Genomic DNA, 60,948 nt, shown 5'->3' on the forward strand with positions numbered 1-60,948 from the left:
AAATTATGATAATTAATTAATAGTTACTTACATTTTTTTTTAATTTATACGTATAAAGTACATTTTTAGTTAAATATGTAATTTTATGTAGATTATGTAATTGGTTTGGTTATCTATACTATTATTTGCGAAGTAAATTTTTGGAATCGAGCTCTCACGTTAAAAGTTAGACCGGTTAATAACGTTTATACCCTTAATGAATAAAATATATAACTAAACTAAAAATAAAAATGAAATTTTAATTTATCAGATTAGATAATTGATTAAAATTAATAATAGTATGAATTATCCAAAATCTGAAAATATAATTTAAAAAGAGATAATTTATGTATATATTGTATTATTCTCTGAAAAAGTCTTTTAGTAAAAAGTTAAAAACATAAATTATATAACTAAATATTAATCAAATAAAATGTATAACTAAATTAAAAAATAAAAAAGAAATTTTAATTTATTTGATTAAATAATTGATTAAAATTAATAATAGTAAGAATTATCCAAAATCTGAAAATATAATTTTAAAAAGAGATAATTTATGTATATATTGTATTGTTATCTGAAAAAATATTTTAGTAAAAAGTTAAAAACATGATACTATTATTTGCGAAGTAAATTTTTAGAATCGAGCTTTCACGTTAAAAGTTAGACCGGTTAATAACGTTTATACCCTTAATGAATAAAATGTATAACTAAACTAAAAATAAAAACGAAATTTTAATTTATCAGATTAGATAATTGATTAAAATTAATAATAGTATGAATTATCCAAAATCTGAAAATATAATTTAAAAAGAGATAATTTATGTATATATTGTATTATTCTCTGAAAAAGTCTTTTAGTAAAAAGTTAAAAACATAAATTATATAACTAAATATTAATCAAATAAAATGTATAACTAAATTAAAAAATAAAAAAGAAATTTTAATTTATTTGATTAGATAATTGATTAAAATTAATAATAGTAAGAATTATCCAAAATCTGAAAATATAATTTTAAAAAGAGATAATTTATGTATATATTGTAGGGGAAATTACATGTTTACCACTTTCATGGTACCACTTTTCATTTTTACCACCACTAATGAGACATTTTCAAAAATACCTTCTTCATTAAGTGGCAAAAGACTCTTATGCCCTTATTATTTATATATATAATAAATTATTATTTAAATAAAATAAATAAAAAATAAAAAAAATAAAAAAAATAAAAAAAATAAAAAAAATAAAAAAATAAAAAAATAAAAAAATAATTTTTTTTTATGTTTTCGAATTATACTTTTTTAAATTCGAACTTTTTTATAAAAAAAAAATTTTGAATTTTTTTCGAATTTTTTTTTTTTCAAATTTCTTTTTGAAAAACGAAAATTATGTTTGAAACTATTTTTTAAAATTTTTATATATTTTTTAAGTATTTATATATTTATTAGAATCATAAATTTCACATTCCAAAAACCCTACCCCACCCCTCAACTCTAAACCCTAAGTCTAGATTAGTTAACCCTAAGGGTATAATTGTATTTTACCCTTCATTAAAAGGAAGTGTAAAAGTGGTTCGTGTAAACATGAAAAGTGGTACCATGAATGTGGTATTTGTGGCAATTTCCCTATATTGTATTGTTATCTGAAAAAATATTTTAGTAAAAAGTTAAAAACATGATTTATATAACTATATATTAATCAAATAAAATATATAACTAAATTAAAAAATAAAAACGAAATTTTAATTTATTTGATTAGATAATTGATTAAAATTAATAATAGTAAGAATTATCCAAAATCTGAAAATATAATTTTAAAAAGAGTAATTTATGTATGTATTGTATTGTTATCTGAAAAAATATTTTAGTAAAAAGTTAAAACATGATTTATATAACTAAATATTAATCAAATAAAATTCTTAAAAAATACTAAATTAAAACGTATAACTAAACTAAAAAATATGAATAAAATGTATAACTAAACTAAAAAATAATAGAAATTCTGAAAAAATAGAAGTTTTGTAATAGAAATTCTTACTTCGCAAATATGAATAAAATGTATAACTAAACTAAAAAATAAAAACAAAATTTTAATTTCTCTGATTAGATTATTGATTAAAATTAATAATATTAAGAATTATCCAAAATCTGAAAATATAATTAAAAAAAGATAATTTATGTATATATTGTGTTGTTATCTGAAAAAGTCTTTTAGTAAAAAGTTAAAAACATGAATATATATAACTAAATATTAATCAAATAAAATGTATAACTAAATTAAAAAATAAAAACGAAATTTAATTTATTTGATTAGATAATTGATTAAAATTAATAATAGTAAGAATTATTCAAAATCTGAAAATATAATTTTAAAAGGAGATAATTTATGTATATATTGTATTGTTATCTGAAAAATCTTTTAGTAAAAAGTTAAAAACATTATTTATATAACTAAATATTAATCAAATAAAATGTATAACTAAATTAGAAAATAAAAACGAAATTTTAATTTATTTGATTAGATAATTGATTAAAATTAATAATAGTAAGAATTATCCAAAAACTCAAAATATAATTTTAAAAAGAGTAATTTATGTATATATTGTATTGTTATCTGAAAAAGTCTTTTAGTAAAAAGTTAAAAACATGATTTATATAATAAATATTAATCAAATAAAATTATTAATTAAATAATTAAAAATAGAATGTTGAATTATCCAAAATCTAAAATATAATTTTTAAAATATATATATATATTGTATTGTTATCTAAAAAAAGTATTTTCGTAAAAAGTTAAAAACATAAATTACATAATTAAATATAAATCAAATAATTTTTTTTAATTATATAATAAAAAATATAATATTAAGTTATTTTAAGATTTATTTTAGTATGATGAATGCAATATACATTCTTTCGAAAGATAAAAATATTTCAATTTATCTTATTATTTTTTTGTTTCCATATATTTAAAATATTAATGCAAACATTTATAAAAAAACAAAATTTGTTTTAATTTAAATATATTCCACTGAAAATAATATAACAACTTTTAAACTGTATACTAAATTGTAATGTATACAATTGACACATCTTTTTGAATACCATGGATCTTCATCAATATATCAATTTATTATCATCATCTTTGCACTTATCTCTTTTAGTGATTTCACTTTCCATTATCATCATGAAATGTTAGATCAAATTCATCATTAGAATAAAAATTATCAAATCAAATAAATGTTGAAAGAATAAAACACACACATTTAATATAAAACAGTTTATAAAAATGTATACCATTGAGACACATTTTGATTAAATTCCACTTCCCACCTCTTTAGTTTTTGATACACCAATCAAAAAATTTAATAAAACACACACATTTGCTTTAACTCCATTGCTAATTTAAAATACTCATAAAATATATATTTAGTAATATATGTTATGTGTGTTTCGTAAAATCTTATAATATAAATGGTCTCCCAAGGAAAATGGTTTTATAAAATTGATGTATAACAAGAATAATCCCCTAGGAGTTTTGATGTCTTAGAATTTAACAAACATACAACCATGAGATCTCTGAGCTGTGTTATCTTAAATCTCTGTAGGAAAACAAATAAACCATATATACATATCTTTTAAATTTATTAATTGTATAATAATTCTGAACGCATACCATGATCCTTAGTCATAATTGTATTAGTAGTTCGATTCTAGAGGAAGTTTTACTGGGGTATAAAGAGTTGTAAGCTCACAGTTGCTTTAGCTTAGCAATTTTGCGGCATATAAATATTTAAAGGAATTTTTTTGAATAAAATACAATATTTTATTGTTTCTTATCAATTTTTTTCCTTTTAAATATTTTTATAGGCTAAATATTATCTTTTGTTAGGTACTTCAATAAATCAAATTTAACAATTGATTTATTTGAAACATTTTCTTACTTCTAATATGATAATTATGACTATTTTAAAACTAGTCAATATATGTTTTATTTCAATTTTATACAAACTGATTATGGTTATATGTTATATAATGTTGTGAATGTTAATTTTTTTTTTGTTTTGGAAAGTTTGTTGACAAAAAAAAATTGTTTTGTTTCGACATGACTCTTTGATAAAAGTTTTTAGAGGGAACCAGATTTTGGTGTGCAACAAAAACAAAGAAAATAGTTAGATTTTATGTACCTCGGGCGGAGAATCAACAGGCGGACAGCTTAGCACGTAGTGCTAGAAAACAACCGTCTTTCGTCGTTCACATGGATGCAGAGTTACCCAATTGGTTTACATAGTCAATATGAGTCTGTAAATGTCTTGCTGTCAAAAAAAAAAAATTTAGATTTTATTTGCATGCAAGAGAAGAATCGGGATGGAGAATAAAATGAGCCATTTCCTTAGAACATTGGCTAGATAATGAGCCAGTGGAGGGAGAAATGAGCATAAAATGTTTTGTTTTCATCATTTATTACCAATCAAAATTTACTATAAAAATCACTTTTATTGAAAAATGTTAAACTAATTCAAAAATGAAAATACTTCATTCAACATTGAACTTTTTATTTCCAAATATTTAAAAGTTTGGGAGAAACATCTTAATCATTATGGAAATGGATAAATTAGTCATAATATCAACATTTACATTCAAAATAAATAAATAATTTAAAATTTATAGTAAATTGTGGTGCGTCCAATTGACACACATTTAAAAGATATATACATTAGGCGATTATAAGACATATTATTAGGTTTATGTTAACTAGAAAAATAAATATAATATAAAATATATATTTTCGTCATAAAATTTTATAGTTATAAATAGATATATATTTAAGATGTTTACTATAATTATTTATATAATATAATCTGTATGTATAGAATTTTATAATATGACTTATTCTGTAAAAATAGTTTTGACTGAATAACATCCCTTCAAAAAAATAAAAATACTTCAATTCACCGTATAAATTTTTTGTTTCCAAATATTTAAAATCTTTACGCAAACATTTCAAATGAATAATGTACAAATATAAGAAATGTTTGATTTTAAATCTAAGTTATTTAAAGATAGTTTGGTTATTACTACATATAAGAATTTAATCTAAAAAATACACACCTTAATAAAAAGATGGAATTAATACATCTATTGTTGGATATTAAAATTAGATGATTTATAATATTAAGTTAAAATTTATATAATTTAATAATTAATATTGAAATAAAAAATTAATAATAAATTTAAAATTGGTTGGGTTTATATTATTCCACACAAGGTGCGGACCATTATCTAGTTTTGAATTACAGTAAAACTTTCATTATTAACTTGATTTTTAATAGAGCTATATTTACCCTTGTTTCTATAATATAATTTGTATTTATAGATATATTAAAATTATAATATATTTTATTCAGTAGAACTGGATTTTTCTGAACAAAATTTTACATTCACTAAAAGTAAAAACAGTAAAAACATTCATCTGTAGATTTTTTTTTCAACCAAACAAAATAAAATGTTGTGGCAAAAAATTTCAATCATTATGGTAAAGAAATAAATCTGTCATATTATCAACATAATTAAAAATAAATAAATATTCAATTGTGAGAGATTCCATTGACACTGATTTAGAATATATATAGTAGACAAAATTAATATGTAGTATTATTTATATAATTACTTAGATGTAATCTATGATTTATCGCCTTAATTATTAGTAAGGTTTTATTTCAAATAATTTTTAAAATTTTATGAAATATGTCGGCATTTATATGTATATTTTGAGATTTTATTTACGATAGCTTAGTTTTTTTATATTTAATTTAGGTTAAATTGTTTATAATTAAAATTTGTTTGATAACATATTTCAAATTGTTCTAGGATTATTTTTTCTTTCTAGCCCTTGATTAACTAATCAAATATTAAAAAATTTAGAACCATTCAAATTAAGTTTGATTTGTAGTATGTTTTGTAATTCGATATAACTTGTATTAAAAAAGATGTGGTAGAAACTATAAATTTATGGAGAACATTTGCCGTAAAAATAAAAATTATCATTTTATTAAAATTTATGATTGGTTACTTTTTGATGTATAAGTTGTAGTATGATTTTTAAATAAAATAACTAAAAATATATAAATATATAAACTATTTAAAAAAACAATAACAAAATAATTTATATTTTATAATAATAAAAAATTTCAGTTTGTAATACATTATTTTCTAAAGAATCATAATCACTAATAATTAAATTTACTCTATTATTATCAATGATAAAGTAAATGAAAACAGACTTTAAGCTTATTTATTTTCACAAGTAAAAAAAAAGAAGGAAAAAAAGAAAACAACCCTTAAGCCGTTAAGCCTTGAAAGTGATATCAGAAAGAAAACTCAATTAAAACTTTAACTCAACTTCCAAAACATGGAGTTTTGCTTGCATTAAATTTTGAGTTAATTTTATAAAAGATTTAACTCAATATTGTAGCACAACTATAATACATGATAAGTCAAACCTAAAATCAAACAAAACAAACTTAATGCATGTTTGGTAGCATTTTCAAATTATCAGTAAATTATACTTAATTCAAACTAAATCAATAATACCACATGTCATGAATCAAAGCCATAATGTTTAGAGGATAGACGATATTTTCCTGCGTTTTAACTCTCCTCCCTTTGCCTCACTTTCATCCGTCTGTCCACGTCCACATCAGATCGCACGACGATCCCGTGCTTCTCTCCTCGCCTACGCTGCTTCTGCTTGCCATCTTTGTGGACTCGGCGAAGATTTTGGTAATAGTGAGAGTCATTGTGGTCACGTTCAAAAATCTTCTGCAAAACATCGTCGTCATCATCATGCCCATGATTATGGTGTTTGTGTCTGTGGTTTACTCTACGACGATGGTGGTGATTATGCGTTTTGACACCATGGCGATGATGGTGATGATGAGGACGACGATGATGATGGCGGTGGTTTAAGGCGTTTTCTCTGGTTTGTTGTAATAATAACCTATGATGATGATCTGAATCAAAATGATCTTCGTACCAGTCGTATAAAGGATCAAAGAGTCCCTTTTGGTGCAAGAGCCAGAGAAGGACACAAGCTGTGAGGTTTTACATATAAAAATAAAACCAAAAGTTAGTTTAAGTTATATATATGACAGCGATTGTTGCGGTTTGAGAACGCTTACTGGTAGGGAAGAGAGTGAGGAGGAGGCCGAACATAACCATCCAGCTCAAGCAAACGTATTGAATGTGGCAGCTGAAGTCGAAGAAACTCGAGCATTTGTTTCTGAACACATTGTTGATTCCTTTTTTCAAGTTATCCCATTCTCAAAGAAAGTCATCAAGAGAATAATTTTAAGAAAAGTGTGTAAAGTTAACCTGCAAGATTCTCCGGTGATGAAATCGACTAAACCATTCACTAGTTTGGTCCATATTAGCCTAATCGATTCAAAGAAACCTTTAGGGAGAGTCTCTGGAATTTGAAACGGATTAGTAACCTGCACGTTTATAGTAAACTTGTCACTCAAGGATCTTACATCGACAGTCATCAAGAACTGAACAAAATTTAGAGAAACAAACCTGAGTTCCATTGTCAAGTACGGTAGCTGTCGTGCTGAATTGACACTCGGCTCTGTCTACTTCGTTGAATTGAGAATCCTTTAGTATAGCTACACCATACAAAGAGAGAAAACAGATAACTATTTACGCAAGCAATCAAGGAAGTGTGTAATAGAAGGGAGATTAGTCAAATAACCTGTGCATATGTATTTTGCAGCCTGATCTTTGGTAGGGTACAGCTTAAAAGATCGAGTTGTAACATCATTTGGTTTTATAATGAAGAATTGCTCCTGAAACAAGTTTGTATCATTCCTTTTAACAATGATTTATAATATTAAGTGAAAGTTAGTTACCTCAACGAAAGCCACACCTTTGGAGCAATCAAACTGCACAGGAGGAAACGAGGATGCAACTATCAAGAAAAATTTCACAGTATCAAAGTAGAAGATAAGGTTAAATTTACACGTAGTACCGTTAAGCTATAAGATGCTTCTACTTCACCGGTGTTCTTGGTTGTGACTGCAGCAACTCCAAATTGTTTTAGTGCCTCGAAAGTCGGTATTGCGATATTTATGATCTTACCAGGGCTCCTACGACCACACAAACGTTACTTTACTTTATACTTGATAATCAGATTATAAGAAAAAGAAGCTGAATACTTTTTATAATATTACTTTTGGAAAACATATTCAATATCATCAGCTCTTAGCTCGATCATTAGATTTGTGTTGAGCGTTTCCGTGACTCCTATCGAGAACGACTGAGGCCCTGCGTTCTGTATCATCATGTACATAAGCTTTTGATAAGCCAACAACAAATTTTATTATTAATTTAGAAACTATGAAAAGCTGAAAACTTAACTGGATGTTGATTGATCCTCTCAAATCTTCCTTCCAGTCCATACAAAGGAAATTGGTGGCGGCTTATCCGGTTCACATCTGCCTGAAACAAACTTGTTATCGGCGCAACAATGACCAAATAAGGTATTACATAAAACTATCTTATATATTAAAACAGAAGTCACAACCTTGATTCACGTGTGATTTTTTTAAAAATGGACCTAATGGACCTATTCATAGAAATTCATACTATATTTTAATTCAGACTAATAATAAATATAATTTTTAAAATATTTTAATCATAGTATCTTTTGATATCTTTTCATTTTAAATATAAATATATTTATTTTAAAATTCTAACAAATCTGTTTAAAAAGATTTTTACAAGATCTTCATTTTCGAAATTATATTTAAATATTTTTACTAATTCCGAAATTAGTTTAAAATATTATTATACATTAATATATTCAGTTATATAAAATGAAAAATAAAAAATCTATAATATTTTAGTTATTATATAATCATAATCAATCATATTAAACTAAAATTATTATATTGAGCTAAATATAATAAAATTGTATTAAATTTATATATTTATATATATTATTTTCGTAATTATAAAATATTTATGTTCAAAAATAAAATCTAACATGTTGGTAAGATGGGTTAACATTATCAAACTATATAATACATGTATAAAAATTAACATGTATTTTTTTAAAGTTAATAATATAAAATCTTTGTAACTACTTTAATCATAATATATTTTCATTTTAAATATAATATATATTATATTTTAAAAATTCTAATAAATCTGTGTTATATTTAAACAATAACTTAATGTATTTTAAGTTATCGTTTAGAAATGAAAATAAATAAATTATATCCTATTTTGTCTACTTTTATAGTTATGATTGTTAAAATATAATTATTATACTAAAATAAATATGATAAAATTATATTCAATTGATAAATTTATAAATTTTATTTTCATAAATATAAACTATTTATTTAAAATATAATATGATGATAGAACGGCTTAAAATTAACAAACTATATAATACATGTCTAAAAATTAACATATCTTACACTTTTATACATATAATAAAAAATTATCTAAAATAAATAAGCATAAAAATATTGGTAAAAAGAAATCCAGTTTTGAAATACGGGTCAGAATTTAGCATAAATTAAATACAAAATATTTTTTAAATATATTTTCTCATAAATATATTAATTTGCTTAATAACTAAATGCAAATACAATAAGATAAATATATAATAAGAAGTGGCAAATACATAAAGTTTAAACAATTAATTAATTAATTATAACATGTAAATTATAAAATTATTGTATTTGAAATAGTTATATAAATATTTAAGTATATGATTAACATTAAAAAATATATACCACTTATGTTCTAAAACAATAATTTATGTATAGAAAAGTGAAAACAAACACCCGTGCGGTTGCACGGGTCAAAATCTAGTAACTTATTAATAGGACTGGTCCTGAGATTTAAGAGGATATAAACATTTTAGTGTAAATCTTAATAGTTTGATAATTTAACAATCATATGATTTATGTATATTAGCTCAGTGACAATGTTTCATTGGACTATGTTTGGTCTTGTTTATTAAGTACTGACCTCGTGGAAGTTCCATAGTTGATTATGCAAGCAACTCCAATATGGTGCATAACAGAAGTTTGGTTGGTTGTTATAAGCTTCATAGCCAACACCGATCTTGTCACACTCTATGCCATCCAATGTAAATCTCACTCTCTCAAGCAGCATCCACATTGAGTAGTTTCCACCTAAGTTCCCTGGCTGTCCCTCTGCCGCCACCTATTCAAAATATTCTTCTAGCATTTTTGTAATACGGCTCATTCAAGTTAAAAGATTTCAAATGGATATAGAGATATTCATACCTCTCTTGGGATTACAAGATAGAAGTTCTCAAAAGAAGGAATATTTGTGTAACCAGCAAAGTCTCCTATGAGATTAACCTTGAGGAAGTTATCATTTGCAGTAGCTGTTCTATTTTCAGGACCAATGATCACTTCCTGCCAATTAAAGAAGAATCATAAAAGACAGAAAAACTCCGGAACAAAGCTAAGCTTGAAGCAATAATGAAGTAGACATACTGAAACTCTAGTTCCTGTCTTCAACTCAATACGCACGCTAAACCCTAGAGACCGTTGTCCAATGCTGAAAACGTGGTACCTACAGGCGAGAGATCAAACAAATGGCCAAACTTCAAGAAGCCTGAAAACAAGCTTTAGAGTAAATCCACATTTAGTGAGGATCTGTACCAGTCACCAGGGAAACGAAGGCAATGCGCAGTGTTTGCTTTCCCTTTTATCAACTTCTCAACTGATAAAAGTCAAGTGAAGAAAATGAGAGTTGTAAATTATTCTTCACAACATACAAATAAGACGCTTCCTCTAAGCTTAAATCCAATGAACCATTAACACTCGCACACAAATTTTAAACAACTAATATCATACGTTTTATGGTTCCAAAATAGTAAAAAAAACTAAAATAAAAATTTATACTAAAATGTTTATAGTACCCAAATTTTATTAACTGCGCGCCCCTGCATACAATCTCTGGAGATTGAATGTTAAACCAAAGAGATTGAAAATGTTAAGACAAAGAAACACGTACATATGTCTCCACAAGATGAAGGAACTCTTGTTTGTGGTCCACATGGACAACAGACAGGCTGAGTCTGCACCAGAACGTTACCTTTGTCATCACGCAACCTGTTCCGATAAGTATTTACCGTTAAAGCTAAACAACAAAGAACTATATATATCGTAAAGAAAGATATTTGCCTCTCGCATATTCCAACGATATCTGGTCCAGCATCTGGCTCACACTTTCGAGTGGTAACGTGAAACTCTTGAGGTTTATAAGGCACATCCTGAACCAAGATTAGAGACTGATTCATGATGATAATCAACTTTAAACCAAACCCATTTAAGCCAGTACTAAAACATAACTTCATACGTACCCTAATGTAAGTTAGGTCATAGAGAGCATATGCTGCTGATTTGTTCACTGTGATAACCGGTGGGATACGTACGGTTTTCATGTTGCTACTCGAATTATCTTCCACTTCGACGATCTCGGCTACAATCGAAGCCTCTCCTCCGCTCTTTTTAGTCGTCACGAAAAAAAACATAACGTGATGAGCAAAAAAAATCATATGATATAACGCACAAATATAACAAGGCTTACGGATCCACTGGGGACAGCGAGATTCAAGACGATTTTAGTTGAGCAGTTGAGGTTTCCTGAATCGTTTGTCTTCTCACACTTTTCTAGCTTTGATTTAGACAAGATTTGGACTCCGTCCACTTTGTTGAATACAACGAGGAAAGCTGCGGCGATTATAAGAGCCATTAACATCGCGTGATCCATCTCTCTTTCTTAATCGGACACGCTAAAGGAGAAGAAATGGTGGTTTGTTTTGAGAAACTGCTATGTTTCTTCTCTTAATATTTTTCCAACGGTTGATTTGGTTTTCTAATTTCTGTATTGGTAGAGTTGGAGTTGGTTTATAAGTAAACCAAATTAAACCAATGCAATAACGTTGAATCAGAAGAAACAAAAATCATTATCAAAAAGAATAATCTTGTAAGAGCATCTCTGTTCATACTTCATAATTCACGGAGTTTGGAACAAAACATGTTCCAATCATACTCCATTTTCCATTTCTTAATGGAGCGTTTACTCTATAAATGAAACAATCATTTTATTTTTTGTTCATTATTTCAGTTTTCATTCTAAAATAGAATATGGTTGGAACAAATTCAATTTCATTATAAAGTTATTCTATTTTGGAGGAAAATAGATTTTTCATTAGAAATGCTCTAATACATGGATGCCAAACTTTATTTTTCACTCCAAAATAGAATTGAGTTTATTCTAACCGTACTCCACAAATTGAGTGGAAAATAGAATAATGAACTAAAAATAAAATGATTATTCCATAGAATAAATCCATATTTATTTAATTATAGAGCAGAAAATGGAGTAGACTTAGAGATTTTTTTATTTAAATTATATTTTGAAATAAATTATAAATTATGGAATGGGGTTAAGTGGAGGTCCTAGGTTTAAAGTACCTACAAAAATGTTGATCACTGGTTCCTTATCAAGTCTATTGAAAAACAAGAAAAATTCATTGACTTAGTAAAAGAAAAAGAAGAACATATTTGGCTGGAAACCTCCTCCTATCTCATGGCTCAAATGTGATATTGGCTGCGCATGGGATAAGATCAGAATGCAAAGTGGAATTTCTTGGATTCTTCGTAACAGAGAGGGTAAAGTTATTCTCCATGGAAGAAGATCATTCACCAACATCCAGAGCAAACAAGATGCTTCTCTAGAAAGTTAGAAGTGGGCTATTGAATGTCTTTTTTCTTTTTCTGTCACAAAGGGCTATTGAATGTCTAAAAACACTTCATTTCAACTCTATCATCTTTGCAAGTGAAGATCTCGATTTGATTGGAGCTATTTCTAAACCTCATGTTTGGCCTTCTCTTAAGTTCTTTTTACCACTTTTGAACGATTTCCCAGATTGGAAAGCGCATTTCAACTCTCGTCACAACATCAAAGCAGCTATGCTTATTTCTGAAAGTGTGATTAAGGAGGATCTCCTGCAATCTTATATTGCTAGAGGACATCCTTGTTGGCTTAGTAATCTTTTTTTTTTAAGTCAAAATCCTCCTCTATGTCTTTGCTTGAAATTGATCCTTGTAGAACACTCCATGGATATATTTCTATAAAATTCTAGTGTTTAAAAAAAAGGTCAATTTAGGTGAATAACCAAAACAGAGAAGATAATTAGGTGATCATGCATTATTTTTATATATTTGCAAAACCATGTATAGAGAGGTGGTGATTTTACGGTTCTGTCCAAAATTGATCACCGTTTGAACCTAGCTTAAATTTCTTTTTTTTTTCTTAAAGAAAAAATAAAATTGCATTAATTATCAATCCCAAAAAGCATAGGAACAGTTACAACCACGGCAAAACAACAACGTTAGGTTACAGAAAACAAGCAGAAAACATATATACCTAATCTAAGCAAAACAGAGAGAGAGGTTGAAGGTGAGAAGACAAGGGGAACGAGCTCCTCCGGTGAACACCGACGGCGGACTTATCCGATTCCGAAGTATCTCTGGCGGGGTGTTCATGCCCTACACAGATCCACCAATGAAACCTTCAAATCTGCCATCCACGGAGTTGTCCCGTGGCTCCAATTCGCCGGATACAAACGAACCGACTCCACGAACCCTCACCGCCGCAAAGAGGTTGAAATCTCACGCTGCTCAAGTTCCGAACCACCACGTATTCCCTTCCACCAAGGCGCTGAGAGATGAAACCCGATCTGATGGAGAAGAAGCACAGGGAACCGCCATCCCTTATGAGCCCTCCGCCGTCTCCCGAAACTAGTAAGAACAGCCACATAAGATTTCGAGCAGTGTTGAAATGGTAGTAGCAGTAAGGGAAGTATGTTCCATAGATTCCGACATATCTTCTCCTCTAACTTCTTAACTTCAGATTCTCATCACTGCACCACGCTTGACGTCACACCACCATTTCTCCTTCCCGTTTCATCATTATTTTCTCAGATCTATAAATAAAACAAAAAAATCAATTACAAATATCATAACAAGAGGAAGAGAAAGAGAGTCTGTAATAAGAGGAAGGGAGACGATATATTGACCATAAACAAACAAAGGTTTGAGCATTGAAACTGATGTTGAACCAGATCAGATATTAACCCTAAAAAAAGATTCAGAAAAGATTCAAAACAGAGGGAGGGGGAGGAGCAGAGGGAGAGAGAAAAACCAGATTTGCTTAGCTCTGATACCACCGTCGCCTCAGAGACACGTTGCCTCTTCCTCTGCCATCTCCAGCTCTGGTTAGCCATGGAATTCAAATTTATTTAGATCTGAGTTTTTTCTTAAATAAACAGAGAACAAGAAGAGATGAAACACCAAGATGAAATATATAAGATTCGAAAAACAAGAAGAGGAAATCATGTAAAATCTGAGATTGAAAACTAATTGAGAGAATGTTAGGAAGATGAAAGAACGAGTGATAGAAAGATAAACATTAAACAGATGAAAACTCTTGTTTGCTGCAAAACGTCTTTTCAGAATTAATGCCCAAACGTGTTTGTGTTAGACTATTCTCTTTCTATGAGTGTGACTGAATAGTCATTTTGGAGTAAATATTCTAGAGTAAAATTGTTTTACTCTATTTCTTGCTTAATATTTACCAATCAGGTTGAAAAGTATCTTAGCTGAATATAGCTGAAAGTGGTGGAAATTATTTCACTAGATTATGGCAGCAACAAGGCTATACTCATCTTCACTTTGGTGTAGTACGAATTGGGTTAACCTTACATGCGAGAAAAGGTTTACCTGTCATTGCTCGTATAGCTTTAATCGACTCTCGATTAAAGTCCTACCAGCAAGCGTGCATTGGAACGGTTCAGACAACATTAAACGCAGGAACAGTATTTATAACACTGTTTCCAAACTTTAATGTTTCTTTACAAGACCCAAATCTCTTAAAGACGCTTAAAGTTCAACTTCAACTGATCGGAGCACCTATGCAAGAAAAAAGTGTAGCAGCTACCTTGCATCATCAAATAGTCTACCGAATTCAAGACCGCACCGTCATTGTTCCAACAAGCGATGCTTCGTATATTCAAGCCTTTACTTCATACGGCCTTAATTTATATTGATGACATACTGCTGTTCTCGTCTACCGAAAACGAGCACATTCAGCTTCTTCAGCAATTCCAAACCATTGTCATTCAATATGGAATCATGCTTTCGGCCCGAAAAATGGTCATAGCCCAGCCCAAAATCGACTTCCTTGGAATGCAAATCACAAATGGCAACTTTACGCCTCAGGCCCATCTAGCTACAACGCTCTTAGATTTTCCCGACGAAAATCTCACAAAACGACAAGTCCAACAATTCCTCGGTGTAATCAATTATGTTAGCGACTTTATACCGCAACTTTCGCAGCTGACAAGACCCCTACAGAAAATGCTAACGAAGAATCCACCACAATGGACAAACCGACAAACTGAAGCTGTCAGAAGCCTAAAAATAGAGGTGCAGAAGCTACCGCCTCTAAAGATTCCTTCCACTGGAACACGCATTTTACAGACTGACGCGAGTGACAATATTGGGGAGCCATTTTATTTGAAGAAATAAATGGAAAACGTCAAATCTGTGGATATAAAAGTGGACGCTTTAAAGATTCCGAGATGCATTATCACTCTACTTTCAAAGAAATACTGGCTGTCAAAAAGGCCATCGAGAAGTTCGAGTTCCATCTGATAGGACACCGATTTCGCATCGAAATGGACATGTCATCTTTTCCGAAGATGTTACAATTCAAGCAGAAGATGGTCCCACATCAGCAATTATTACGATGGAGCGAATGGTTCTCAAAGTACGATTTCGAATCCGTCTATTTAAAGGGCTCAAAGAATACTCTCGCAGATATGCTCAGCAGGAGTCTAGTAAAAGAAATACAAATAATGGAGAGCTCTTCCACAAAAAGCTACTATGACTTCGCCTCAAACATACCCGAAGATGCTCATTTGCTTATCGACAAAGAAACCCTACAGGAGCACCTCCGCAACAAGATTTTTGCCTATCAATCCATCATCATGTCAAGATACGGATCCCATAATCATCTTATTTCACCCATGGGAATTCACCCGGACTACCCGTTCGCTCATCTCTACAGAATAGAAAACGCTTACTTACCAGAAGAAGTTCTCTGTTTTCTCTGGTACATCTGCTCGATCTACACTATTGGCATAACCTTTGATATTCAATGGTTATATCAGTATATCAACATGCAACTCACCACCTCTCAACGAGGTCACAGGGAATGTCTTGCGACATTTCTGACCTGGTTCGCGCCATTATCTGCCTGGAACGGTAAGTTAAGGAAATCAGCAAAAGCAACAGGCTTATCATTTAAGAAGTTAAAAAGTCAAGGCGGTCTCAACCCTTTCTTCAACCCTCACACGATATACTTCTTCCATCGCCCTGTTCAAGTCAACAAAAAACCTGGCAAAGTCCACGCACTGCCTACTCTCATTCACCACAACGACTACCAACGAGGAGTCAGACCAGATTTCAACCTCAACGACAACAAGCCATTTGAAGACTTTCAAACTCATGCGTTCCGCCTCAATAGTGCCACACAATCATTTCCCATTCCCTTCGTCCCGAACTGGTTCTATTACCCAATAGACTACCAAATGAGTCTCGATGAAGATCTGCAATTCTACTTGGATAAGAGTGACGAACCACAAGTGGTTAAACGTGCGCAGAAGAAAGAGAAACGTAACTCTGAGTCCCAAGAATGCCCGCCAGAATACTTTCAAGACGCCCAGCTCCCAGACGACTCTATGAACATCGATGAAGTTGGAAGAATGTTCAACATTGATATCAACGACGACTCACAGCAGCCTCAGGAGAAAGAGCCAGAGAATGTGTACGAATACCCAGGAGATGTGTTCGAATGTCCAGATGATCACTACGGATGTTGTGAGAAACACATCATCGAGTTCGAAATGGACCACTAAGCAAGTCGTCTGCAATGTTTAATTATGTAAGATAAGTGTGTTTTATTATGTAAAATAAGTATAATGAATAATGATGTAAGCGATGATGTAATCGCTACTAAAGTGTGATGTAAGCGATGATGTAATCGCTACTAAAGTGTGATATAAGCGATGATTTAATCGCTGAAGTAAGCGCTTATGTCAGCGCCCTAGCTTGTACTATAAATATGTGTGTACCCCCTTTGTGAAATATCATCTAATAATTTCATAAAAAACCTCTCTCTATATTTTCTCTCTCCAATGTTCTTCTAAATTCCCAAGTTTTCCAGAACTTATCTCATCTTTGATAAGCTTTGATTTCTATCTTCAATCGCAAGTCCCGATTCTGTCCATTGCATTAATTAAAGCATAAGCGGTTCTGTCAATACGACACTGTCAACACGATCTTCGTGGGGAGGTATTTTCCTAACAGTGGTTGAGCTAGGCTAGAGTAGTGCCCAGATTGCTCCCAATACTTGGAAATTACCATACCCTCGTTTGTCAATAAGATTTTGTCAACACGACGAACCATTATGCCATTATGCCAAAGCGTTAAACGGTTCGTCGTGTTGACAAAATCTTATTGACAAACGAGGGTATGGTAATTTCCAAGTATTGGGAGCAATCTGGGCACTACTCTAGCCTAGCTCAACCACTGTTAGGAAAATACCTCCCCACGAAGATCGTGTTGACAGTGTCGTATTGACAGAACCGCTTATGCTTTAATTAATGCAATGGACAGAATCGGGACTTGCGATTGAAGATAGAAATCAAAGCTTATAAAAGATGAGATAAGTTCTGGAAAACTTGGGAATTTAGAAGAACATTGGAGAGAGAAAATATAGAGAGAGGTTTTTTATGAAATTATTAGATGATATTTCACAAAGGGGGTACACACATATTTATAGTACAAGCTAGGGCGCTGACATAAGCGCTTACTTCAGCGATTACATCATCGCTTACATCACACTTTAGTAGCGATTACATCATCGCTTACATCACACTTTAGTAGCGATTACATCATCGCTTACATCATTATTCATTATACTTATTTTACATAATAAAACACACTTATCTTACATAATTAAACATTGCAGACGACTTGCTTAGTGGTCCATTTCGAACTCGATGATGTGTTTCTCACAACATCCGTAGTGATCATCTGGACATTCGAACACATCTCCTGGGTATTCGTACACATTCTCTGGCTCTTTCTCCTGAGGCTGCTGTGAGTCGTCGTTGATATCAATGTTGAACATTCTTCCAACGTCATCGATGTTCATAGAGTCGTCTGGGAGCTGGGCGTCTTGAAAGTATTCTGGCGGGCATTCTTGGGACTCAGAGTTACGTTTCTCTTTCTTCTGCGCACGTTTAACCACTTGTGGTTCGTCACTCTTATCCAAGTAGAATTGCAGATCTTCATCGAGACTCATTTGGTAGTCTATTGGGTAATAGAACCAGTTCGGGACGAAGGGAATGGGAAATGATTGTGTGGCACTATTGAGGCGGAACGCATGAGTTTGAAAGTCTTCAAATGGCTTGTTGTCGTTGAGGTTGAAATCTGGTCTGACTCCTCGTTGGTAATCGTTGTGGTGAATGAGAGTAGGCAGTGCGTGGACTTTGCCGGTTTTTTTGTTGACTTGAACAAGGCGATGGAAGAAGTATATCGTGTGAGGGTTGAAGAAAGGGTTGAGACCGCCTTGACTTTTTAACTTCTTAAATGATAAGCCTGTTGCTTTCGCTGATTTCCTTAACTTACCGTTCCAGGCAGATAATGGCGCGAACCAGGTCAGAAATGTCGCAAGACATTCCGTGTGACCTCGTTGAGAGGTGGTGAGTTGCATGTTGATATACTGATATAACCATTGAATATCAAAGGTTATGCCAATAGTGTAGATCGAGCAGAGGTACCAGAGAAAACAGAGAACTTCTTCTGGTAAGTAAGCGTTTTCGATTCTGTAGAGATGAGCGAACGGGTAGTCCGGGTGAATTCCCATGGGTGAAATAAGATGATTATGGGATCCGTATCTTGACATTATGATGGATTGATAGGCAAAAATCTTGTTGCGGAGGTGCTCCTGTAGGGTTTCTTTGTCGATAAGCAAATGAGCATCTTCGGGTATGTTTGAGGCGAAGTCATAGTAGCTTTCTGTGGAAGAGCTCTCCATTATTTGTATTTCTTTTACTAGACTCCTGCTGAGCATATCTGCGAGAGTATTCTTTGAGCCCTTTAAATAGACGGATTCGAAATCGTACTTTGAGAACCATTCGCTCCATCGTAATAATTGCTGATGTGGGACCATCTTCTGCTTGAATTGTAACATCTTCGGAAAAGATGACATGTCCATTTCGATGCGAAATCGGTGTCCTATCAGATGGAACTCGAACTTCTCGATGGCCTTTTTGACAGCCAGTATTTCTTTGAAAGTAGAGTGATAATGCATCTCGGAATCTTTAAAGCGTCCACTTTTATATCCACAGATTTGACGTTTTCCATTTATTTCTTCAAATAAAATGGCTCCCCAATATTTGTCACTCGCGTCAGTCTGTAAAATGCATGTTCCAGTGGAAGGAATCTTTAGAGGCGGTAGCTTCTGCACCTCTATTTTTAGGCTTCTGACAGCTTCAGTTTGTCGGTTTGTCCATTGTGGTGGATTCTTCGTTAGCATTTTCTGTAGGGGTCTTGTCAGCTGCGAAAGTTGCGGTATAAAGTCGCTAACATAATTGATTACACCGAGGAATTGTTGGACTTGTCGTTTTGTGAGATTTTCGTCGGGAAAATCTAAGAGCGTTGTAGCTAGATGGGCCTGAGGCGTAAAGTTGCCATCTGTGATTTGCATTCCAAGGAAGTCGATTTTGGGCTGGGCTATGACCATTTTTCGGGCCGAAAGCATGATTCCATATTGAATGACAATGGTTTGGAATTGCTGAAGAAGCTGAATGTGCTCGTTTTCGGTAGACGAGAACAGCAGTATGTCATCAATATAAATTAAGGCCGTATGAAGTAAAGGCTTGAATATACGAAGCATCGCTTGTTGGAACAATGACGATGCGGTCTTGAGTCCGAAAGGTAAGACGTTCCACTGCAGATGACGATTAGGAAGACAGAACGCAGTTTTGTATCTTTCTTCAGGATGAACGCCAAGTTGCCAGAATCCTGACTTAAGATCAAATTTTGAGAAAATAGTTGCCCCTTGAAGATGTTGAAGAAGCGCCATTTTGTTTGGTAGTGGAAATTTGATGTCTTGTAGATACTGATTTAGTGGTTTGTAGTCGATGACTAGTCTTAGCTTCCCTCTTGCTTGTTCTGCACGATTGTTAACGTAAAAGGCTTTGCATGCCCATGGCGAGTTGGTTGCAGAGACTACTCCTTGTTGTACTAGCTGGTCGCATTCTTCATTAGCTTGTTGCAGTAGGGTTGGTGGCATTCCTGCATGACTCGCTTTAGTCGGAGTTGTTTGTATGTTTTCTTTGAATGACAAAGAAAAAAAGAACTCCGAATTTAACCACAGCGGGTTATTGCATTTCTGTATGAATTCTGTATGAGAATCTGCACAAGAAATCTCCGTCAACTTCTCCTTGATCTTTATAAATTCTTGAGAAATTAATCCTTCAATTGCGAAAAGTCGCGAAATTGACGTGAACGCTTTGAAGAGACTTTTCCATTTTAATCCGTGCGGTTCGATAGAGATATCGAATTTTTTCTTGAAGGCATAATATGAATCCCATCCCAGTATTAGATCTTTCCCAGGTGCCGTAGAGCCAAGGACTTCTGTAGTAATATGACAACCGGGGAAAAGCTCGATTCTGATAGGTTTGGACTTGAGCTTTATTGTCAATGAACCTGAATTAGCGACTCGAAATTCTTGCTGGTGAGGTAGCCACATCGACGGAGAAAGAATCTTGGGATTAATGATCGTTGTGTGGGCTCCGGTGTCTATGAATGCAATGGCGCGAACCGGGTCTTCTTGACCAGATGGGTCTAAAATCATCACTGGTAGATGAGGAGTTTGTATGTCGTCATGTCGCGGTATTTTTGTAATTTTGAAGCAGCAATCATTTTCTTCTTCGGCAGATGAATCAGAAGAGTTGTCATAATCTGAGTAACCACAAATAGCATCGTTGTCGTCACTATCATAAGATAGAACCGATTCTAAATCGTGGCCTTCTAGATCAATATCTGGTGCTATTTCAGATATTGAATTGATTAAGTACTGCTTCTTTTTAGCTGACTTGTTCGGACAGTTTTTTGCAAAATGACCTTCCTTTCGACATAGAAAGCATTTTGTCGATTTTCTTAAGCCTCGTTTCTTCCGAAAGAATCTCTTGCGCCTGAATCTGTCGGGGCGCCTAGAGAATCGTTTTTTGAATCTTCGATGTTTTTCTTGTGGGTCGCACGAACAAGATTTCTTGGACTTAGAACACTTGATTGATAGATCCGGTCGGGAGCATATCTTCGAAAGTTGCTTTGATCTATCCATAAACTCTGTCCAGAATTCTTTTTGTTTGCAGAGTTTATCCAACGTTCTGAAGACATATTGCTGTATTTGTCCAATGGAAATGTCTTCTACTGTTTGACCTTGATCTCTGATGTATAGCTTAGTCTGTTGACTAAGATAATCGTCGATGGAGGAGAGGTATACGTGCTTCAGGCTTGGATTGTTAAGGCCATTTAGAGCGTAGTATCTTTTTGTCTGTCTTTCAAAGTGTTTTGAAAGATCTTTCTTTCTTAACGAACAACACTTTGCTGAGAAGAATTCTTCTTGTAGTTGCTCTTTCTGGTGTGTGGGTGTACCAATGAATTCTCTATGGATTTCTCCAAGAAGCAACGGTATTGTTGTTTGATATACTTGCTGCTGTCTATATTCGCCAAGTGAATTCCACCATTCTTTAAGGGCTCCCGATAGTCTTGCTGTGAATTGCTGGATCACCAATTGCATAGGGGATGTGATAGCTTCAGCATTCATCCACGCATGAAACTCGTCGAGACGATCATTCCACTTTTCAAATGGTATATCATCAAAAGTGAACACCATAATTTTTGAAGAAAATTGCTTTGTTGGAATCTCTTGATTTGGAGGTTGATTTGGAGGCGCATAGTTCATCTCTTCGTCGCTGGAATAGACTTCATTGATATCGGGCTCTTTCTTTGGAGTACTTGACCCTTCTCCAATTGCAAATTGTCTTGGTAGGGAACTATCATTTGATTCGATTTCATAGTCACTGGAATTTGTGTCCAAATAGTGACTAATTTTTGTAATCTGTCTGGAAGACAAGGGTTGTTGATCCTTTTGAACAGGCAGTTCCGGAATTTCACTAAGGTTGTTGGGCAGATTGGCCATTGAAAATTCGATTATTCCAATGTCCTTTTCTTTCTTTTTGCTGTCTTCTACTGATTCATGACTGGAGGAAGACGTAAGAGTCGGTTTCTTACTAGGGTTGACCTGGAATTCCGATTCTTTTGAGCGTCGAGGCGTGGATCGAGCCGTCTTGGTATGATAGTTGGTTGAAGTCGAACCATAGCGAGATGTAAAGACTTCATCAGAGGATAGAAAGCTCGAAACTGGGGATCTTGTTTTTTGGGTTTGTTGACCAAAAAGGAAGCCAGGTGAGTAGGATCCTTGGTACATCGGTATGCTTGAAGGTGTGCCGCCAAGGGGATCAAAGTACGCATTAGCTTGCTGGTTTTGAACCATGCTTTCTAGGCATCTTTGGAGATCTCGTAACTGATATTTAAGACTAGTTGTCTCTGCTTCTTTGTTGCGAAATTGAGTTGTGTTTGCCATCATTTGTTTTGCCATGGTCATCATTTCTTGATGGAGACTGCCTAGTCGTCCGTGTATATCAGTGATCGATTTTTAGAGGCTGAGTAATCTGCTATTGTATTCTTCCGCCAATTGATCAACCTTATGATTTATGGTCGATAAGAGTTGATTTTGTGCAAGTGAATTTTATGTTTGCCAGTTGAGAACTTTCTCCGCTTGACTTAACTGGCTAGGACCAGAAGAGTCTACGGTATGAGAAAGAATTTTTGGGCAATGTGCAACATTGTTCTTTAAAAATTCTTCTTGTGGCGGGAAATCCTTGAGGTTGATCATCATGATCTGCTGCCTTGGTTCTTCTTTCTCTTCAGAGTATTGAACTATAAAGTCATACTTTCCTTCACCAAGTGGACCAACAGAAGTGTCTCCTTCGAGATATCTTTTGTAGAGTGGGTCCTTCTTTTTTCTTCGACGTATGCGAATATTTCACTAGCTTTGAGTGGAGTAAACATGGTGAAAATTATTTCACTAGCTTTGAGTGGAGTAAACATTTACTCTCGTTTCCTCTTTTTCTGTTCATTCTCTTTCTTCCATGTTTTGTTTCTCTTAATTACGCTGACAATTTACCAATCACACCTTATATGTGACCGGCTACATAGGGACAATGTCGCCATTATGAAAAATTGAACAGTATGATGTCTATCCACCTAATTAAATAAGTTTTCATAGTTATCTACTGCAATTTCCCTAAAAAAAAGGAATGGTTAAGTGACTATTTCCTCAAACAAAACGGAATGAAAAAAGAAGACCAGACTTCATTAGAGTGAGCGCACTAAAAGAAGTGTAAATTTAAGTCACATTTAAACAGCTCTTATCGATTGTTTGAGCTACAAGCGAACCATTTTTGGCACTAGAGATCATATTACATACTGAAGCAGATGGATCCATCCCTGAACCAATCATCTTCTCAACCAAATCCTCAGCTTCTTTCATTTTCTTTTCTTTACAAAGAACGTCAACCAAATAACTATAGCTAGCAACATTTGGAGCCAACTCTTTATCTCCCATCTCTCTCAGCAACCTCAACGCTCTATAAGAACTACCTTCCCTACAATACCCAAGAATCATCGTATTGTAGATCACCTCGTTAGGTTCTACCATCTTCTCGACCATCGATCTAAAAAGCCTCGATGCTTCGTTCATCTGACCTTTGATGCAAAACCCGTGAATCAACACACTATAAGTATGAACATCCGGAACTAATCCTAAATTCTCCATCGACGCTCGAAGCTGGATCGCTCTCTCCATGTTATCAGACCGAGCAAAGGTATCAATGAGAATCGTGTATGTAACTTTCGAAGGTTTAATCCCTCTCTCTTCCATCTCCTTAACAATCTTAGCTGCTCCTGAAGTATCTCCCTTCTTACAAAACCCAGAAACTAGAATATTATACGAGACTACAGACATAGACATACCTCTAGACTTCAGATCTCTGCACAAACTCAACGCCTTTCCTAACTTCCCCATGTTACAAAACCCATCAATCAAAGTGTTGTAAGTGATCAAATTCGGGTTGATCCCATCGCTCATCATCTGTTCCATCAATTTACAAGCTTCACTCGCATTCATCTCTCCACACAACCCACCGATTAAAGTATTGTAAGTAACAACATTACACGAAACCCCTCTCTCGCGCATTTCGTCGAACACTTTAAACGCGTCTTTGGTCCTTCCGTCTTTACAAAGCTGATTCATCACACAGTTGTAAGTGTAGAGATTGGGTAAAACCCCATCCTCCTTCATCTTCTCGTACGTCTCAAACCCTTGTTTCTTAGCCCCGTTCTTGAACAACCCGTGAATCAAAACCGTGTAAGTACGCTCATTAGCCACTAACCCGATCGTCTCCATTTCGAAAAACAAAGCTTTGGCCTTTTCGAGCTCTCCTTTCTTGCAACACCCGTCGATCAATGTCGTGTAGATAACGACGTTTGGTGAAAACCCATTTGCTCTCAACTCCCCAAGAAGGTGAAAGCTCTTGTCGATTTCACCAGATTCGCAACATGCTTTGATCGCGATCCCGAAGCTGTACACATCGAGAACGACTCTCCCCTTGTTCTCGTTGAAGAAACTCCAGAACTCGTCGAAAGAAGACGACCCAGAAACGAAAGTTAAGAGATTGTTGAAGCAATTCGATCCGGGGACAAGACCCTTATCGATCATCTCGGTGAAGTAGGAGAGGGCGGAGTCTAGGGATTGAGATTGGATGTACGCGTTGATGATTACTTCGTAGAGTCGAGAGTTGGGTTTTGAAGTTTCTGAATGTGTTAAGTACCGTAAGAGCGAGGAAGGAGTGAAGGATTGGGAGTGGATTCTTCTGGTGATCGCTTGAAGTAGGAGATATTGAGCGTGCGGGAGTAAGTTTCCAGAGAGAAGGAGATGAAGGAGGACTGAGAATGATTCGTGTGTGTGTTGAACTCCGTGAAGATTGGATGAGTTCAAGAGAGAGAAGGCTTTCAGTGGAGGAACTTTGATTAGATTCGCTAGGAGAATGAGTGTTTTCTGGGCTTTCACCGCCATAGGGTTTACGTTTAAACGCAGAAACTTTCAGGAAAGAAGGTGAAGAAGACAAAGGAAGCCATGTTTTGAGGTTAATTAAGCAAGAGCATTTCTGAATTTTTGAGGTGAGTCTACTGACTAAACCATAAGGTTTGGATTAATTAACCCAATGGGTATAAATGTATATTTACCTCTTTAATGAAACCTATTTTTGTGACTTTGAGTCTTGAATGCTACTTTAGGAACAAAAACTTGGTTTAGTGCTATCCTAGTCTTTTTCTCTTTTTTTTTTCCAATTAAAATAAGCCATTTGCAGGAAAAATATACAGTAACTGAAAAATTTGCAAAAATAGAAAAGCCCAAAAAAACATGGTTGTCAGAGATTTTATCTGCAAGTATTTTACCATTTGTCCCTTTCATTAATCAGGTAATATAAATATTTATATAAAGAATCAACATATATTATATATATATATACACACGTAATGATATATGTATAAATTGAGAAGATATTTTTATAAACGGAAATATACTTATATTTATTTACATGTAATGTCTTCACCTCTAAGCTTTAGTTTGTTGTTCTGCCGTTGCGTTTCTTCCGATCACTGGTGTTCTTATGATCAGTTTATCTTTTTGCATGTTTCCGTCTCACCGTTGTCACCACATCTCTGCCGCACCATAGTGGTACCGTGTCCACGTTTTTTCTTCTCGCCGCCGTCACATCTACATCGTTCGATCGTGGGCGCACAAGATGAGGCTTAGGCCGAGAGGATTGAATCGAGTAGAATGATCTTAAGTAAGCGGTCAGTTTGCACATCTTGGGCTGGATCGGGTGATGCGGTTCGAGCATGATGAATCGAGCGGTTGGATCTTCTCAATTCTATCGATGCAAGTTCACGGCATGGATCCATTTTTGTTGTTTTTGCAAAACTAACCCCTGCAATTTTGCATTATTCTGTGATTATTTTTCTTGATTTAATTAGCATTGTTATATTCTGATTTATCTATATACTTTACAATTTAGCTGGTACTTAATTTATATTTACCGGCTATTTTGATCAGTTAATGGTTGTTATTTGTATCAAATCGAAACAAAAAAAATAAACTCTCTAATAAATCACAAAACATATGATTAGATTTACATGTTCGGCTAAACATAAAATTAACTTATTAACAAATCACAATACAAATGATTAAAATTAGATGTTTAGCCGGTTAACATTGTACTTGAATTGTTTTTGTTATTGTTAGCCGGTAATATATACTAATTGTCCCGGCATTGTTACAGTTAGCCGATAATATATACTAATTATCTTGACATTGTTATAGTTAGCCGGTAATATATATTAATTAATGTTGTAATTTGTGAAATAGCCGGTTAAGATTTTCCTTGACTTTTTTGGTTATATTTAGCTGGTAATATACATTAGTTATCTCAATATGGTAACTTGAATTGTAACACTGAAACATCTAAGACTATGAGAACCATTCGGGAAATTCTTCAAGGGTTTGACATGTAGAATCTGAAAATCTGGACCGATTCGTGACACTTTTTGTGCACTTGGAAATATTGGGGCCAACTCAAGAATATCCAAAGATGGAGGGCTTGTGTTGGAAAACAGAAGAAATCATCATTCTTGCTCGATCTCTTCCGTAACAAGACAGAGACGGCGAGGATGAGCACGACGGCGAGGATGAGCACGACGGCGACGCTTGAATCTGAGCATGACAACCTCAGCAGAGAAACACGGCGGGGATGATCCGGTGACTCATGATAGACTCGATGATTTGCGGTGGAGAAGAGGTAGCTTGAGGTAAAGACGTTCAAGGTAGCTTTGTTTTTATTGGACGACAGAGATGAACAGGGAAAATGTGAAAAAAAATGAGATTGAGAAAGATTAGAGATGGTTATGACAAGAAACCAAAGAGATTGAGAGAGATGAGAGATTGTCTGGACGGAGAAACCAAAGAGATAGAAAGAGATGAAATAGTTTATTTCAAAAAGAAAAATGTATTGATTGTAGTGGTTAGGGTAGTCTCTCTCTCTCCTCATACGTGATAATAGAATATAACGATTTGCAAATGTATTATATCTTAGGTTGCAATGCAAAAACATAAGGATAGAATGGACATTAAAAAAATACACATCATCTGAAAAGTCAAAGTTCCGTCTGTACAAATATGCAAGTTATGTTTGTATAGGAGTCCTAATTTCTCAATTAAAATCATTCATAATTAAAATACTAATATTTATATAGAGCTGAAAACAAAATAAAATATCTACATAAACAAAAATCCATAGAAAGAGGCAATTAGAACCCACATGATTTAAATCTGCACCGGATGATTTAAGGATAAAATAAAATTTATTCCACTACTAGAACCAAACAAAACAGTTAACAAATATGAAGCATGAGCATATAACATAACTACTAGCAATCTTTAAAACTAAGCAAGCCAATAATCGAGAGTTACCGCTGCTGTCCATAGCCCACCACTCAATAACCTCCACCTCTGCATCCAAATCATGATTTATCGTTGTTTCCTCGTCCGCCGAACGATAAGACCAAAAACCGGAAGCTTCAAAACTCAACAAGGAGAACCGTTACTCAGTCCATACACCTTGGAAACTGACGTAAAGTAATCAAAAATGTCTAATTCCTTACAAAGAAACTCTCCCAACACACTAAGAAGATGAAGTCTTGCCAACCGAACCTCTTTGGTATCAAACTCAGGGAAAGAAACCACGGCAAGCAACCATTATATACATTTCCCTAGAAGAAAGACTGATAATACAAATGCCATACTCCATACATCAGATCTATAATTGAACATGTCCAAAAAAAGACGGCAACAACCTTCACTAAATGAGTTCCATTTCCTAATTAGTCTATCAATCTCCAAAAGATAAGTCTGCCTTTAAAACCAACATTATCAACACAAACACAACATAAAGGTCCAAAAGATTAGCCTTACGTTCATGTCTCACCTAAGTCATGAAACTTAGCCATAAAACGGACAAATATGCAGCGGACTTTGGCTACAGCCTCGAAACCGAAACAACGCTTCCAGGGGTGCCCATCTCCAACCATTAATTGGATCTAAAGCATCGCCAACGGTATGTTGAGCTCTGCCATGTGACTCGAGCTGTCGCCGAGAAAGAAGTTTCACATATCTGAAAAAGACTGAATCTGACGAAGCCATTCAGTCCTAAACGCCGACCCTCTTCACCGTCGTCACGCCGTGAGTCTCGCCATTGCTCCATGTAAAGCCGTGATCTTTTCCATCGAAACAAAAATGGATAACGTTTTGTCAGCCATAGAACAACGAGCATCATGACAAAAGATTAAGCAAAGGTGAAGAGAGCAAAAGAAAATAAGATAGGGAAAAGATTGGAGCCTCCAAGCTCCTGCACCGACAAAAACACTGGACCGGAGCTAAGCTTCTTTTCAGAAGCGGCGGCGAGCTGAGAGAATGTGGTGTCAATTTCTTTATATCTGGAGGAAAGAATAGCTAGAGGTGGGTATTCTCATACCCATTTGAATTCAGTTTGGGTGTATTACTGTTTGGGAATTAAAGATTTTCGGTTCATTTAGGTATTCATTCATTTTGGTTCAAGTTCAAGTTCGTTTTGGATCTTTTCATATTTGGTTTAGATTGGATAATCTGTTTATATTTTTTTTTTTAAAATATAAATGTATATATACTTTAAATTTTTCAAAAAATTTAACTAAAAATGATATATTACATATAAATTTGAATTATCTATATCAAAATACCTAAACTTAACATCTAAACTGGTTTGAACATTTGGACAGATAATTAATTGATATTTTAAGTATTTTTGATGTTTAAATATTATTTAGCTATTTTAAACATTTTTCGACTATTTATAAATATTTTCAAGTAAGTATTTTGGACAATTTCAAATGATCTTATATATATATATATATATATATATATATATATATATATATATATATCTTGTATAGCTTTCTCTATATTAAAATAATTGGATCGGGTTCGGTTTTAGTTTTCTAAATACCAAAATTTTAAATTCATTCGGAGTTAACCAAGTTTGGTTCGAATTTTCACATTACGATTCGGTTCGTTTTTTTTTCGAATTCGAAATCTTTTTGTTCAGCCAGGGACTACAAAACAAGTGAAGAGAGTGTAGGGGTTAAATGTGAAAACATTTCTGAATTTTCCTCACGTTATTGTTTGTTTCTCTTTTATCTCTCTCTCTCGCTAACCTTTCTAGAAATTTTTGTACGTCCAAAACTCCAAAACCTTTTGGAGCAAATCGCGATCGAACTGAGGAAATCAAGAAAGCTATTCAAATGTCAGCGACGACGACGGGACCGGATTCTGCGGCCTCTCCGCCTTCTTCTCGCGTCGGTAGGGCCAATTCCGACGGAATCATCGACACGACGCCGTTACTCCCTTCCGGCGTCTCGAGAGCCGCGAGCGTCGACGGAGAGAACGGAATTCAACGATCCGCTAGACGACAAGGCCTCAGAGAGGCAGCGAGGTTCCTTCGTCACGCTGGAAGCCGGAGGATGATGCGAGAGCCGTCGGTGATGGTCAGAGAAACCGCAGCCGAGCAATTGGAAGAGAGGCAGAGCGATTGGGCGTATTCGAAGCCCGTGGTGTTCCTCGACATTCTCTGGAATCTCGCCTTTGTGGCGATCGGCGTCGCTGTTCTGATCCTCAGCCGCGACGAACGGCCCAATGTGCCGTTGAGAGTTTGGGTGGTTGGTTACGGTGTTCAGTGCGGGCTTCACATGGCGTGCGTCTGCGTTGAGTACAGGAGGAGGAGGTGTCGGCGGAGGAGTGACACGCGCCATGGATCTTCAGCTTCTTCGTCTCCTTCTTCGACGCAGCAGTACGTTTCGTTAGCTCAGTTGGAGGATACAGGAAGCACTAGGTAACGATTTTCGTCTTTCAACATTTTTGGATCAGATTTGATCTTGAAGCAGCAGAGTTTCTTGGTTATATAATATAAAAGCAATTGTGGAATCTTGGATTCTAGGTTGATGTTAGTTGATGCTTATTGTACATGTGAATCAAAATGCAGCTTCCCTTGTGCTGTGTCCACGTTTAAGTTAGACTTGTGGTTGATTTGATGTGGAAGTTACGGCGTTTGTAGGTTATATGCAGGGAAGCAACTGTATGTACATTGATCAGTGTGGAATCTTGGTTTATAGGTTAACGTTAGTTGATGCTTATAGTATCTGTGGATCAAAATGCAACTTCTCTTGTGCCGTGTCAACATTTAGGTTAGAAGATATTGTTTGGCTTTCTTCTTTTGGTGAATATTGATATCAGCTTATGTTCTTGTAATGTTTAGAAGTTCATACTTGATGTAGAACATGGTTGGAACTGATCTTGCGTCAGAGTCTCAGAGATAGTTTAGGCGATTTTGATCCTTCTTTGTTGTTAGTTTGAGTTTTCTTTCGTTCCCATACGACTCTTTTTGATCAATGCGGAATCTTGGCTTCTAGGTTAAAGTTAGTTGATGCTTATAGTATCTGTAAATCAAAATGCAACTTTGTTTACCTTTCTTTTTGGTGAATAATGATATCAGCTTATGTTCTTGTAATGTTTAGAAGTCCATGCCTGATCTTGTGTCAGAGAGTCTCAGAGATGGCCTAGTCCTTCTTTATTGTTAGTTTGAGTTTCCTTTCGTTCCTATATGACCCTTGTTGATAGTTGATGTTTAATGGTCGCAGTAATTCTGCAAAGCACCTTGAATCAGCCAACACAATGTTCTCGTTTATCTGGTGGGTAATCGGATTCTACTGGGTATCTGCTGGAGGCCAAACATTATCTAGTGACTCTCCTCAGCTCTATTGGTATGTTTTTTTCTTTGAAAGTTGGATCGTTTGGGGATTTTTTTTGTTTTAATTTGTAACTCTGGTGTGCTTTTTGAAACTTGCAGGCTGTGTATCATATTTCTTGGTTTCGATGTTTTCTTTGTTGTATTCTGTGTTGCACTGGCTTGTGTTGTGGGCCTGGCTGTTTGCTGCTGCCTTCCATGTATAATTGCAATCTTATATGCCGTTGCCGACGAGGTTATCTCTCTTCTATTTTCATTCCCATAACAATCATATAGTTTAGATCCCTCGTTCTTTCATCCAAATAAGATCAGTAAACCCTACTCCGAACTGGTGCAAAACAGGAGGGAGCATCGAAGAAGGACATAGATCAAATGCCGAAATTCAGATATAGAAAGATTAGCAACGATGAAAAGCTCCCAGGCGAAACTACAAATCGAGGAATCATGACGGAATGTGGAACAGATTCACCTATCGAACGCTCGCTTTCTTCAGAAGACGCGGTACTCCTCCTGATAATAGCCATTTTCCTGTGATATAAACAATGTCTCAAAAAGTGTTTAGATTGAGAAGGCATTGCTTTCTTGTGATTCTTATGCAGGAATGCTGCATATGTCTGTGTGAATATGAAGACGGAGTCGAACTAAGAGAGCTACCTTGTAACCATCACTTTCATTGCACTTGCATCGACAAATGGCTTCACATAAACTCTCGTTGCCCGCTTTGCAAGTTCAACATCTTGAAGAATGAAAACGAAGTCTAGTTGATCATTCGTGGGATCAATACCAGAAAGCTTTCAGGTAAAATGTAAAAACTCTGGTGCTTGTTTAAGTGTTTGTGCAGTTAGAATTGTAGATCAATGTATTGTGTATTACATTGAACTAGTGAGAAACATGTGAATTCATCCTTGGACCTGTTTTTTACTTTGGTGTGAAACATAAACTTTGTGTTTTTGGTTTTTATTAAATAAATAAAAAAAATCAAAATTTTATATGGGGAAGCGGTCACGAAACAAACGGCTGCGTCACGCCGTTACTGAACATGCAAACGAAACTTGCAAGCTAAACGAAAAACTTGCAATTGCAAGCTAAACGACGTCGTTGTTGGTCAAAGAAGTGTGTCGTCGTTATGTTAAATTTGAATTCTTCAAAAGCAGCATTAATGGAGTTGCCAAAACAAAAGTCAGATAGATGGGTAAAAAATAAAATATGAAAAGAATCTTTGTGTAAGGACGTTTTGGTCAATTCTGATAATTACTACTCGTGCGTGCTTTTCCGCGCCTCCCCTCCGCACCCCCAAAACCTCCCGAAGCTCCTCTTTCTTCTTTGATTTCCATTCCATGGGAGAGGAGGACACCCAAGTTCGCTAAAGAAGCCTCCCTTCATCAATTTCAAGATCTAAGAGCCGATTTGTTTTCGTTTTTGAGTGCGAGGATGAACTCTCTGTTGGAGCGTTACAGGAACGATCGACGCAAGCTCATGGAGTTTCTTATGTCTTCGGGTTTGGTAAAGGAGCTCCGTTCCCCTTCTGGTTCCTCATCTACTTCTCTCTCTCCAGCTGATTTGGATGCTCTCAGCGCCGATTACGTCTTGGATTGCGTGAAATCAGGTCGGCTTACATGTCCTGAAGAAAATTTCAAACATATTTTTTTTTTTCGCTGAGGACACACACAGCACATCCTTAGTTAGTGTCTGTTTTCAAAAATGAGTTAAGCTTGTCCCATATTGTTCTTTAGCGAAATAGATAATCTATTTGTGGACTTTTTCCGTCTGATATGGGTTCTAAGCAGTTAGGGTAATGAGGAAAGCTTTCTTTTAACAGCAACCATCTGCATCATCAATTTATATATAACCTGTTGCTGAAACACTCCACAGGTGGTGTCGTTGATGTCTCCAAGGCCACAAAGAAATACAATTTTGAGTCCTCATACCCCGTTACGGTAACTAGCTTGATTATTCTTTGTTTGGTGAGAAAAACTGCATTCTAAATGACATCTACCTAGTTTGAGTAGTAAACACTGTCAAATTGTAGATTGGCAAATAGATTGTATCATTATTTGTAGGTAGATCAGTGATGATTCATGTGGCTTAAGCTGTTGATGTAAAACACCAATGCCTTTTGTTGATAGTAACCGTTTAAAGTGATTTTTTTGCAGATGCACTCTGAGTCTAGAGATTCCTATTTTCTTGTATCGAGTCCAGATGCAGCAGGTTCTCCTCCTCGTCGTTTACCTCCCCAACCGGTTAACATGGAAAACTCCAGCAACAATGGTCACGTTGATTCTTCTAATACTCGTTCACCTATAGACAACTACACATTTAAAGAGGAAACACCTGACATCAAACCCATGAAGCCTATCAAGATCATCCCTCTCGGCTTGCCACCCTTGAGAACAGGTATTTCATTTGACATTCTGTCCTAGCGTTTCCTTTTGAATCTTGATTTAACTTAGTTTCCATCTTTTGAGTGAACTGATACATGGTGTTAGGAATTTTGAAGGGTTGTCGGATGATGATTTGCGAGAAGCTGCTTATGAATTGATGATTGCGTCTATGTTGCTTTCGAGGTACTTGCTCTCTTTCTTTATTCCTTCATATATGTTTATTCGGTTCAGACCTCCATCTATTTTGCCGATCGATCTGTGTTGTTTTTCTTTCTTCTGCACATTCTTATGGGCTTGTCATGAACAGTGCTGATGCATATCCTACTCAGAGAAGAAAGATGGAAAAAGGCTCAAAGCTTTTGTTAAGTTTGAAGAGAAAGGAGAAACCACAGCTACAGCCTCAGACCTCTAATGCTCACTCAGAGGTCATCAACATGATCCGTGTCCAGATGCAGGCAAGCATAATCAATATATTTAAAAATGATACGTCCTAGGGAACCAGTAGTTATCTGACGTAGTTGTAGTAGAGAAGGTCTTCTGGTTATACAAAGAAACTTTTTAATCTAACTGAGAATTAGCAACTCCATTTCTCAAATGTACTTAAGTTAGATACTTAGATCACATGTGCTACTGTAGAGCATGTTTTTTAATCAGTGTTTGTTATTGCTTTAATAGATTTCATCAAAGATGGATACATGCATACGAAGAAATCTGGTACAATTGGCTCAATTGAGGACAGGTGAACAAATTGATCTTCCACAGTTAGCATTGGGGCTTTTGGTTGGTATATTCAAATCAGATTTTCCTAATGAAAAACTCTACATAAAGTGGAAGACTAGACAGGTGATCATTAGCTTCATATCTCCCTATGAAACTGCTTGAGATGTTACATATATTTCTTGTTTTTGGGTTTGATATTGATATACTATAATATCATGCAAGTCTAGCTGTCATTCATCCTGGTTCTGTGCGATGAGATGTTTTTCTTATTGCTCTTTTAGAAACAAATACCTAAAGTTAGACTAAGTTAAAGTTAAAACGTAACATGTTTACTAGGCAGATGCTGCTTTTGTGGTTTTGTGTCCCTTGCATATTGAATTCACTTCTTCATCACCCTGCTGTTCTGTGCACTCAGTATCTTGGAAAGACAATGAAAGAGTGCTTGTTTCAGCCATTAAATTAAGTGCTTTTTTCTAATTTCAACATAGGCTAACCTACTAGAAGAAGCTCTCTGTTTCTCACGTGGCCTGGAGAAAAATGAACGAGCAACTTTGAGAAAATGCCTTGCAACGATTAGAGAATCAAAGGTGAGTACTATATTTGTGGTTTATGTGTTTCATAGCCAGAAAATTCTCATCTGGTGAAATGACTTAACAGACTTATCTTTCTTGAATCTAAAACTATTTTGGCTGTATAGGAATGGGACGTTGTAATGTCTTCTTCACTGCGGATTGATGTTCTATCTTCTATAAGGCATGTGGCATCAAAGTTGTCATCACTACCAGGGCGATGTGGAATTGAAGAAGAAACTTATTACTGGACTGCTATATATCACTTAAACATTAGACTCTATGAGAAATTGTTGTTTGGCGTATTTGATGTTCTTGACGAGGGTCAACTTATAGAGGTAGATTTTCTTACTTCTTGTTTTTTAAATCTTATCATTTGTCACACGCAAATTTGTGGCTCACTTCAAATGCATATCAGGATGCCTCATCAATGCTTTTCCATATGAAATCAATTTGGTCGACATTGGGCATAACTGAGAACCTACATAATGCAATATATGGATGGGTTCTCTTTCAACAGGTATGCCTTTACGTCAATTGGTTTACTTATTGTTTAGTCATCTGCCTTTACATATATGGATGGGTTCTTTTTTGCTATTTGATTCTTGCTGCCGTTGCATGAATGTTGCATTTATAATTTATACCAGACGAGAGTTTAAGGGAGCCACAACATTTACTCCATTTCTGTGAAGTTTGTGAGCACAGGTGAACCTTCTCTTCTAGGAAGCGCAATTCAGGAGTTACAGAAAGTTACTGAAGAGGGCAACCCGAAGGAAGATCTTTATTTAAGTCGTCTAGTATGTTCGAGGCAAACCATTGGAGCTGACATACACTTAAGTGTCTCCAAGGCAATTTTCACTTCAGCTAGTGCTTGGTGTGATGACAAACTTCAGGACTACCATCTACACTTTGGTAAGGTCAGTTCTCGATCTGTTATAACGTCTGAATATGTACATAATTTTGCGGATTCTTTTCAAATTTTCTGGCTAAGACTCTTATATGTATATCTGGTTAGCGTGTAAGTTGCTATTTTTCCTGGTAATCAAGATCGCTGGATTTATTTTGCTACTTCCTATTTTCTCAAATGAAATACCTGTATCCATCTCTCTTGTATAAGTTTCTTGATCTTCTATGTCTCCTCAGAAACCTCGTGATTTTGGAATGCTTGTCAGCTTGGCATCAACGGTTGGACTTCCTCCAGCTGACTGTATGAGAACTGAGGTTGGCATTTCTTCTGTTTGCTACTACATCCATTTCCATTTTTCAACAACCTTTTCTTTTGCCTTTTCCAAATTATTTATATCCAGTTGAAGCTCACATGTCTTAGAAAAGTGCTGCATGCATAATTCTCCTTACTGGGCCCTTACTTACAGTTTTAATTACCTTTTTCCTTTTGATATTGATATTTGCGTAACTCCATGTGCTTTTCTGCAGTACAATTAACTAGCCATGTCTAGACATTTTTTTGGCATAACTATACGTTTTATGCGTTAAGTGTTAGGTTGTAATGAAAAGCATTTTTAGCTGGGTGTAGAAAGAAGAAATGCATTATCTAGTGTGGGCTTGTGATGTGGAGGAATGCTCCAGTGATCATTGTTGATACGATATTAATTTCTCTTGCAGCTTATCAAGCTAGACACATTGAGTGATGATGTTGGTGATAAGATACAGGCCTATGTTCAGAATTCTATAAAAGGTGCATGTGCCAGGGTGAGCCTTTATCTTGGTTATCTCCTATTGCTATATTGTGTTTTATCACTCAGTTATATCATGTATGCATATTCTTAAATCGATATTTTTCCCCTCCCAGGCTGCACATTTTGCGTATGTGAAATCTCATGGTGAGCGCACGCATGCTCTAGCTCTGCTTGCAAATGAACTGAGTGTCATTGCAAAGGCAGAGATCAATGAGTTTGTCCCAGTTTTTTCCAAATGGTTACCTGAATGTATGATGATCTCGGCCATGCTGCTGCATCGGTTTTATGGAGAAAGACTGGTTTGTCTCTAAGCATTTCAGTACTTAAAGAGTTTATAGTTTGTCTCTGGTATATGTATTTATAATTGATCTTTTTTTTTACTTGAACAGACGCCTTTTCTAGAAGGCGTTTCATCCCTCTCTGGTGATGTTAGGAAAGTAGTTCCTGCTGCTTATATGTTAGAGGAAGCGTTAACTCAACTGTATAATTGTCATAGCAAATCCAAGTTGCACAAACCTTACCTTCACAAGTTGAAGAATTACGAGGTTACTGAAAAGATAGCTCTTGTATGAATTGAGTTTCAGAACATAACTATATCAGTTCTCAGTTTTATGGTTTGTGTGCAGATAGAAAAGGCTGTCAAACCAGTAATGCTGGACTGGCTTATATCTCAACATGATCATATCTTGCAATGGACTAGGAGAGCTTTTGAAATTGAGGTTATATTCTTCGCATAATATTTCCATGTTTATTGCGGTTGACAGTTGATAGACTTTAAAGTTTGGTCATAGGGGAACTTATTTAATAGATCACTTAAACCTCATCTGGTCAGTGTTGAGAAATTATAATGATTTTTCTATAAGCAGGAGTGGGAGCCTGTATCAGTTCATCAAAGACATGCTCCATCAATCGTTGAAATATTCAGGATCATAGAAGAGGTATATTTATATTCTCATGACATCCTTTATGAGGAATAGTGTGCTAACTGTAGTAGCTTAAGAGCAGCCTCATACATATAAAACGAGTTTGCGTTGCCTCTGGAATTACATGTTGGTTTTGTTTAAGTACTTGCTTTACTGGTAGTATGATTCTGTCTACATTTATTGTTAGCACTGCATTATTTATTTTCAATTTTTAGTTTCTCATTTCACTTTCTTTGCAGACTGTGTCTCAGCTGTTTGGTTTACATCTGCCCGTTGATATCACACATCTTCAAGCTCTTCTCTCGATAATTTACCATAGCTTGGATACTTATCTTCAGAGAATTTACGATCAACTAGGTACTGACCAACTCCACATCTTCACACAGTTGTTACCGAGTCTTGTACCATGGAATTTTTATTGTAAAACTCTTTTAAGTGATGTCAGAATCCAGAGACACATGCTTGACCAGGCTTTTATGTGTCTGGTAGTACTTGCAACATGTAGAATATTGATGTGGTGTTTCTTTGTTTTGGGGATTGCTTGAGACTAACATTTGAGTATATATATACATATAACAGCCTAACGGTTTCAATACTAACAGTAAGCGTGTGTCTGCAGTTGACAAGAAGCTTCTATATCCGGCAGCCCCTCCTTTGACTCGATTCACAGAGGGTGTTATGCCAGCAATGAAGAGAAAGTCGCTCGAGTTTGCAGAGCCAGATAATAAAATGGTTACGAAATTGGATGAACTGACAATACCGAAACTCTGCATAAGATTGAATACACTCTGCGTAAGTTTCTCTTTACAATCTAAAACCTTTGTATTTTTTTTCTCTGTGAAAACTAAACAAAACGACTTTTTCTTTGTCTGTTCTGTGTTGATAAAACCAGTATATTCAGAAACAAATCAGTGCAACAGAAGATGGCATAAGGAAATCTTTGACACTTGTCCGATCCTCTCTTGACAAGAGATCAAGTAAGCTCATCCGTCAGGGACTGGAACTTTTTGTCTTCTTTTTGGTTGTTGCCGGGTGTTGAAATGTGCATTGGTGGATCCATTTGATTTGTATGATAGAGATCGAGACTGACGAAGCAGAAGAGGAGAATTCGTTGACGCATAGTGAAGCTGTTGATGAACTCTTTACTACCACCTATGACAGCCTCAGGGAAACCAATGCCAATTGCATAACTAAAACCCGTGACCTAATTGGTAAGCTTATAGAAAGTCTCATGTTCATCTGCTGTAGTTTGGATTTTGAGATAAACTGAAAAAGTGTCCAAACTGAACCAGTTCCCTGCAACCTTAAGCGTCAGAATTCTAATTGTCTGATTGAATAATCTTCTTACTCACAAAGACGATAGAATAGCATTTTTATACTATCTTGCAGACGTACAAATAAGATGTGTTAGAAACTTATCTGCCATTATCTAAGATACTCATGAATGAGCCATACGTACACATTTCTTCTTTACTGGTATCACCTGAAGATGACAGTGATGTTTAATGGATCTTATCACTTTAAGAGTTTGCGTTAAAGAGGACAAAGAACTCAGTTAATCTTGCTTGCTTTCTGAATTGATTGATACTCTGTTAATAGGGGCAAGAGTGATATTCTGGGATCTGAGAGATATGTTCCTAGTACAGTTGTACAATGGCACGGTCGAAGGCGCCCGCTTGGAAAGATTACTCCCTCACATTGATACCGTAAACAAAAAATTCATCACTTTCTCTGATTCACCCCTTTCTACTAAGCATGAACTGACATTGACAAATGCATTTGCACAGGTGCTTGACAACGTATGCAGCTTGAGTTACGAAGACTCACGAGACATGGTGGTTTTAAGCATCTGCAGATCCGCGTTGGTAACAACACTTCTTGAACCTTTTCACATATTTGTACAAGTAAGAAAACTTCCAACTTACTAAGACCATATGCTTCTCTTACACAGGAAGCTTATGTTAGAGTACTACTTGATGGAGGTCCAACACGTGCATTTTCGGATTCAGATATCCCTTTGATGGAAGAAGATCTCAGTATTTTGAAGGTTAGTAGTGTGCATACCTATTTTTTTGAAGTTCTGTACTATTATGCTGGAATTAGGTATCTATCTATTCATGAATATGGGAAATTCACTGACCTTTGCCATGCATTCTGGTAGGAGTTCTTCATCGCTGATGGAGAAGGTCTTCCTCGTTCCCTAGTTGAGCAAGAAGCAAAACAGGCTAAAGAGATCCTCGACTTGTACTCTTTAGAGGTATATATATCTTTCTTTCACTTTCAGAACTAGTTAGTTAGTTATTTTCCCTACTAACATCTTTCGGTGGCAGAGTGAAATGCTGATACAGATGCTAATGACTGCGAGCGAGCTGATTGACATGGGAGTGAGTTCAGAGCAACGGCGCTTGGAGGACGCACAGACACTAGTCAGAGTTCTTTGCCACAAGAAAGACCGAACCGCCTCCAAATTTTTAAAGCGACAATACGAGTTTCCTATGTCATCAGGTAAAGACCGTGAAACAACCATCTTTTATTAGCATTTATAAATAACAATTTTCATCATCATCATCATCATCATCATCATCATACAAGTAGACTACAGTTGTTCTGATCTAAAAGAACGTAATGATTCTATAACAAACATTGACATTAAACTAAAAAGAAACACTGGTTTTGTGCAGAGTATGAAGATCCAACATCGAATCTCCCTGTCTTGTCTGAAATCGTGAGAAGCACATCCACCCGCTGGAGCCAGACGAGCCAGAGTAGTTTCAGTTCCTTCAAGAAGAAGATTCAAGACGCAACATCAGAGATCAGGAACAACTCAGGATGGTAGGAGGGTCTGTGTTATTTTTGTACGCCCAAATGAATCTTTGTTCTCATAAACTGTGAAACATTCAGTCTCTTTGCTCTGACAGCCAAACACTGCTTCAATTTTCTGCTCGTGTCAGCTCAATAGCTTTGTCTATTCAATGGAAACTTTCTTTCAGTTACCGAGTTCAAGCCATGGCCCATTATGCTCATCAGAGTTATCCTCCTCCATAGGCTCTGACTTAACATCAGAGCCTTGCTCTCCTCCCTCTTGGTTACTCCCTTCTCGTCTCTCATCATCCTCTTCCTCTGCAGTAACCACCTCGTCTCTCCTAGCTCGCTTTGCCCCAATCGACACCCCGAACAGCCTCGGCGTCAGATCCTCATCTAGCTTCAGACCAATCCCTGTCTCTACTCCGGAAGCCGTTGCCATATCTTCACCCATCCTCTCAGGCATCAGATCCAAAGCTCTCCCTTCCGGTGCACAATCAGTCTGACCGGACGTGAAGTTCGACATGAGCGTGTAGATATTCGAGTACAATCCTTTAAGCTTTGTCAGCTCTTGACTCAACTGAACATTCTCTTTCCTCAGCCTTTCGTTCTCCTCAGCCAGCTCCGGCGCGGTGGTGCAGCTAGTCGTCCTCTGAAGAACCACACCAGCCTGTCCTCCTCCTCCTCCTGAAGCTGCCGCTGCAGCAGCAGGTGATGAGTTAGACGAAATCACCTGTTCTTCTCCAGAGTTGGACGGAGAGACAGCGTGGGGTACGGCCGGAACAGCGGCAGCAACGTTAACAGCTGCCGCGGCAGCTGCAGCAGCAGCGGCGGCCATGGCAGGCTGAGAGATTTTCCGGCGTTGGATATCACGTAGGAGGATCTTCTCGCCTCTCCGGAAACAATCGTTAGAAAACTCCCAACGATCCGGAACTACTTTTCGAAATCCCTAAACCGAATTAAACCAAAAAAATCAGAATCACTATCTAAACCGATAGCAAGATTCAGACAAAACTAAAAATGGTAAGAAAATAGTAACTCACGTAAGTGTTGAGCTGACGGACAAAACTGGAGAAGTTGTTGTGTTTGAAGTATTTAGGAAGAAGATCTCTGGCGAACTCAGCTGGTCTCCACACGATGAACGTTGATCCGTCGTCGTTCCACGAGATCAGATCGTCGTAAACCGGATCGTCAACGAGCTGGTACGTTTTAGTTAGAAACGGCGTCGGAATAGACCTCTGTGAATCTCCTCCACCGACAGGGCCACATCCACTGCTTCCGCCGCTGTTCCCGGCGCTACAACCACCTCCTCCGCCGCCAACTCCGGCAGCCGTTGGAGTTTCTCCGGTTTGTTCGCCCGGCATGAGTTTTAGATCCGCACAGAAGCCGAACTTTTTCCTCGGTTCAGACCTCTCCCAATGCGCAAATTGAAGATTAGATTGTGAACAAACGAAATAGATTCACAGACACATTAAACACTCTGGGAAGAAAGACAAATCTATTTTCACCAACCAACAAGGAGATTGATACAATCCAGACAGAGTCCGTGACGAATCTCAAACATGTGAGAGAGAGAGAGAGATTGCGGAGAGTTCTTGTCTTTATAAGTTCTAGAAGGTTCGGGCATATACGGATTGATAAGAAAGAGAGAGGGAGAGATATGAGAGCGAGACAACAGATCGGAAGTTCCAGAAGGAAAGAAAGAAAAAAAAAATTAAAAAATAGAAATGAGATGGAGGAAGAAAAGGGTAGTATAGTAATTAACAAAGTGAAGGGGGTCCACAAGAAAGGAAGAGTATAGGAATGTGCGAGAAGAAAGAGCGTAGGTGGGCCTCCTCTCTCTCTCTTTCCAGAAGTTTCTTCAATTTTCTTTATGACCTTTTCATTCCACGAAACGTTAAATACGATACTGCTAAAGCGATAACATATTCTATAGTTAATGTTAGTGGAATAAGTTTCGGAGTCGAGTTTAATATCCTTATTTGACTCTCTTGTTTTTTTTGTGATGTTACATGAACAAAGAACTCCATTTTCTATCATGCAAACTAAGGCCAAGAGAAAAAATGAATGAATCTATATATATAAAGAAAGCATTGTATCTCTCCTGAGGGCTCCACGTCGGATGCCACGTCGGAAATAGAGTCTCTCTCGCGCTGACACGTCAGATCCGCAGCGTATCATTTAAGTGTGATCCGGTTGTTACGGGCTTGGCATTTGGGCTTCATGCTATGTCCGTACGCGGCCCGACTACCACAATCTCCTCCTGGTAGAACCCTAATCATCCTCTACGCTCGCCTTCGTGATCTCCGCTCTCCTTCGATCGGCGCAGCTGCGCTCCATCTTCTGTAACGGTTCTTCGATAATTAATGGACTTAAATCGTCTTAAATCACCACTGCGAAGCTTCCTCCTGCGCTGCTCCTCTGCTATAAAAAGATCTCACCGGTACGTATCGCGTTACCTACACTTTAGTACTCTCACGACTCATTGATACTCGAATCTGACCCACCGCTCAGTTTGCATTGCGGTTGTGTCAGCGATCTCTTCTCAATGCACAGATCATAGTGGCGTTGTGTCTTGCAGCGGCGATTGATGATGTGGAGGATCCGGTTCGGTTAAGGCATGTGTTTCTTTCTAGGCTGAAGAGAGGTGATGAATCAGAAGATGAACAGACCTGACTTTGTAGGTATCATAATTTTTCAAGATCTGTAATCGTATTATATTTTTTCTGGATTCGTAGTTCATTGGCCCAACGTTAATTGGAAAGGTGAGTGTTACCTTGATTTATGTTTAACGCTTCGAGTTTGTTCCTAAAGCTGTGTTTTTTTTTTTTTTTTTTTTTGTGCGACTTCCTAAAGCTGTGTTTTTTCTCCCTCACATTCATGTGTTTTTTGTTGCTGTTGTTTCTTGCAGTATCCAACTCAGCATACTTTGATTGGTTGGTTCCCCTCTCATATTCATCATCAAATTGCTTTCTGCAGTCTCCAAGTAAGCTATGAACATCTTTCAAGAATAGTACGTTACTTTTACTTTGAAAATTTTCAATCCTTTGTATCAGAAAGTAGTTACTAATTTGCATCTTTTGTTTTCAAGTCAAATAGTCCTAAGGAGAAGAAGAGATACAGCCATAAACAAGCATTGGATATTGACGATGCAAACACCGTCTCTATCACCATCAATCATCTGCCACCTCCAATCAGTTTAGGACTTTACTAGGATTCTGGAGTTAAGTTTTTGGTTAGACCATTTTTTTTTTTTGTTTGCTTGCTATGTGATACTTGATGTAATCTTTGCTTGAGACTGCTCCTACTTACGAATTATATGATTCCAGTCACTGTGATGTGTTTGCCTGAGTGTGTTAAACACGTCCTGTCTATTTCTATAGCAATGTGATACTTGAGAAGAAACGTTCTATGTTTTATGTTACTAAAGTGATGTTGAAGCTTTGTTTCTTTTCTCTATTTCAACCTTATATTTGAGTCTCTCTCTCTCTCTATTGTTCTGCTCAGTTATTTTAGATGAATATAGTGTATGTATCCTTTCCTTCTTTATGCTTAGAGTGTTTTCATCTTTACTTGGACAACTATCTGCAGTTTCATGTTAGAATATCTTTATACACCTTGGAGAGAATCCTTTTTGAATCGCTGTTTCCTTCAAAATGATAACCTAACATTCTTCTATTTACTTCATTACTTGTGGTGTTACATGCTCAGCTTCTTAAAGATTGCGGCACAACACCAGCTACACCGGTTTAACTTAGGAAAGCATCTGAAAACCTGGAAACTCCTCAACGTGGAAAACAATTTACATCTTCCCAGTTTGATTCTTGGATCTCCAGTTACTCTGATGTAGTGTTTCACTTGGATGAGAAAACACCTGAAGCCTATGGAGAGGAGGTTTCAGAGCAAACTCCTAGCAGGTGAAGACGTGCCAGATGTTACTTTTCTCAGCTAGATTCTTACATAACTTAATAAGTTCTGAACGTTTCATGGATCTTGAATTTACTCTTCTTTTTTTTTTTCCAATATCAGTTGCATAACGTATTCCCAAAACAGTGCAAAGATCTCCACTGGATATAGCCATGCTGGTGAAGAAAGCTAAGGAAGCATTGGTGCTGCATTCAGGGATGGGGTGGATATAACTAGGCACCAAGTTGCCACTGACAGCAACGGGAAAGAGAAAGTCAGTGCGGTTTGAATGTGATTTTGATCAGTCTTACTTATATATAGGTTTGGGGTGTCATTATTATGGAAACGAAAGGGCGCAAGTAAGGATTTTAGTCATACATCATTTTTCTCATAAGTCCATTTTCCACACACCCTATGGGCTTATTAGCGGAGGTTCTATTCGTTTTGTTCGCTACACGCCATCCAAAATGAACCTAGAATTTATTTATATATGCTAAATTATCATCTAAAAAAAAGTTTGACGATAATTTCGTTTGATAAAATATGTGTAGTACAGTGGTTATTGAAATATAATTTTTGTATATATTGTAACATATGTATAACGTTTGATTTAAAAATATTCAACAGATACATATTAGGGCAATTCTTTAAAATAGCTATTTTTAAGTTTTTGTTACAACAATAGCATTCAAAAAATAAAATGATCAAAATAGATTTTTTTTAATTTTTGAAACTTTAAATATTTATTTTTTATTTTTTAAATTTGAAACTCTATCTCCAAAACTCCACCTCTTGATTTTAAACCTTAAATCTAGATTATTAATCCTTGGATATAAGTGCATATTTACTTTTTAATAAAATTTATTTTGGTCATTTTCCTATTTGAAGTTTATTTTTGTGAAAATAAAATAAAAAAGGCTATCCAAAGAAAATTTTCATTAAAAAACCACGTAAAACTTCAACATATATAATATATTATACGCAACGACTTCTAAACACAAACATTAAAATAAAATGTAATAAATTTAATCTACATAATCCCTCCACACCTAAAGATTCTTAACAGCTATAAAAATTCTAATACATTTATGTTGCAAATGCTAACACAAAACGCATGCAATCAAAATACACAATAAAATTGTCATACAAATCACACATAAGTTATATTCTGTGCGAAGCGCGGATCGATCCTAGAACGTTTATAGTTGGTTCAACCATGAACCAGTCAAGTAGTCTGATTGGATCCATGCTAGGTAAAGTTTACTGTTTTACATAATTAAAAAATATATTTCAAAGAGAGTAAGAAATCAAATAAATATTAAAAATAAATATATCTCAAAGAGAGTAAGAAATAAAATAAATATTAAAAATATATAAAACATAAAATAACTTATATGTTAAATCTCAACTGCAATTCTGAATAATACCACTACCAGTATTGAAAAATGTAAAATAATGACATAATAAAATGTTTTTATTTTGATAAACATATGTTTTTAAATAAAAATAACAAAACTAAATAATAAATAAATTTTTAAATTATTTATAAATTATTAAAATAAATAAACATATATTTTTATAGCATAATTATTATTTTCAAGAGAAATTAAAATATTTTTTATTTATAAATTATTAGTTATTTTCAAAATTGTTAACATAATAAAAAGTTATTAGTTATATTTAAAATTGTAAAGACTTTTAAAATATATTAGAAATATGCATTGATGTAAGAAAAGTAAAATATAGTTTCATTTATACAATTTCAATAAACCTATTAAAAAAGTTAGCCAACAAAAAAAGGAAAGCTGAATATTAACACAAAAACTACATAAATAATATTAATGATTAATATATATTATTAAACTAAACATTTAAAAATTTAAACAAATATTAAAAAGTATAATAAAAGTCCCGCCCGTAGGGCGGGCCGACCCTAGTGATTATATATACTGTTCTCTTTAAGTTTCTCTATAGTATTGGTATTTTATATATTCTTACAAGAAAAGTGATATAAGGCCAAGAGAAAAAATGAATGATTCAAAAGTCTACAGTAGGTTGAGAATTTTTTCACGTCTCTTGTAAATTAAAAGTGTTCGTATTTTCATCAATATTAAATTCAAGTATTTATTATTATATTGAATAACTGATTTTTAATTAGATAAAGTCATGTGTTATTGGTCGTTTGTAAATTATGTTGTTATTTTAATATTTTTAGATACAAATATTTTACTAATCAGATGTCGTTCAGAATATTTTAAATGCTGGAATTCTATATAAATTCGAATAAATTTTATTGAATAAATAAATAAAACCTGAGATTTAGCACTAGTATGGTGTTTTGTATAAAGATGTGATTTTTTTTGTCATTACCTTATACAAACTTATTCTGATTCTGTGAACTAAATCGGAAAATTTTGATCCATGTGAATGACTAAAAATATGATTATAGGTTCAAACTTCAAGTTCAAACTTTAGAAAGAGAAAATAAATATTTGCCAAAAATTGGTACGGCAACATATTGATAGCGAATTTTCTTGTAATTATCACCACAAACATTTAACCTTTTTTTGGCAACCTTTTATTTAACTTCTAGTTACGGAAAATAATGTATGAATAAATACTAGAATGTAATATTGATAAAAATACAAACACTTTTAGTTCTAGCAGCTAACATTTAATTTTGTTTCTAACCATTTATATATGTTTTTACTTTTTAGTTGAAATGTTGAACCGACTTGTTGTTGCTTAATTTAGTTGAAATAGTTATTTAATTTAATTTGGGGCATTTATATTAGGCATCGAAAGTAATTTTTGAAATGGATTTAGGCTTCAAATTAAGAACATCTCTAATCAAACAATATTTTTCTTCTATATTTTATTCTAAAATATAATAACTCTATTACAGAGTTTAGTTTGATTTATTCGTAATTGTATTAGACAAAAAAGCCACAGGGAGATAGTGTATAAAAGGTCCGCACAATTTTAAGAGATAATTCTATAATTCCATTTTTGAATTCAGAAGCCAGAAAGAAAAATTATTAATACCCCCATTATGGTGGAGAAAATGTTCGCTCATGCTGGAGGGAGCATCCCCACTTAGTGATCGGACTACTAATTCATGCAAATTCGAAGAAGTTATCACAGACGAACTACATGCATGAAAACCTGCACGTGTGGTTTTGACTGGACTAGCTTCTTCAGCAAAGTTGGAGGAGCGGAATTGGCTTCTCCTGGTTAATGACTGGTTTGATATCAATTTTGACTGTTTGTATAAATACCCTCGTACAATGTTCATTTAATTAGCTGCAGTAGAAAAAGTAGTAGTTGGAGTAGAACTTTGACTTGAAAAACTGGAGCACATCTAAGAGATGGGGAGAGTTGTGAACAAAGTTAGCAAGGTTTTTAATCCCTTTTTCCCGGTCAAGACAGATGGGAAAGGAGTCCTATCAAGTAAAGGCCATAACCAGTAGTTCGTCCACGAAAAATGCAAAGGAATCTTGGAAGAACATGTTTTATCGTAGCTAGCTCTGTTCAACACTTGGCGGGAGCGAACAACGGCTTTCCGAATGATAATGCTTTGTTTCGTTGGAAAACCCAACGGAGACGAAGTTGGCTTCTCCCGTTGGTCAAGCAGGCTTCGTCCCAATGGCTTTTTTCCCAATCACATCCCCAAAAAGACACGAGCCATTCTCAGATGCCTCCCCGGGCATCATTTCCTTTTTTGTTGAGTTGGTTCATATGCGCGCCGGGGATATTGTGACAACCCGCCCCGTGGGAACTACCTGTCCTGTGGGCCCCAGGCTCACAGCGCTGCAGCGCACCGACCCCAACCCCTCTATTATGAGTTTTCACTAACTCCATAATTAGTTTGTTGGTGGGCCTCGAACCCATGACCTCATCCTTTAACAGCATTCCCACAGGACAAGCTGTCACCAATTGACTTTTTTTGTGACAACCCACCCCGTGGGAACTACCTGTCCCGTGGGCCCCAGGCTCACAGCGCTGCAGCGCACCAACCCCAATCCCTCCATTATGAGCTCTCTCTAACTCTATAATTACGTTGTTGGTGAGCCTCGAATCCAGGACCTCACCCTTTAACAGTATTCCCGCAAGACAAGCTGTCACCAATTGACCTGCATATCAATTGGTGACAGCTTGTCCTCTGGAAATGCTGTTAAAGGGTGAGGTTCTGGGTTCGAGGCTCACCAACAATCTAATTATGGAGTTAGAGAGAACTCATAATGGAGGGGTTGGGGTCGGTGCGCTGCAGCGCTGTGAGTCTGGGGCCCACGGGGCAGGTAGTTCCCACAGGGCGGGTTGTCACAAAAGTGACAGCTTGTCCTGTGGGAATGTTGTTAAAGGGTGAGGTCTTGGGTTCGAGTAACGCCAAGTACATCAATAACCTACCGGTGGATGTGGAGGCAGTTCCTCCCACAGTGAAGGGTTAGGGTCGGTGCGCTGCAGCGCTATGAAATCTGGGGTCCACGGGACAGGTTGTCACAAAAAAAGTCGACTTTTTTTTGTGACAACCCGCCCCGTGGGAACTACCTGTCCTGTGGGTTCCAGGCTCACAGCGCTGCAACGCACCGACTCCAACCCCTCTATTATGAGTTCTCACTAACTCCATAATTAGGTTCTTGGTAGACCTCGAACCCATGACCTCACCCTTTAACAGCATTCTCACAGGACAAGCTGCACCAATTGACCTGTAGATCAATTGGTGACAACTTGTCTTGTGGAAAATTGTTAAAGGGTGAGGTCTTGGGTTCGAGTAAGGCCAAGCGCATCAATAACCTACCGGTAGATGTGGAGACAGTTCCTCCCACGGTGAGGGGTTAGGATCGGTGCGCTGCAGCGCTGTGAAATCTAGGGTTCACGGGACAGGTTGTTACAGATATCCCGACCCTACTGATCGTGTTGGGTGAATTGTGACCGTGTGCGATCGTGTTGGGTGATATTGCCAACCGATCTTTAATCAGTAGTGTTAATGTATTAGCCAAGAATGCTAGACATAATGCACAACAATATGTAATCTCTTGGCTTTCTTAATAAAATTAAAATGTTGATAAAGAACAAAAAAAAAAGAGAATATAGGGATGTTAACTTTTTATTCTATTTTTAGAATGAAATGATTACATCCCTCTATATTCATTCGATATGAGTTTGTTTGACCTTGACATGTGGAAATGCAGAACTGACACGTCCAAGTGAATAATAAATACCGCATTCAACTAAACTTTTTCACTAATCAAACATGGACGTTCAATATTTGGCTCGAATTCTTGTCTGTTTTCATTGGATCCAATTTTTTAGATTTTAGAGATTTAAATCCATCTAAACACTTATATATATATATATATATATATATATCTTAAAATTTTGGCCAGGATTGGGATCAAATATTTTTGGACAATTAAACCAATTTTAGTTCAGATTTTTGGATTCATATAGAATGTCTATTCATGTTAAGCAAGATATAGCAGATAAATAATAAATGAAACACCAGTCGAATACTAAAAACACACCAGCTAAACAAAAATGAAACTAGAAAGATTAAAGGCTAAAGGTGAGTCAAGATGTTCACAATGTCAATTAAGTGACCCTCTCTTAACCCTTGAACATAGAATTGATAAATATTGGTTCTCCCAAAACTCGTCTCCAAGTCATTGTGGGAAATCTACCTAATAATATTTATTTGTGCACCTAAGATGAGAAGTAGACAACTAATGTTTAAGATACTTTTCATATATTAGAATATATTCTCTACAAAAACTTTGTATTCGGAGAGACTCTCATTAACAAATTAGAACTCTTTCTTAATGAATTTTTCTTTTTCTTTTTCCATTTTTTTTTTTGTTTTTGATTGATGATTACAAGAGTTACAAACACCCCTATTTTTACTAGTGAAAAGCAACTATAAGCTAGTTGTAGAATACTTTCTCATCCTTTTTTTTTTTTTTTTTTTTGTTCAAAAATACTTTCTCATCCTTATTCACAAGATTATCTAGATATTTTTTTCTTCTTGGACTTTTAGATTAAGACTTGATTATGCATATATTTGTTGTTGGGCTAATGAGGGATTCTTCAACAAATCTCCCTTTTCCCGACTTAGCCCAAAACTCTCACCATTCTGGTGCCTCGACAACAATCTTCAAACTTCTTGGTGGGTACTACTTTGTCATAATGTTAGACCAGTTTTCGTCATTGTATAGATTAATTGTTGAGACATAAGAGCTTATCTTCAAGAACTCTTCAGATTCAACGATTTCAGATATCTATGTGCTTTGAGCGAGAGTGCAAGTTTGAGTCATTTGCTAAGTGAAAGGCTCTAATTATCACATAGCATAATATACTTGTCTTGCTTTACTCCTAACTCGAGCAAGAAGTTCTTCCATAACATTTTTCATGCTTTGGTAGCTGTGATGTACTCTACTTCAGTTGTGGATAAGACTAACACAATTTTGTAACTTTGATTGACAGGAAAGAGTTCTCCCTGCAACGTTAGTCACAAATACTAAAGTTGATTTCTTTGAATCTTTATCAACAGCGCAATCTGCTTTGTGTAATCATTTTAAGTTAAAAAATTTTAACTCAAGTTTTCCATTGCCAAAATATATACACCTTTTCATTATGCCTCGTAGACAGCGGAGGATCGATTTAACTGCTTTTGGATGCTTCTTTTTTTGGGTCTGGAGTGTGCTTTGTACATTGAAGAATGATGGGCAGACTTTGGGGATCTGTAGAATGTGTGATTTGTTAAAAACATATGTTCATAGCTAAATTTTGTGTTCTTTCTCTTCTTCCCGTTCACTAATGAGAGTTTCGTAGGTACACTACTATGTTGTTCAAGCACATTTTTTTGGACATATAAACATGATATAAGTAGGGGGGTTTGCAGTTTACTAATCTATTACAGTTTTCAAGTATATAATGTAATATTTTTCGACTTTGTCCTGGTATGATGATCGACTTAGGGTGGGTATGTTGATAGATGTTGTTGGTGACTCAAATACACATGCTCTTGGTATCAATTGTTAGATAAGAGTTGCTGAAGCTGCCTTGGATTTTGCCACACTATGAAAACCCCCTTTTGTGCATATTAAAGGACCCTTTACCAATTAGTGACAATTTTGACAAAAGTACGAGGAAGACAAATTAAAATGGTCATGCATGTGCAAATTAACACGTAAATATTGCAATAATTGGTCATTATGTTACTTATTTAGATTAAACAGTATTTTGAATATAAACATCCTTTACAAGACTTAATTACCACATAAATCTCTTGCAAAGCTTATACCCAGACAAGAGGCTCGAGAGTGCCAAAACCAAAAAAGCAGAGAAGGCCATGGAAGCTGAAACAATGGAGTTATTTCTAAGTGTTTTGACCGAATCGCTGTTTGCATGTTGGATCCACGCAATTGCCAAGGAAGAAGATGATACTAGTAGATAACATATAACCTGATTAAGTTTCACAAAAAAAAATTATCCCAATTTTTAAAGTGTTTACTATTGAGTCTCTATATACATACAATTCTTTTATATGTAGCATTATATATGGATCTAACTAGCCAATAATACTGAAAAGAGTACCTGATCAAGAATGAAACTGATGTAATCCGAGAGAGGCTCAGATATTAGAATTCCTCTGTGAGTAATATCACATACTCCTTTGAATGTTTGTAGAGATGTATACACGAGTCCTGTCACTGCTACGCCAAAGCAATACCTATATATATATATATATATTGTTTCTTTTATTACAACTTTTTACTACTTTATAAATTAGGTACAAAACAAAATCACGCAGAGAAGTGTAAAATATGTAATAATATTTTAAAACCAAAAAGATTATATAATTTTTTTATTAAAAGTATACCAAAAATCATGTTTTTAATAAAAAAATACAGTGATAAACTAGACAAGTATAGCTTATAAAATGCCATCGTCATCTTTTGCAAATAGGCTAAGGTATGGTTATTTTTATTTACTGCAATTAGTCTATCTTTAAACCATTTTCATGTCATACATCCAAATTATCCGACTCGTCAAAGTTTATTACATGTTATGTACCAAAAACATTTATAACATATTATCGGATAATATTTAGCTTCATATACTTATAGATACTAACAATCAATTTGCATTCACTTCATATATATTTAAACTATTCAACGCATATACTAAAAATAATAAATAAAATTGCCAGTTAATTAGTAGTACTGAATGTGAAATAACAGTTAATAAATATAATATAATTTTTTTTAATAGATAAAAGTCTGGAAACTTACATGGAAGTAAAATACAAAACATCATACTATATAAAATATTAGTAATAAATATTGAAAAGAATATGAGGTTCTTACAATAGTTCAGGATATGAAGCGAAACTCGAGGAGCTCTGAGACCGATGTCTCTGTGAAGGCCGATGAACATTCACTGCCAATGAAAGAGCAGCGACAAAACATAGAACTAAAGTTATAAACCGGAGAACCAAACCGGAAACATGAGCCGACGCTCGCCGTGAGCTGAACCTCGATGCTGATGGCGTTACGGAGTATGCCAATGAAGACGGCGTCGGAACTGACGGGGCCTGATGAGAGATTGGCGACGCCGTTACTGAACCCTCCGACGATGGTCCGTAGGTGATCGACACCACTACGTGATCTTTATGTTCTTTCATCAACTTTGAGTGTCACAATAATAATTGAAGAGAAATTGATTAATTTGTATGTTTTCTCTTCCTTTGAAATATATATTAAATATTGATGGGATTAGTTGATTTTAAGTTAAAGATTTACATGAAGTTTCAGCGAAAGTTTGTTAGAACGCTCATTATTTTTCTTCTTCCATGATAAAATCTTATAATACGAATGGTTGTAATTAACTTGTTTGACCAATATTTCTTATTATTTATATTTTCTCGTTGATGACTTTGTTTCTCTTGCAGAATAAAGTCTACCGAGAATTTAAACTATGGTTTACATTCAGTCAGACATCTGATACTTGTAAGAACGAAAAAGACTTTATAAAGACAGTAGAAGAATATAGAAATGGGGTTGTTTCGGAGAAGTTGTTTATGGGTCTTGTTCAACGTCAGGTAGTAGCTTTCGCCGTTTCTAGAGTATTATTATCTCATTTGCTTTAAGTAGTGCTGTGCTACATGAGCATATGAATCAATTTGTAATTTGGATAGACATGTTTATTTGTGGTCTAAAGTAGATACTAGATAATAGGACGTTGGGAACATTTCAGAATATCCAATCGGATAATGGCCGATAAGGATTAGAATTGTAGGAACCTTATTTTACGGCTATAGGATAACTGATATTTGTAAAAAATGATAAGAATATAAATTAAAATTACAATACTGAAATATAAGAATAAAGAAGAACTGCAGAGTCTAGATGATTAATCTTTTTTTTTAAATTTTTAAATGTTCTGTAGTGTGACGGTCTTAGATTTTCAGGATACAACTGTAACATTGTTTCTGTTTACCATCACCGGAAAACATAATCTATCGAACCTAATTTTGTGTTGTATTTTCAGACTCAAAAAAAAAAAAATACTAACATAACTATTCAACGTAAGAGGATATGATTTTTCTTTTGGTATTGTTATGTATGAAATGAGATGATTATGGCTTTCTTATATAGCCCATAATCCATACGTTTTCTAACGTGGCCTGGGATTATAAACCGAACCGACATCTAAGTATTTTGGTTTGAATTAAGTTAAAGATACAAAACCGATCGGCAAATTTAAATGCATTTGGTTCTCGGTTATTTCGGTTCGGTTTAATAAAATGACCGGTTAACCGAACTTAAAAAAAACACATTTGTTCACCTGTGTAAACCTAATTTTCATTACCCCTTCTATTCTCACGCAGTCTTCTTCTTCGCCCTATCTCTTCCCATCTCCTTATCCACCTCATCTCGTGCTTTGTATTCTTCTGTTGCTTCATCTTCTTCTCTAGTTCTATCAACACATCAAATTTCTAATTCAATCTCCTACTCCGCTTTTTTTTTTGTGCTTCGTCTTCTTCTTTTTGTTTGTTTGCAAAGTTAACAACCTAACTCGTATGGATTTGAGGTACTTAACAAAATTTTGGTGTGGATTTTGATTTCGGGATGTTGGTATTGATTTTGGTTGTGGAAGTTCGGCAACAAGATTTACGAACCGAAATAACCGGTTCCGAACCGAACCGTAGTTTTGTTCGGTTTAATCCGGTAGCTACTTCTGATTCCGAAATAACTGTAGAACCGTAATACCCGAACCGCAGTAACCGATGAAACCGAACTCGCAGCCCTAACAACCATAAACATGGAGACTGATTACTATCATAATAATTATTTTGATTGTGAATTTGTGCATAAATGTTTTAGGTTACAAAATCAAATGACTTTCCACTAGATACCATTAAATCACATCACCATCATAATTGTAGGAGATTTTTTTTTATTTTGTTATTTTAACTTGTCAACAATTAAAAAAAATAACTTAAATCAAAAGATTAACCATTTGATCAACTGGTCAATTTACCAAATCCGAAGTTCAAAGCCTTAGGTTCGATACGGATATCTTCTCTTCACAATATCTTATACAATAAAACAGGATATGCTCTCTCCTCATTAAGCCACGTCCTCAAAGAGGGTGGGGCATTTGCCGACACGTGTTATCGTTTTACACTCTCTACAATTTTCCTTCTGTTTGTTCCGGAAATGATTGTTTGTGGGCTGGGCGGGTTTTTATTTAAATTAATAGGTAAGGCCCAAAATTTAGCCCGTTTACAGAGCCGAACGGAATTATGGTTGCTCGTCGTCTTCCTCTTTCACGTGTGGCCGCAACGATGTGATTCACCAACTGAAAGCGTCGATTCCAAACTCTGTAACGTCTCCCCGCTCCTTAAATCATCTCTTTACTCTGAGTTTTTCTTAATTAATCCATTATGCCCACATGAGTCAATCAATATACCTTTTCGTTTTCCCAGTAACTGGTTGAAGTTTCACTTATAAATGTCTCTTCTTTCTTCGATGTTGAGTTCAATTCAAACTATTTCCAAAAGCAAATATTTTCATAGCAAGGATATGACCACTTCTTACATGCTCCTTGCTGATGTGAGAGTCGGGCGATGCTCCAACACGGCAACACCGCCGAGGTCCGTTTGTTGAGGTTTTGGAAGGCGAGAAACATCAACAAAGGCCGGGAACTGATGAGCCTCGATATGTCGCTCTTAAACGTAAGATCCATTGTCTCATACTAACTCTCTAAGCAATTACAATTACATTTTACCCTTTTGGGGAATTTGACCGATTAGATCTGCACTTTCGTATGAGCTTACGAGCGAATAATGCAATGTTCATACGGTCGGGCTATATTGGAAAAGATCTAAACTTTCCATGATTTTGGTTTTTTTTTTTTTTGTCACATTGAATTGGTGGTCACGGTTCCAATGATGCTTTTTGGTTCCTCCTGTCTTTCTAAAGCTTAACCCGTTTGATGGCATTTTATAATGGAATTGGATTTAACATCTAATATCCTAACGTCTTTTGGCTCAGGAAACAGGCAGTTTTGAGAGATGGCATCGAAGTTGCTACAGATGAAGTCAAAGGCCTGTGAAGCATCAAAGTTTGTGTCCAAACACGGCACTACTTACTACAAATAGTTTCTGGAGAAGAACAGGCAGTATATCCAGGAGGCAGCTACTGTTGAGAAATGACAAGAGTTGTCTAAGCAGCTTCCCTACACTCGTCTTGCGAGGTCCTTTTTCTTAACTCTCTTATCTGATTCTGGATTCGGTTTGATGTGTTTGTTAAATTATAATTGCGTCGCGTGCGTAAGCATTGTTTTTAACAGCTTTCTTCTTGCAGTAAAGATTAAAGCTTTTCTGTTTCTGTATGTTGTTTGTAGCAAAGGGTAAATATGGTCTGTCCTATGGCAGACTCCTTATATATGTAGAAATGTGTTTTTGATGTGGCGTTTAGGAACCTGTGAGGTGGGCAAATAAACCTCCAAAGATCACAGAGAGTAGAGTTAGCATCAGTTCAGACATCAGCTCAGACATGTGCTCAAGTTTTCTGTTTCCTCAAATCATAAATTCTTCACCATTTTGAGGATATTTGACCGGAACCAGCGTCCACCAATTCTAAACTTTGCTAATTAAAGATGTAAGTTTAACCAATAGTTGAAGCTATTCCGTGTTTATTGTTTATTGTTTCTGTTTCTTACCCTTTTCTTTGTTTTGTTCTTTTGTAGGAGGTGATAACAATGCACAAGATGACATGCCTGGAGCAGGAGAAGTGACTACTAAGCCTTACAAAACTGTGAAAAAAGTTCCCCCTGCATCAATCGCTGGATTCGCTGCTTGTGGAGATACAAATGAAATGCAACTTGTGAAGAAGCAAAGTTGCAGGGGGATAGAGGAAAAAGCCACGTACTTCTAAGCTTTCTAGCTAGCGAGTGGCCAAGTCTACATGATTTTATCTTCTTGGAATAAGTTTAGAGTTTCATTGTTTCCTTGAATCTTTTCGTTGCTGGTTTTTTTTAACATTGTGATTTGGTGGCTTGCTCACTATGTTTCCTGTTGGGTCAATTCATTTGAAAGTAAACTCAGAGTTTGATAGTTGTCTGCATGTACTTTTAATTTGTTATATATGAACTCGACCTCACTTGCAACCCAAGTTGACAACAGGTGGATACAGTTAACCATCTAGAGGCCAACAATATTTTTAATCTCCACAAAAAGACACGCCGCACATTCACACAAGTCAAATACTTAGGTAGAACACATAGCACTTATATTCGATCGAAGAAACCAAATAAACTTTATAATTAATTTAGATTAATTGATTAACTAAGTTCCCGTTTTAGACCTATAATGAAATAATTGCTATTATATAGTACGGAGATGTAGGACTTAAATAAGAAACTGGTATTCATTCATTATATGACTAAACCAAAAAACAAGCTCGAAAAAGTTAAAAATTACTATCCCTTGAATCCGAATACAACAACATAAAGCAAAGTCAAGTACATGGCCGGCTGCAACATTTGATAGACCTTGGGGCAAAAAAAATTAAAAGGCCCTCGAACATATAAAAACATGAAACTTACAAAATTATTACTACAATTAAATACTAAACAGGAATGTTTACCACAAGCAAACACATATAATATTTTGCAACTTCTGTGTATTAATGTAACCAACAGTTTTATTTTTTTTATTATTTATATAGCAGGTTCATGATTTTCATTTTCTTCGATTACAAATTTTCATAGAACTTTTATGTGATTTTTATAAACAATTCTGCTTATTTTTCTTCTTGATGTTTTGATAAGTAATCCCCAGTCATAATCTAAGCTAAATATCAAATAAAAATAAAAATGGCACCTTACAATATGAACTCCCAAAGAAATGCTGAATCTGAAATTGTAATGAACCAAATAAAGAAATAGTTAAACTATTCAACATACACTATTAGAAATCATATATAATACTTGTATTAAATCATCACTGAAACAAATTAAGAACAATTGATGTGGATAAACACATAATGAGACAAAAGTAAATTGTAAATGTTTAGATGTACAATAATACCATAGTGTATTTTGGATACATATTAGGAATTGAAATCATGTTTGGACTGTTTAGTATAAGTTCATTTTGGGATTTTAAATATTTCGGGTTCTATCAGATATCCATTTAAGTTTGAGTTCAGTTCGGATAAAACCCATAACCCAAAATATCATAAAAGAATATCCATTAGTATTTATGTCGGGTTCATATTAGTTCGGATTCATTTTTATCGGATCGGATTCGGTTCAGATTTTCGAGTTCAGTTTATTTTTCCAGCCCTACATTTTTTTTCTTTTTGAACATCAACTTTACTTTATGTTTAAAGTTCAAGTATATTAACTTTATTGCGATTATCAACTATTTATTCTATTTTTATTGAATCGCTCAGTGAAAACTACTCATGATATTTCTCTTTGACCTAACCAACTTCAAAACAAAATAATATAATAGGATCGGCAACAACTATCAAATGGATCAGAAAAATTATCATTCTCTTTCAACATATTTGCATCTTCAAATATTTTAAAATATTTTATTTACTAAAATCATAAAATTAATTTAAAATTCATTAAAAATAAAACATATTACGCGCCGGAATACCACTAGTACTAAGTATATTAAAGCTTTGAGCTTTGTTGTGATTTCTCCATTTTAAATATAAAGGATTTTCTCCTTGTATTTTCAATGTGAGACATTTTTACAAATGTCATTTTAAAATTTATAATCAACCCACTATGAACTTCCATTTCTCATTCACACTAACTATATTTTTAGCATATGAATACATTTTTCATAATGCTCAAAAATAGTTCCAACAAGAATAGATATGAGTGATTTGAGTATCTAAGCTACTCCCTCCTTGCATTTAAAAACACGGAGGCTGATCTTGGTTGACTTCAAGAAACAGAGCCCATACGAGACAGTATACCAAGTGGAAGAAACACTCGGCGACATCTTCGACTCTGCGATCGAAGACATTAAGAAGTTGGCTGACGCTGTTGTTGTCAGTAGACTATCGGTCTACTCGGTCAGCGCTAGCTTCTTCCTCACCGGACAGGCTAAACTTGTGCAGCTTCTCCACTAGATTAGTCTGTCCGGTGATGAAGAAGCTAGCGCTGACCGAGTAGACCGATAGTCTGCTGACAACAACAGCCAACTTCTTAATGTCTTCGATCGCAGAGTCGAAGATGTAGTCGAGTGTTTCTTTCACTTGGTATACTGTCTCGTATGGGCTCTGTTTCTTGAAGTCAACCAAGAACGCCTGAAGCAAACGTCTTGAAGTCAACCAAGAACGCCTGAAGCAAACGTCTTGAATTCAACCAAGAACACCTCAACGTCATCTTTCTCAAGGAACCTGAACACAAACTTTGGCCCGGTTTTACCAAACCGGCTACCGATGTCCCGGAAGAACTTCAATTCAGGGGAAGAGAGGTAGTCGATGGTCACAGTTTTGGAAACTGATAGCAGAAATCCGCTCATGCTTAGATTGTGTTGCGCATAGAACGCGTCGTGCTGAGTTAGAAAAAAAAAAGTAGCCTGTGTTAGAGTGATCTGAGATATATATTTCATTACAACAAGAAGCATACTGTAATAAAAATTACCTGAACATTTAGCCAAAACCCCGCAGGTTTGAACTGCGTAGCTATGTTCTCAACTGTTGAAATAACGTTTCTGTTGTCATCGAATGCGGGTGAACGTGATAATATCCCTCGGATCACTGCCACAGTTTGAAAAATAGATTTGTAAGAATAAATACAAAGAAGATTCTGTTCCTTCAATGCACCAAACTTACAGAACACGCTTTTGAGATCCTTGGAGGTGAAGTCAATGGTGAACCAGTCCTGAGTAGGGACTCCGTTAAGAAGGTAAGAGTTTTTCCGTTTAGGGTAAGCATCTTGGACGTTAGAATCTTTGTACATGGTCACATCAGGGAAGCAAATCCCAACTCCATCCTTTGTAAGTTGCACATCACACCACAAAACAGCATCGGGAACACTTGTAGCCGACACAAAACTGTAAGCAGTTACGCTTGAATCTGGAAACAACCCAGAAAACCCACCACGTGCAATGACAAGAGGAGCCTCTCCTACCCAAACCAAAAAAAATCAACAAGGGAGACAAGTAAAGCCACTTTCACTTCGTTTGGTTCTGTTTTGAGAAAGTGAAGGAGATGAAGAGATAAAGGGGTTTACGTACCAGTGAGTGTCTGCCATGGAGATTTAGATCTTTGAGCAAGGAGTTGAGTAGATAGAAACTGGCTCAAGATGAGAACAGAGAGTAGTAGAAACTTGGAAGCTCGAAGTCTAAACATCGATGGATTATCTTGCATGCATGTGATCATCGGTGAAGCTGAGTTATCCCTGCCGGAGACTTCACCAACTTTGTTCTTCCCGGTGTGAGAAGAGTGAGACGAGAGAGAGAGAGAGCAGAGAGCTTTTATGGGGTTTGTGGGATCTTCTTGTGAGTTTTATGATCGTTGATTAATTGAAGGGCAATTGACGATAGAAAGATTATTTAGGTGATCGGTCACTTTCCTTATATCCTGAAAGTAACCCTATAACATAAATTGTCCAAATATGACTTTCCTATGCTACAAAACCCCTATCCTACGTAGCTCTCATATATATCACATCTAGCTCTCCCTCTCCATCTCTCCCTCTCCATCTCTCTGTATCCTGATTTTTTTTTTTAAATTCACTTTCATTTTTATCAGACCGCACATACTATTCATAAAAAACTTTTAAAACTGCTCACTTCTTAGAATAAAAATGTATGAACATGTGCATTCACTATTAAAACAATAATTAATAAAAATTTGTTAAGTTATTTTCTATTTTTGAAAAATTAATAAAAATAATATTAATTGTCAAAAAAGAAAAAAAATAATGTTGTTAAATACCGTTTGCTAAACCGTAAACCCTAAATTATATACCTTAAACCCTAGGGTTCACCCCTTAAAATTTAGAGTTTAGAGTTTGGGATTTAAAGTTCACAGAGTTTAGGGTTTGCACCTTAAGGTTTACAATTTTGCTAACAATGTTTAGGGGTTTGCTAATTGTGTTATCAGTGTCATGTTTTTTTTTTCCTTTCTTGGGCAATTAATTTTAATTTGTTTTTACTTTTTCATAAACAAAATAAGACTTGACAAATTTTTATTGACATTGTTTTAGTGGTGTATGGAC

The 60,948-nt window shown here is 35.3% G+C and overlaps 7 protein-coding genes and 2 long non-coding RNA genes across 17 annotated transcripts; 4 read left to right on the forward strand and 5 right to left on the reverse strand.

Annotated features, from left to right (window-relative positions):
- Positions 1–4,346: 4,346 nt before the first annotated feature.
- On the reverse strand, positions 4,347–11,857 carry LOC106422296 (protein HAPLESS 2-like). The gene is made up of 16 exons (XM_048740828.1): positions 11,617–11,857; positions 11,390–11,533; positions 11,041–11,299; positions 10,686–10,746; positions 10,518–10,596; positions 10,302–10,436; positions 10,021–10,218; positions 8,395–8,475; positions 8,208–8,308; positions 8,006–8,123; positions 7,887–7,919; positions 7,730–7,823; positions 7,555–7,643; positions 7,354–7,472; positions 7,161–7,261; positions 4,347–7,073 (listed from the first exon to the last, which is right to left on the reverse strand). The coding sequence occupies exons 1-16, from the start codon at positions 11,797–11,799 to the stop codon at positions 6,631–6,633; spliced, it is 2,238 nt and encodes a 745-aa protein (XP_048596785.1). The 5' UTR covers positions 11,800–11,857; the 3' UTR covers positions 4,347–6,630.
- An 11,732-nt stretch (positions 11,858–23,589) lies between these two features.
- LOC106422286 (pentatricopeptide repeat-containing protein At4g11690-like) lies at positions 23,590–25,483 on the reverse strand. Its single transcript, XM_013863100.3, has one exon. It carries the CDS (start codon positions 25,369–25,371, stop codon positions 23,644–23,646), a length of 1,728 nt encoding a protein of 575 aa, XP_013718554.2. The 5' UTR covers positions 25,372–25,483; the 3' UTR covers positions 23,590–23,643.
- A 4,061-nt stretch (positions 25,484–29,544) lies between these two features.
- LOC106422396 (E3 ubiquitin-protein ligase At4g11680-like) lies at positions 29,545–32,183 on the forward strand. The gene is made up of 5 exons (XM_048740829.1): positions 29,545–30,280; positions 31,086–31,208; positions 31,295–31,427; positions 31,535–31,693; positions 31,792–32,183. The coding sequence occupies exons 1-5, from the start codon at positions 29,694–29,696 to the stop codon at positions 31,951–31,953; spliced, it is 1,164 nt and encodes a 387-aa protein (XP_048596786.1). The 5' UTR covers positions 29,545–29,693; the 3' UTR covers positions 31,954–32,183.
- A 234-nt stretch (positions 32,184–32,417) lies between these two features.
- LOC106422299 (protein unc-13 homolog) lies at positions 32,418–40,475 on the forward strand. Of its 2 annotated transcripts, XM_022689902.2 has the most exons (26): positions 32,418–32,798; positions 33,065–33,129; positions 33,346–33,586; positions 33,690–33,756; positions 33,881–34,028; positions 34,249–34,416; positions 34,782–34,880; positions 34,991–35,200; positions 35,281–35,382; positions 35,555–35,779; positions 36,006–36,083; positions 36,486–36,572; positions 36,673–36,858; positions 36,949–37,104; positions 37,186–37,278; positions 37,426–37,497; positions 37,722–37,839; positions 38,102–38,274; positions 38,375–38,459; positions 38,559–38,693; positions 39,082–39,188; positions 39,270–39,347; positions 39,434–39,529; positions 39,644–39,739; positions 39,813–39,987; positions 40,164–40,475. In XM_022689902.2, exons 1-26 carry the CDS (start codon positions 32,624–32,626, stop codon positions 40,316–40,318), a joined length of 3,390 nt encoding a protein of 1,129 aa, XP_022545623.2. In that variant the 5' UTR covers positions 32,418–32,623; the 3' UTR covers positions 40,319–40,475. The 2 variants fall into 2 exon arrangements, with proteins under 2 accessions (XP_022545623.2, XP_022545624.2); XM_022689903.2 differs by lacking the exons at positions 32,418–32,798; positions 33,065–33,129 and having other exon boundaries at positions 33,353–33,586; positions 33,679–33,756.
- LOC106422375 (heat stress transcription factor B-2b-like) lies at positions 39,993–42,048 on the reverse strand. The gene is made up of 2 exons (XM_013863165.3): positions 41,328–42,048; positions 39,993–41,233 (listed from the first exon to the last, which is right to left on the reverse strand). Exons 1-2 carry the CDS (start codon positions 41,646–41,648, stop codon positions 40,469–40,471), a joined length of 1,086 nt encoding a protein of 361 aa, XP_013718619.2. The 5' UTR covers positions 41,649–42,048; the 3' UTR covers positions 39,993–40,468.
- A 319-nt stretch (positions 42,049–42,367) lies between these two features.
- LOC111213795 lies at positions 42,368–44,709 on the forward strand. 8 transcript variants are annotated; one of them, XR_007316423.1, is made up of 6 exons: positions 42,398–42,727; positions 42,799–42,964; positions 43,196–43,270; positions 43,376–43,507; positions 43,996–44,201; positions 44,314–44,709. It is a non-coding gene; the product is annotated as an uncharacterized LOC111213795 (long non-coding RNA). The 8 variants fall into 8 exon arrangements; XR_007316419.1 differs by having other exon boundaries at positions 42,399–42,727; positions 42,799–42,968; XR_007316421.1 differs by having other exon boundaries at positions 42,401–42,727; positions 42,841–42,964.
- A 5,491-nt stretch (positions 44,710–50,200) lies between these two features.
- On the reverse strand, positions 50,201–53,540 carry LOC106422350 (CASP-like protein 4A4). Its single transcript, XM_013863147.3, has 3 exons — positions 52,557–53,540; positions 51,784–51,919; positions 50,201–51,651 (listed from the first exon to the last, which is right to left on the reverse strand). The coding sequence occupies exons 1-3, from the start codon at positions 52,871–52,873 to the stop codon at positions 51,460–51,462; spliced, it is 645 nt and encodes a 214-aa protein (XP_013718601.1). The 5' UTR covers positions 52,874–53,540; the 3' UTR covers positions 50,201–51,459.
- A 341-nt stretch (positions 53,541–53,881) lies between these two features.
- Positions 53,882–56,867, forward strand: LOC125578339. The gene is made up of 3 exons (XR_007316424.1): positions 53,882–55,429; positions 55,749–56,357; positions 56,446–56,867. It is a non-coding gene; the product is annotated as an uncharacterized LOC125578339 (long non-coding RNA).
- Positions 56,868–58,492: 1,625 nt separating this feature from the next.
- On the reverse strand, positions 58,493–60,232 carry LOC111200054 (glycerophosphodiester phosphodiesterase GDPDL4-like). Its single transcript, XM_022690732.2, has 4 exons — positions 59,963–60,232; positions 59,559–59,852; positions 59,368–59,483; positions 58,493–59,278 (listed from the first exon to the last, which is right to left on the reverse strand). The coding sequence occupies exons 1-4, from the start codon at positions 60,105–60,107 to the stop codon at positions 59,048–59,050; spliced, it is 786 nt and encodes a 261-aa protein (XP_022546453.2). The 5' UTR covers positions 60,108–60,232; the 3' UTR covers positions 58,493–59,047.
- Between the last annotated feature and the right edge of the window lie 716 nt (positions 60,233–60,948).

Source organism: Brassica napus, chromosome A9 (genome assembly GCF_020379485.1).
Source record: "Brassica napus cultivar Da-Ae chromosome A9, Da-Ae, whole genome shotgun sequence".
Taxonomy (NCBI): domain Eukaryota; kingdom Viridiplantae; phylum Streptophyta; class Magnoliopsida; order Brassicales; family Brassicaceae; genus Brassica; species Brassica napus.

Excerpts from the sequence above, each read along its gene's own strand:
- LOC106422296 (XM_048740828.1), bottom strand. The coding sequence starts at position 11,799 with ATGGATCACGCGATGTTAATGGCTCTTATAATCGCCGCAGCTTTCCTC. Across the intron at positions 8,476-10,020 it reads AACTATGGAACTTCCACGAG|GCAGATGTGAACCGGATAAG; the intron begins GTCAGTACTTAA and ends AGTTTGTTTCAG. Across the intron at positions 7,824-7,886 it reads AAGGTGTGGCTTTCGTTGAG|GAGCAATTCTTCATTATAAA; the intron begins GTAACTAACTTT and ends AACTTGTTTCAG.
- LOC106422286 (XM_013863100.3), bottom strand. The coding sequence starts at position 25,371 with ATGGCGGTGAAAGCCCAGAAAACACTCATTCTCCTAGCGAATCTAATC.
- LOC106422396 (XM_048740829.1), top strand. The coding sequence starts at position 29,694 with ATGTCAGCGACGACGACGGGACCGGATTCTGCGGCCTCTCCGCCTTCT. Across the intron at positions 30,281-31,085 it reads GAGGATACAGGAAGCACTAG|TAATTCTGCAAAGCACCTTG; the intron begins GTAACGATTTTC and ends TAATGGTCGCAG. Across the intron at positions 31,428-31,534 it reads TATATGCCGTTGCCGACGAG|GAGGGAGCATCGAAGAAGGA; the intron begins GTTATCTCTCTT and ends GGTGCAAAACAG.
- LOC106422299 (XM_022689902.2), top strand. The coding sequence starts at position 32,624 with ATGAACTCTCTGTTGGAGCGTTACAGGAACGATCGACGCAAGCTCATG. Across the intron at positions 37,498-37,721 it reads TATTCAGGATCATAGAAGAG|ACTGTGTCTCAGCTGTTTGG; the intron begins GTATATTTATAT and ends CTTTCTTTGCAG. Across the intron at positions 39,740-39,812 it reads TCGACTTGTACTCTTTAGAG|AGTGAAATGCTGATACAGAT; the intron begins GTATATATATCT and ends TTTCGGTGGCAG.
- LOC106422375 (XM_013863165.3), bottom strand. The coding sequence starts at position 41,648 with ATGCCGGGCGAACAAACCGGAGAAACTCCAACGGCTGCCGGAGTTGGC. Across the intron at positions 41,234-41,327 it reads TCCGTCAGCTCAACACTTAC|GGATTTCGAAAAGTAGTTCC; the intron begins GTGAGTTACTAT and ends AATTCGGTTTAG.
- LOC106422350 (XM_013863147.3), bottom strand. The coding sequence starts at position 52,873 with ATGAAAGAACATAAAGATCACGTAGTGGTGTCGATCACCTACGGACCA. Across the intron at positions 51,920-52,556 it reads GCTTCATATCCTGAACTATT|GTATTGCTTTGGCGTAGCAG; the intron begins GTAAGAACCTCA and ends ATATATATATAG. Across the intron at positions 51,652-51,783 it reads TCAGTTTCATTCTTGATCAG|GTTATATGTTATCTACTAGT; the intron begins GTACTCTTTTCA and ends AAACTTAATCAG.
- LOC111200054 (XM_022690732.2), bottom strand. The coding sequence starts at position 60,107 with ATGATCACATGCATGCAAGATAATCCATCGATGTTTAGACTTCGAGCT. Across the intron at positions 59,853-59,962 it reads TCCATGGCAGACACTCACTG|GAGAGGCTCCTCTTGTCATT; the intron begins GTACGTAAACCC and ends TGGTTTGGGTAG. Across the intron at positions 59,279-59,367 it reads GGTTTTGGCTAAATGTTCAG|CACGACGCGTTCTATGCGCA; the intron begins GTAATTTTTATT and ends TTTCTAACTCAG.